Source organism: Spinacia oleracea, chromosome 3 (genome assembly GCF_020520425.1).
Source record: "Spinacia oleracea cultivar Varoflay chromosome 3, BTI_SOV_V1, whole genome shotgun sequence".
Taxonomy (NCBI): Eukaryota; Viridiplantae; Streptophyta; class Magnoliopsida; order Caryophyllales; family Amaranthaceae; genus Spinacia; species Spinacia oleracea.
In genome coordinates, this window is record NC_079489.1 from 54,510,841 (window position 1) to 54,582,929 (window position 72,089).

Consider the following 72,089-nt stretch of genomic DNA (forward strand, 5'->3'; position numbering starts at 1 on the left):
ACTAAGCTGAACTTCAACATATATCGGGACCATTTGTGGAATTAGAGGAACCCTTCTTCGACGTCCTCAGGCCTACCCACTCTTCAAACCTAAATATTCTGTTTGTAAGGAAAGTTAGGATGAAAGGAAACTATTTATAAGAAAGTTAGGATGAAAGGAAAAGTGTAATATAACAATCAAAAAAAAAGTAATGGATTTACTTTGGAAAAAGATTAGAGAAAGTAGCTAGTTGCTGTTAGTATTACAGTTAGATTATAACAATTATATATTTGTCCTCTCAGTGTTGGACGTATGTTACTTCTATCACTCAGAGTTTCAGAAAGGTTTTTGATAAATCCTCGATAAAACAATATAAATGGGGGTTTTCCATCTATGCATCTGTTAAAAACTGATTCTGCATAATAAACATTTCCTGTTAACACATAAACCTGACGAGAATAGTCTCTTGAGTTCATAACCATGGAATAAACAGATCAAAATCAGATTTATATATGATCATGTTTTTTCTTTGATGTAACAGGTGGATTTGGGTCTTATCTTTTGGGATTGATCAAGAAGACTTATGAGTTAGCAGGAGTTAACATGGAAGGGAATTCTCCAGCAAGTTATAAGGATTTGAAAGTTGGATGGATGACTGCTTATCTTTTTCTAGTCTGTTTTGTTGGTCTGTTTGTGTTGATCCCTTTAAGGAAGGTAAAAAGGGTGCATTTGTTTTTGGCTTAACAGGAGTTAGCAGGAGTTAACATGAGTAAAGGAGATTCTTGGAAACTCTAAATCTTTCGGCAGTATGGTGGTTGGCGTGTTTTGATTTCATAGAATAACAAGGAAACGTTACAGACTTGACTTGAGATGCAAGTAGGCACTGAATTGAGATGCGAGTAGGCACTGAATACTGAAATATTGATAGAATCAGGCAGTGGATCAAGCACTGAATCAAGAAGTGGATGATTTGACTTTACGACATATAAACCAACAATCAGAAAAATGACTATAAAGATTCACAAATCATCCCAAATCACATGAATTCAATTTCCTATACATGAAGAAAATAGGTCCATGATTAAACGGGAGGAGAAGAATACGGACACCACATACTGCAGTCAGAATTCCAAAACAACCTACTTGATCACCCATTATTCAACCACCGAGAAAGCAACTGCATGACCATTGAAAACAAAACAAAGAACTCCTCCAGCTAAAATAATCAGTAAGTCACCAAATACTGAATATTGATAGAATCAGGCACTGATTTGTGAATGCTAATTAAAAAATTCGAAACAGCAACAAACAGAAGTAGATAAGCAAACTGAAGTTCAGAACTTAGCAGACCAAGTTTATCAGAACAACAGCTAAAAGATCAACTAATTGTGCCACAAGGCCGGACATTCGGAACAGTAGCAACAGGTATAAACTTAGAATGGCATGCACGAAGCAGATACATCAGGCAGATCATTAGATAATGAATTCAAGTTGAATATGTGGTAGAAGACATACCAGTTCAATCCTAATTTGCTCAGATGATTTAGATCCTTGGCAATGGATAGGAGTTGCTTTTCCGGGCTTCTTTCTGTTAATAGAACATTGATCAGATTTCTTTTTGAAGGCCTCAGTTGCTCTCAACGCTGCAAGTCGTTTCCTAATGCTTGGGTGACACCATTTAGCACGGTAGCCTTTCGTCCTAAACATCTTACACACTACACCCGAAAGCCGCCTAGAACACTTTTGTCGCCATCCTTTCTTTACCATTATAGCCATCGAAGGATCCCAAGAGAACTTTGTCTTTTATTAAGCATGAAAGAACCAATTGTTATACTAAGGACCCTAAAATTCAAATGAAAGAAACAAAGTAGCCTCATGTACATTCCCGTAAACTATCAGAGAATGCAACTGATAGTAATTATGATGATGATGATGAACACAACAACAATAACAGTGGTAGTAGTCTTGTGAGGCAGGTATGACAGTACAGAGGCAAACAACTTAGAAAAATAACAGATCAGAAAGCAGCAGCACATCCAGCATAGTCAACATTGGCCTTAACACACAAGTCAACGTTTCAGGTAGAAACCAGTAGAACATTACTGAACACAGCAACAAACAGAACTAGATCAACAAACTGAGGTTCAGAACTTAGCAGAATGTGAATTTGAACACCAAATAGTAAATCTAAACACACATCATAAACTTAAGAAGATAGACTGATTCAGATTCCCGCACTCCCAAGAACATGCTCGAAAAAGTTAACAACTGACCAACCAGCAATCCTAGCTCCAATGAACTTGTTACTTGCCACTCTATGGACTGTCTAATGCAAGTCTAATCTAACACACTAAACTTACAAATCCAGCAAGAATCTAAGCTCCAACATATTGGCAAGGCAAATTCGAATCCTAACAAAGTGCAACGATTTTCAGAGCACTGCTCAGCCAACTAAACACTTATTACAATTTCGCTTCTGAAAATCTACTATTGGAACTAGCAACTGTAGACTAAAACCCAACTCAAATATCAAAAAAACAAACTATTGAACTAATTCTTCTAGCCCCCTTAACTAGCAACCTTTTAATTGACCAGAAATACTGTCATGTGCAGGATGCTGTCACACCGCTGTCACACCCCAACCTCCTACCAAACCCCAGCCTCCTACCAAACCCCAGCCGGTAAAAAAGTTGCCCCCACAGACCTCTTCACGCAGGCTAAATCTTGGAACCTGCTCAGATTAATGGTAGTGATATCATCAGGTTTCCATTTGGCAGTGTATCAACCCATCCATTAACACTAATTCAAACACACAACTCAGAAAATCAATTTTAAAAAAAAACAGAGGAACACTCTAACTGAACTTAAATAAATAAATAAATAAAAATGACACAATTTTAATAATTAAGGATAAAAATAAATACCTGGAAACCCACAATTAGCAAAGCAAGACTGGTCGGAATCCCGTATGATGCCACCCGACGATGACAAAGAAAAATAGGAAAATTAGTTGTTAGAATTGAGATAGATTAAACTCGTTTACAGGTTTCTATCCAAAATCATTTGAGTTTAATCCATTCAGAATATCCCTTTTCCTAATTAAATTCAATCAAGAATCAATTCGTTTATCAATTGAAACCTACCCTTTAAAATTTTAAAACCGATTAAACAGAGTAGATGAGGAAGAAGGAGAAGAGTTACGTACCTAATAAGCGCCGGTTCCGGAAGTATCCACGGCGGCGTGAGAGAACGGGATGAGAAAGGAGAAGGCGGGGAGGAGCAATACGGTGAGTTTGTGTTTTTGGTGAATTGCAGACGGTGGTGAGAAACTCAAAGTGATTCCTAGGGCTTTGTGCTAGTTAGTTATTTCATCTCCTTTTTTTTGGAGTTTATCTTTTTAATAACTTAATGTTTTAGGCGGCAATTTTTTTGGAAATTCCGCCAAAATTAAAACTACCTAAAAAGTTATATTTTTAAAATTTGTTTAAAAGATGGTAAAATAATATATTTTCAATGGCAATAAATAAAAATATGGTAATTATTATAAGTTATATAAGTAAATTTTTTTTTATTTTTTTTTGAAGGGAAAGTAAATTAGTTTTCAATCACTAAAATCAGTTTTAATAATATAAAAGAATCTAGTCAAAATCAATAATTTCATGAACGGCTACCCAAGTTCAAAGTATAATTAAAAACAAGTTCAAATAAGTTTGCATAAATTCAAGTGAGTAATCGTTTGAAAAGATATGTAAGACTAAGTTTCACTAATAATATTTGAATTTCCATGTTTGAGATATTTGAATTTCATTTGTAAATATTGGTCACTATGAAAAACTAAGGACTCTAGATCAATCAAATGAATCATAATATTTTACATATAATTACTACGGTTTTATAAAGATAGTGTTTTGTTCATCTTACTAGGTAAGTCATATGGAGTAATTGCACAACATATATAATTTTATTTGTTTATTGCTAAAATTATAGTTATTACTCGGTTAACGTACACGTGTATAAATTTGATGTAAGGATGGTCTGTTTTAGTTATAGTTATAGATGTTTACTTAATTCATGAAAAGTAAGTTGAGATCGATAAGTTCTAATAATTTCAGATAAGTCTAATTAAGATAATTAATAAGGTGTGTTATATTCACCTTTTAACGTATCTGATTTTAAATGGACCTAATTAACATGCATAACCTATTAATCATAATTTATTAAGTTGTGATTTGTACTTGGTCGAACATTAGTCAAGCTCGAGAAGAATTTACAATTTAGCTACTCGATCAAAGTAGAAACTGGTACTATATATCGCACGGTAATTACAATAAGTAATTATATGTACTCCTTACACTCGTAGGTTCAATTCTCTACTGTTAGAAAATTAATACACTAAATCCAGATTTTATACTTTGTTATCGTTTTTCCCCTACAACTATATATGTTCGTTATCCATATATTTTCTGTAATGCTGCATAGTATGGAATATAAACTATGGAATATATATAAAATATGTATAAATTATGTTTCCACATGACTATAGACTTTATTTAACCTTTATTCATACAATTAAGAATTATTTAACCTTTATTTTATCTATTTTTATGATCACGAAAGAATATTACAATCACCAAGATCATTTACACACGTTGACCTTTGAATTCTTGCAGATAAGGCTAGTCAAACTTAATGAAATGAACACCTACTACTTTTAGGTAATTATCATAAAAATATATTTAATCACCAATTTTCAATAGTAAAAAACAAGTTTGATGTCAATCTAACAAAATTGTAAGACCACTTGTTTCCCGTGACAATAAATCATATTGTCTATATATGAACGTTATTTTTGCATGTTGCTAAAACTGTTCGAATAGCTTTATAATTTTATCAACGAATTGACAACCAATATATAAAATTAAGATTTAAGGTCATTATAGAAGCAAACAATAAAAATTACTTGCCATAGGTTGTTGAAAACGGATTCAACGAACTTTTTGACTGTAACGAAATCTCCATATAATTTAGCAAAAAATTTTAAAATAAATTGTTTCTAATGGAAAAATTAAAAATCTTGTGTCATGTTAGCACCGGATAATAATACAGCTTGTTTTCAATGACAATATATCAAATCAAACATTTGTTTTCACATCGTATTGCTAAAACTATTTATTTTTTATCTTTTTAAAAAAATAAATCTGATTCCATGTTTTAGCAACAATAGTTAAGTGGTTGGTTTCTAATGACAACAAATCAAGTACTCGTTGCCATGTTTTGTTACTAAATGGAAACAAATCAAATTTATGATGTCATCTCGCAACAAATAATAAAAATATTGTGTTTCCATTTGCAACAAAACAAATACATGTTTTCATAGTTGGTTGCTAAAATTGATTAGACGACGTTCCACGTCTGCGGAAATATATACACATAAAGTAGCAACAAATTTTAACATAACTTGTTTCTAATGGAAACAAAATAAAAATCTGATGCCATGTTAGCAACAAATAGTAAAACAACTTATTTTCAATGGCAACAAATCAAACATTTGTTTCCACATTGTGTTGCTAAAACTATTTTTTTTAATCTATTTAAAAAAATATAATTCCATATTTTAGCAACAAATACCAAAATGACTTGTTTCTAATGGCAACAAATCAAGTACTCGTTGCCATGTTTTGTTACTAAATGGAAACAAATCAAAACTATGATGCTATCTAGCAACAATATTAAAAATAATTTGTTTCCATTCGCAACAAATCAAATATATGATGCCATCTAGCAATAAATAGTAAGAAAATTGGTTTCCAATGGCAACAAGTAGAAATGTCGTTGCTAACATTTGAACTTGGCAACTAAAAAAAACGGGTTTCTATTTAGCAACATTACAAAACTCAGTTGCCAAACTTTGTTTCTAAAAGGCTCTCATTTTTGTAGTGGTTGTGGTTGCTGTTGTTGCCGTGTGTTGTTGCTGTGTTGTGGTGCCCTCGCCCATACACACTCGCACACTCGCCTCTCTCCTTCCTCTCGTGCCTGATGCGCCGAGCCCTCACCACCCATGTTGCTTGCTTGTTCGTTGTCCGCACACGCAACACACCCTTCGTGTGTGTTGTGTGTTTGTTTGTGTTCCGTTAATTCTTTTTTCGCCCAATCACATTCAATTCGTGATTGTACCGTGCTATAGGCCGGATTGGTATAATTCTCTTCTTCCTTACCTATTCTATTTCAATTTCGTATTTTAAATTATATTAATATTATTGGTTTTGTTAAATTAAAATGCTGGGATCGGTTATGAACACCGAATTTTGAGGATTTGTATGTTTGAATTATTGAAGAATGTTTTGGATTGAAATATTATAATTTTCAGATTTGAAATATATATTAAAGCTTCACTTTTTATTAGTTTTAATGGTTTAATTACAAACTATGATTAGAGTTTTAATCTAAGCCTTATGGGTGATTGATTAGCATAATTAGATGGTGAATTTAATTATGATAATCAATTATATTTTTCAGAATATTATAAAGACTTAAAACGTCGATTTTTAATAGTTTTATGCATGAAAATAAATTAATTTCATGCTAGGGTTTTAAACGATTGATTGAGACTATTATTTTATTTATGAACGTTTAAGTTCTAATTAATTCAAGTGTTTTAAAACTAAACAAAGTTGCTGGAAATTTAGTAAGCATGGATAATAATTAAGTTTCTCCATTGTGTTTATAGGAGTTGATTTCTAGTAAGTTGTGATTCGCACAGTGGTCCCCGTACTTAGGTACTCCAGGTACGTACAAGTCTAGGGCGACCACATTATTTGTCAAGGGACATTACATGATTGTTATTGATGTGAATTATATTATGTGAACTTGGTGAATTTATATTCGGTTTGGTGAACGATCATGTGGATATTTATTATTGGAATTATTGATTCGTTGGTTGAACAAGAATGTTGGGACTATTGTGAGTATAGATTTCATTGTCAATCATGTTGTTCAATATTTATGCATGTATGTTTTGTTTCACATGCAAGGGATGGATTATTTATTTGTATGCTATTGTACGGGATGTCTAGCATACTTTTGAGCCAATTATTCGTGCCTCGTTGCACTATTTATTTTACCACATGTGAAGGGTTTGCTCACGTAAGCCACCGCACATGTAGGGTTCGGTTGGGAATATTTTGTATGAAATGAATTAGGATTTGTCGTGCAAGGGCACAACCCTCATGTTAATAGGCATGATGTGGAATCTCACCTTTTTGTGAGAAGGAACTTGGTAGTAATTTCACTACGTCTGGATTTATTGATCACAAGTCCTAAAGGATTAAAATGAGACTGTTTTGGTTGTTGTTTATTAAATGTATGTTTGTTTGAGTCTCGAGTTCGCCTTAATAAAATATTAATAAACATAAAGGGCAACCATAACAAGCTTCAAAACTCTTGGAACGTATATACCTTGAGTATGAACAATGGGGGGAGACTTGCCGGAATGCTTGATCTCCTACTAATGATACAAGACGTTGTTTCATTTAAATTATGCGCTGGAATTCCGTCGGTATGGCCCGACACTTGGTATGGTCCGATATTATTATTTATTATTTGGTGTTTGGTAGGCTCCCAACACCCTTCCTTTATGGAATATTCTTTTGGCCCGTTCGAAGCTTATTCTAATTAAATTGTGAGTCAAGAGTCGAGTCAAGAGTCGAGTCTTGTATTCATGATTCGTTTGTTATTTATTAAATGGCTTTTGCATGTTGATTAGTACTTTAGCGAGTGATGCATGTCTATAGTTTTATTTCACTCTAGCCTTGTAAGTACTCAGCTTTTGCTGATTACGTGCTTTGTGTCTTTTGGTCATGGCCTTCACCTTAATGACCCTATGGTGATCCACCATTTGCACTTGCATTGTTGGGGAGTAGATTAATTTAGCAGGTTGGTAGATCAAAGTACGATCGAAATCATGTAGCTTGGGATGGTTGAGAGAGTTGCATTCTTTTGTGCTTTTAAACTATTTCAAATTATACTTTAATTATGTTTTGGAGTTTATGGATTTTTAATACTTTGGTTTTGGGCCGTTATATTTCCAACTTGTAGGAGGCCTCAATAAATATTATTTATAATGGTTTGAAAGTTAGTTAACATTAAATTCCGCTGCGTAATTCTGGTAATAGCTTTAACCGTTATCACGGTGGCGGTAATACTTTAGTAATTCCTTTATTTTAAGTTGGAAAATGGTTTTATAAAAGCAAGGAATTATTAGGGTGTTACAAAAATCATCAATCCATCATCATCTTCATCAAATCAGCGCTCAAATTTCGTTGCTCTTAATAATCAATAAAGCATCGCATTCGTTGATTATCAAATCAAATCGTAGCCATCGATCTTCATTAATCCGTACATTGACTTCGCGCTCAAATGTTCGTCCGAACATAAAGGAAGTTCAGCCGGACCTCAGACTTGCAGGAACTTTAAATTTTGGGTTCGGTCGAACATAAATACGGGTTCGAACGAACCCAATTCCTCCTCTGTTTTCTGGGTTCGATTTTGATTGATTTTGATTGTGTTTTTGCTGTGATATTGGGCGAGGAAGGAGAGTGTGGTGATTGTAGTGGGTTTGAGGTGAGAAGACAACTGCAGTGCTGGCGAGGAAGGGCAGCCAGCAAGGAGGAGGTGATGTGAGGTGTGGTGTAGGATAGATAAATAAGGTGGTGTAGGATAGGAGTGTTGGCTTGTTGTGTTGGCTTGTTGTAGTTTGTTGTTCTTTGAGCCGTTGACTTTTCTTGACCGGCCTTTAAGCTTGTATTCCGATTCCCAAACAACATGCACCTACACAAAATAGAAATGGAAAATAGGAGAGAAACAAGAAATAGAAAAATAAAATAAATAATAATAATAATAAAGTTAAAATTAATAACTAAATAGAGAAAAACAGAAAATAAATAACGAAAACTAAAATAATTATTCTATAAAATTATCGAAACAAAGAAAATGACAATAAGTCCTAAAAATTAATTAAAATCGATAAAAATATTAGTTAAACTATAAAATAATAAAATAAGAAATAAATGCTAAAAGGGATAATAATAGACTAAAATATAAGAAAACAACCTAGAAAAGTACCTAAAAACTACCCCTAGGAGTGACATAAATGTCACTCATCAACTACCACAAAATTTACCTTTCCAATTTGAGACTTATTACGTGGGTCACTACCGAGAGATATTTTGGTCCTTACTTACAAATAATAACTTAAATTTAGAACCATGTTTTTCCGACGGCAACTACTAACCCATTACTCGGTAATGACCACTGAAAATACTTTAACTAAATCTCATACCCAACTACCACAAAATTTACCTTTTCACTTTGAGACTTATCATACTACCGAGAATTATCTTGGTCATTACTTAAAGATAATAACTTAAATATAGAACCATGTTTTTTGAAAGGTAACTACCGAGACATAAGTCGGTAATGACCAATTGGTATACAAATATGGTGTTATCCATCCATGTGAATAGTTGGTAATTACTCACACATGTTCACCAATTTATAATACTAATATAGAAAACTCATACTTTTTATTTTGAGAAAAAAAAATTATTTTATTATTTTAACAAATAATATCTCCATTTCAAAATTACTAATCGTTTTAGTCCGTTTCATAATGTTTATGATTTGTTTTATTTATGAACATGGAAATTAACCATCTTCTCCTTCTTCCCCACAACACGTATATGTTTTTCTCATGTTATCTCACTTTATTCATTTTTTTCTACCACCACCCCGCATGTAGTACACGTTTATCTAAATTTATCAATATTTTTTTTATTCACCTATCTAGTGACACTCTAGTTCTCGTTTGTCTTAATATTTTTTCAAATAACAGCCGTCAAGATCATTTTTAAACGGAGGTAACAATGTAATATGCATCAAATGGTTATTATTATATTATAATTTTATTTTGGTAGTGAATTTTAAATATAATTCCAACGTTACAGACTTACGTTTCGATTGTTTTGGGTAGTATTTGTATTTTGCATAGGCCAGTACTACACTCTAGATACAACCGAGGATAAACATTTAGTAATTGATACTATATGCCATTGTTCCAACAGTGATGGTCTTGATAAATACATGTAACCACTGCCAGCGGGCCTAGTTTTATTTGGTTACTGTTATTATGTATAGTTACATTAGTGAACATTGTGACTTAAAAAAATACCACTCAGATTCCTAGCTGAAAATGTCATGCTTTGAAACTTTTCAATGCTTCTGACTTAGTTATTGGGAAACGAAACAATGCAAGGCTACAAGACCTAGGTACCTACCATTCATTCAATCAATGACATATGATTCAGGTACCTGCCAAGCATGGAAACAGTGGGATATGACCATTCAATTCAATAAAAGTCCTTGTTGAAGACTTTAAATAGATTTCCAGTGCTTTTTTTCAAAAGAAGTCAGGTATTGTTGGGAGACTAAAGTATGAAAATACATTGGTGATTACCATGCATGTATTCAAATCGTGGTAAATTACCCAGGTAACTACCATGAAAGCAGAACCCAATGCATGATAAGTTGATAACACCTTTATAAATAGATGTCTGTTTTCTATTTCCAAAATCCATCACTTCCCTTTCTTTCTCATTTCAAGCAACCATCCATATTTTCTTTCCTTTCCCCTCTTATTCTAGACAGAAATGGCTTCCAATGTTCCGTATTTTCATCCTTACACAATTGTCATGAAAAACTTGCCGATAGAGTTCATCAGAGGGAAGCCAACAAGCAGAAGTCTTTCTTGGCTGAAACATGAACTCATCGGCCTTGGGTTCAGGGTAACCAAGGTGAGGGGACAATGGGACGGGTCTGGTTTCTTGGGATATGCCTTCGTTGATTTTGGGGGGCGCCAAGAACATTTTGAGTCTGCTGCACGGCTGGCTAGACAGTATGAGTGTAATCCCCAGCACATTTATAAATTTTATTAATATATTTTAACCTATATTTATTTATATTTTAATAGAACTTACGAAATTTTGTAATAAATATATAATTAATGTATATTTATTTTATTTAATTACATTTTAAATATTCTAACAGTTTATGATATCAAAAATAATTTTAGAATTTTTATGTTGAAAAGAATTCGAATTACCAAAACACGTTCGATTGAATTTGGAAAACAATCCTAACCGTTTTGGATTCAAACAAAGTTAATTCTAATCCTAGCCCAAATTGGTGAAGCCCAAGAAAGATAAACCCATAAGTCTCTCCTCTCCTTCAATTTCACGTGGAAAAGCAAAACCCTCAAACCCACACCAAAGAAGAAAAATCACGTATTGTTGTTGTAACACCCCGACAATTCTCCTTTTTCTAAAATAACCCTTTTTATAAATATAACTATAGAGAATTATCAAAGTATTATCGCTCGTGTGAAAACGTAACGGCTTATTCAGAATTTTGCAGCGGAAAATATAAAACTAACTTTTAGGTTTATAAATAATCGATTACAAATTTAATCCCAAAAACCAATCAAAGAAAATAAGGAAATGTAAATAGTACGACAAGTTTAAAGTCCAAATTAACAAACCCAAGTCACTTGGCAAAACAAAATAAATACAAGCTCTCTAATCCCGATCCCAATGATGCATCATCTTCAAACCTGTAGATGGACAACGCTTATTGATCCTTAGAGACTGCTCACCAAAATGGGTCATCACAGGATCAATAAGGCATAGCCATGATCAACACACACAAACAAAGCACGTAATCAGCAAAGTTGAGTACTACATACTAAAACAATAATAATCCTAACATGATTCTATTAAACGAACAACCCTAACATGATACTAATAAAACATAAGTGAGGATAAACAAGACATATTGACTTGAAGACTATATTTGACTGAACTAGACCCTTGTATCATTAACATTATCTTAATTGAAATAATCAATGGACTGAGTTGTCTACTAGAAGCCTTCACTAAAGAAGACGAGTTACGGGCGCGACTCCGTAACCCCAATGACCTGCGATATCGAGGAACTTTTGACTAAAATAGAACCGGTGACCAATCCGACCCAGAAAAAGCCATAGGCGACCCATGACCCCAACTCCTGATTGTCCGTCACTTCAGACGTGCACAATCTAAAGCTATTGCTACTCAGTTTCACTTTACATGATTTACAAATTAAAACTCTGTTATGACTCAACAATCACATAAGTCATACAATCAACAATAATTGACAACTGTTTTTATCTTGAAATTAAGTAAGTGATCACAAAGGTATCAATCAAGACTCATTCCAATTAAATTCAACCTTTCCTTTAATAATGATCAACCCCTTTATATGGGTATAAGGTTTCAACTTACTAAACAAGGTCCACGACCCTCATAAAGTAGTGAAAAGCTAAAAGGGAACAACGGTCAAACGATCTGAATCAATATATATATAAAATAATCTAGTGTTCCCAACCAACATGTTTGCATCAATCATCCATACTAACATGTTATAATTCTCATAACGAAATATATGTTCAACATGTTCATCCAACAATATTAAACATGTAAATTTCAACATACCCAAGTTCATCGACAATTCAACATGGTTTCAACCATAACACACATCTCCAAGCACACAGGTATGTACGTACCTTGTGTAAACAAACTGATAGGCCACTTTAACACTTTCAAAAGTCGCCTAAAGAGAATTCTCCTCCTAAAACAACCAACAAATATTCCCAATCAATTTCTAATCGTTCTCAACCATAATAAAGCATTCTAAATAAATCCTAAACATATTTAGAACCTTCCCCAATATCAATACTTGAGTATTTGATTTCCTAGCATAATAATTATTGAATTACTGATTGAAATTCGTTGAAAACTCTTTGCAAACATCATACTTTAATTTTCAGCAATATAAACTCGTTTAAAAACTTTGCAAAGATCAAATTATCATGCTTAGAGTATAAAAATAATAGTTTTACTCATTCCTAATCATTCTTACTATAATTTAAAACCATTAAAACTTAAAATTCCCGCTTTGATTAATTCAAAATCTCGTTTCAATCAATTTGTGAAATCTGAAAATCAATAATTTAATTATGCAACATTACAATTTGAAATTCATAAATAAGTCATAAAAGTCATAAATTTAATTCAGTCCAACATAGATTAAATTAATAACATATAATTAAAATTAGATTAGCTTTAGGTTTTCAAGAATTAACCAACAATAAAGGGATGACGAAGGTGGCAGGCGATGTGAGGTGCGGCTGGCAGCGGAAGAACTGCTCGGCGGCAGCGAAGGAGTGGTTTCACGACTCGGCGGCGGCTGTGGAAAAACCGAAAAAGGAGGAAGGCAAGAAACGAAATAACGTGAGAAAAAAGAAAAACGAATGAGAAAAAGAAAAGGAAAAACGACTGAGAGAAGAAGGGAGGAGACTACCGTGTACTTCACAGCGGCTGTGTTGGCGGCAAGGAAGACTCGCGGTGGTTGTTGTGCGAAGACCAAAGTAACGGTTAAGGAGGAGGAACGAACAGGGAGAGAAGGGAAAGAAGACCGAAAGATATAAGAGAGGAGGGGGGATTACCGGACGAAGGAGGAGACACCGACGGCGAAGGTGGTGCAGGCGGCAGTCAGGCGATATGGTTGACGGCGGCGCTGAAGCAAGGAGAGGGGCAACAACACAGTTCACATGAAACTGAAGCAAGGAGAGGGTTTTGGTTTTGGTTTTTTTTGTTTTTTTTTGTTTCTTCACGTGAATGGGAAGTAGAGAAGGGATGAGGGGAGTTTTGGGTTTTATTGTTTGGGCTTTGCCAATTGGGCTAGAATTAGGATTTAGTTTTAGGATTTCAATCCAAAATCGATTAGGATCGTTTTCTAAGTTCAATCGATTTTCGTAATCCGATTTCTTTTCAACATGAAATTCTAAAATTACTTTTGATTTCGTAAATCGTTAAAAATATTCAAAATGTAATAAAATAAATATACTTTAATTATATATTTATTTCTAAAATTTGTAAATTCTATTTAAATATAATTAACTATACGTTAAAATATATTAATAAAATGTATTAAATTACGGGGGATTACAGTTGTTTCACGTGAAACCTCTCAAACCTCCTCCTTGCTTCAGCTTCACGTGAACCTCTGGGCCGTCACCTTTAGCCGCCTGACCACCGCCGGCGTTCCTCCCTCCTCCGTCGTTCTGGTACTCCTTCTCTCTTCTCCTCCTTCTCTTATTCTTTCTTTTTCCCTTTCGTTTTTCTCTCCTCCTTAATAGTTGGTTATGTTTTCTTGCACAGCCACCACAGTCACCGCACCACCGCCCAGTTCCCCTATCGCGCTGCCCTGCCGCCGACGAGCCTCACCCTTCTCTCTCCCTCTCGTTCGTCCCTTCTCTTTTCGCCTTTTGCTTGCTGATGGGCTTCCTCCTTTCGTAAGCAACCAACGCAGCTGCCACCCACCTACGCCACCATCTGCGGTGTCTAGCCTCCGTAGACGCACCTCCCTGCCTGCTGCCGCCGCCCTTGTCCGTCGGCCAGCACTTATCTCTTTCTTATTTGGTTAAATTTCTTAAACCCTAAGTTAATTAAATGTTTTAATTATAGTTTTTTAATTTATGTTTTGATTGAATTAAATTTATGATTTTTATGAGTTATTTACGAATTTCAGATTTTAATGTTTGCATAATTAAATTATTAAATTTCAGATTTCATAAATTAATTGAAACGAGAATTTGAATTAATAAAAGCGGGAATTCTAAGTTTTTAATGGTTTTAAATCACTGTAGAATGATTAGGAATGATTAAAACTATTATTTTTATACTCTAAGCATGATAATTTGATGTTGGGGAAGTTTTAAACGAGTTTATATTGCTGGAAATTTAAAGTATGATGCTTTGAAGAGTTTTCAACGAATTTCAATGATTAATTCAATAATTGTTATGCTAGGAGATTAAATATCTGAGTTTTGATATTGGGGAAGGTTCTAAATATGTTTAGGATGTATTTAGAATACTTTATTGTTGCTGTAAATTATTAGAAGTTGATTGGGAATCTTTGTTGTTTATTTTAGGCGGATAATTCTCTTTAGGCGACTTTTGAATTATTAAAGTGGTATCGCAGTTTGTTTACACAAGGTACGTACATACCTGTGTGCTTGTGTGCATACCTGTGTGCTCTCGTTGACTAGGTACGTACATACCTGTGTGCTCTCGTTGACAACCATCGCCATTCATAGTTTAGACATGTCTAGCCTCCGTAGACGCACCTCCCTGCCTGCTGCCGCCGCCCTTGTCCGTCGGCCAGCACTTATCTCTTTCTTATTTGGTTAAATTTCTTAAACCCTAAGTTAATTAAATGTTTTAATTATAGTTTTTTAATTTATGTTTTGATTGAATTAAATTTATGATTTTTATGAGTTATTTACGAATTTCAGATTTTAATGTTTGCATAATTAAATTATTAAATTTCAGATTTCATAAATTAATTGAAACGAGAATTTGAATTAATAAAAGCGGGAATTCTAAGTTTTTAATGGTTTTAAATCACTGTAGAATGATTAGGAATGATTTAAACTATTATTTTTATACTCTAAGCATGATAATTTGATGTTGGGGAAGTTTTAAACGAGTTTATATTGCTGGAAATTTAAAGTATGATGCTTTGAAGAGTTTTCAACAAATTTCAATGATTAATTCAATAATTGTTATGCTAGGAGATTAAATATCTGAGTTTTGATATTGGGGAAGGTTCTAAATATGTTTAGGATGTATTTAGAATACTTTATTGTTGCTGTAAATTATTAGAAGTTGATTGGGAATCTTTGTTGTTTATTTTAGGCGGATAATTCTCTTTAGGCGACTTTTGAATTATTAAAGTGGTATCGCAGTTTGTTTACACAAGGTACGTACATACCTGTGTGCTTGTGGATGTGTGCTATTATGGAAACCATGTTGAACATGTCTATGAACTTGGTTATGTTGAAATTTACATGTTTAATGTTGTTGGACGAACATGTTTAACATGTCTATGAACTTGGTTATGTTGAAATTTACATGTTTAATGCTGTTGGACGAACATGTTGAACATAGATTTTATTATGAGAACTATAACATGTTAGCATGGATGTTTGATGCAAGCATGTCGGTTGGGAACATTATATTATTTTATATATATTGGTTTAGATCGATTGATCGTTGTTCCCTTTTAGAATTTCACTACTTTATGAGGGCCGAGGACCTTGTTTAGTAAGTTGAAACTTTATACCTATATAAAGGGGTTGACCATTGTTAAAGGAAAGGTTGAATTAATTGGAATGAGTTCTTGATTGATAATTTTGTGATTGCTTACTTTATTCCAAGATAAAAACAATTGTGAATATTTGTTGATTACATGATTTATGTGATTGATGAGTCATAACAAAGTATTAATTGGTAAATCATGTAAAGTGAAACTGAATAACAATAGCTTTAGACTATGCACGTTTGAAGTGACGGACAAACAGGAGTTGGGGTTCATGGTGGTAGCCCATGGCCTTTTCTGGGACCGGATTGATCACTGTGTTCTATTTTATTCAAAAGTTCCTCGATATCGCAGGTCACTGAGGTTACGGAGTCGCGCCCGTACCTCGTCTTCCTTAGTGAAGACTTCTGGTTGGACAACTCGGTCCATTGACTATTTCAATTAAAATAATATTAATGTTATAAAAGTCTAGTCCAGCCTAGTCTAGTTTAGTTAAGTGTGGTATTCAAGTTAATATGTTTCGGTTGTCCTTACCTATGCTTTATTAATATCATGTTACGATTGTTCGTTTAATAGAATCATGTTAGGACTATTATTGATTTAGTATGTAGTACTCGGCTTTGCTGATTACGTGCTTTGTTGTGTGTGTTGATCATGGCTATGCCTTATTGATCATGTGATGACCCATTTTGGTGAGCAGTCTCTAAGGATCAATAAGCATTGTCCATCTGCAGGTTTGAAGATGATGCATGATTGGGATCGGGATTAGAGAGCTTGTATTTAGTTTTGATTTTCTAAGTTGACTTGGGTTTGTTTAATTGGACTTTAAATTTGTTGAACTAGCTACATTGACTTTATTTTCGTTGATTGGTTTTGGGATTAACTCTGTAGTTGATTATTTATAAACCTAAAGTTATTTTTATGTTTTCCGCTGCAAAATTCTGAATAAGTCGATACGTTTTCACACGGGCGATAATGCCTTGATAATTCTCTACGTTTTATATTAAAAGGTTATTTTAGAAAAGAGAGAATTGTCGGGGTGTTACAATGAGTTGGCAGGGCATGGTAGAACACATTACCCTTCTAATATGGTAGCTCCGATTGGGATTTATGCATGGATGGCTACGAGGATAGATGCTCGTCTATTTAGAGGTGCTCATTAGACTGCTGATATAGCAACAACAGCTGGAATCAACGCGGAAACGATGGTGCATGAGAGCATTAGGACATATGAAATAGTTTCAGCCGGTTTTAACAATATGTACAATCTTGTTTGAACGTCTCGTCCATGCAGTGATGGTGGTGAAGCTGATGGTGCTTCCATGGATGATGATGCAGCCTCTGTTTCATGTTCTAGTTTTATTTCCTATTTTCTACACCCTTGTTGGTAGTTTTATTTCCTGTTTTCTGCATCCCTGTTTTAATTATCTAGAGGCAGCCAAGTTGAGCTATATATGTTGCCTCTATATTTTGTGTTTTTTGTTGTTTTTTATGTTACCCTAATAATATATATTTTTGTTTGTGTTTTATCTCTTAATTCGTAATCTTTTGAATATATATGATGTACTTGTTTGTTCTCTTAGAAGTTTGATAAGTGTCCTAACTTCTACACCTAGCTATTTGGTAATTTCACTCAGCTACTAGACTATTATACTTCATCTTATATGTTCGGTAATGACGATAAATATATTTGGTAATGGCCTATTTGAACTACCGTACTGGTTTTTTAATCATCATTCTGCGTTGGTAGTGGCCACAAATATTCATAGACAATACTATAATCAGGGGTTGTCACTCAAGTTTGGTAATAGCCACGTCCAGGAATTAATTCTAAATTCAACTACTGTTTATCGTATTCTTCCTTCAAACCCAAAACACAATTTTCAGCATCTTTTTCCTCGGACCCCCAATAGCTTACATGCACCCAAACTGTCAATGTGTAACTTCGAATTCAACCAAACAACATTACAAAGTACACTGTCAACAAAATTTCTAGATCTAAAACATAAATTTGCAACACTGATCTGAAAAATTGAGAAACCATTTTTTTTAACAATTCTTAACCAAACTTCGACAACCATTTCTCCTTATCATCAAATTAATCTGCGTTCGGAAACGTTGCAGCTCTCGTTGACAACCATCGCCATTCAATTTTTTTTTTCCTGGAGTATGAGCAGAGGTTGAAGATGATGGAAATCATGGAATGGTGTACTGAGAGAGTTGAGAAGGGGAGTGGATGTCGGGGGCAGGAGATGGTGACAACGCGCTTCAATATGGTTACGCTGGTGAGTTTTCCGGCGCCGGCATAGGAGAAGGAGAGGAGAGAGAATTGAACCTTAACCCATAAATTAACAAAACTCAAAAGTTAATTATTTTTGGAAATTATTTATTGATTTTCACAAAAATAAATATATTGATTTTCATATTTCCCAAATGATTTTTGGATAAAAAAATAAAGATAAAAGAAAATAAAAAAAAGATAAAAGAAAATCAATTTATGTGGTCCATATTAATTCCACTACCATGGTCCTTTTATGATGACTATCTTAGAATTCCCAAATTCTTATATGAGACTGTCCTCACCATCAACTGATGGTGAGATCAATTCACACTTGCGAATTTAGGTATGTTACTTCTATAGTTTAGACATGTTACTTTTTTTTATAATTTTGGAGGAGGTACTTTTTTTAGTTGTATGTTACTTCTATAGTTTATACATGTTACTTTTTTTATACGGAGTAGTTTTAGGGGAGATACCTTCTTAGTTTAGGTATGTTACTTCTATAGTTTAGACATGTTACTTTTTTATATATATAATTTTAGAGGAAGTACTTTTTTTAGTTTAGGTATGTTACTTATAGAGTTTATACATGTTACGGAGTACTTTTTTTATACAGAGTAGTTTTAGGGGAGATACCTTCTTAGTTTAGGTATGTTACTTCTATAGTTTAGACATGTTACTTTTTTTTAATAATTTTAGAGGAGGTATTTTTTTAGTTTAGGTATGTTACTTCTATAGTTTAGACATGTTACTTTTTTTTATACGGAGTAGTTTTAGGGGAGGTACCTTTTTAGTTTAGGTATGTTACTTCTATAGTTTAGACATGTTACTTTTTTTTATATGGATTAGTTTTAGGGGAGGTACGTTTTTAGTTTATGTATTACTTCTATAGTTTAGACATGTTTTTTTTTTTTTTTTTAATTTTATAATTTTAGATGAGGTACTTTTTTAGTTTAGGTATGTTACTTCTATAGTTTAGATATGTTACTTTTTTTTATACGAAATAGTTTTAGGGGAGGTACATTTTTAGTTTAGGTATGTTACTTCTATAATTTAGACATGTTACTTTTTTTATATATATAATTTTAAAGGAGGTACTTTTTTAGTTTAGGTATGTTACTTCTATAGTTTAGATCCATTACTTTTTTTTTTTTATAGTTTTAGGGAAGGTACGCTATTGGTTTCGCGCTCGTCACACCATCAAGTTGATGGTGTGACTGGTCTCACAGGAGACGCGCTGCTTAGAATTTTCATGAGAGATGAGCATACCCCCCATACTCCCTTTCAGATATGCCACATCATACCCTTTTCAAAAGGAAACTATAAATTCATATCTTCAATCACACACCAATCAAGCATGAAAAAAAGAGAAAAGCATAAAAGGAGATTTCATTAAAATAATAATTTAATAACTAAATTTATCAAATTTTCATATCTTAAAATTATAATCTAATTTAATTAAAGTCAAAGTTTCTGAAATAAGCGTAAAAAATCAGCAGCAGGAAAGAAATAATATAGTTTATGAAATAAACCTAAAAAAAAAATACAACACCGTACATATGTAGCAGACTATAAAAAATAAAAAGAATGAAATGTACAAATAATACACAATTGGGAAGTAATAATATACTTTTAGTCTCCATTATACATACGATCTCCCACAAATTACAAAAAAAAGTAAAATCCTAATGAATAGATTTTTTTTTTTGACGGGGATATAACTTTGAAATGAATAAATTTATTTAGTAGAATTTTAAAGTATACAAGTAAAGTTATCCTTTGCATTAGCACAAACACATGCTATAGTATGGGAATTAGAGAACAATTCCTAACACTCCGCTAAACTCGTGTGCAGCTCTCTTAGCTTCCAACTAGTATAGGACCCGTGCGATGCACGGTTTATATATTTTAACTTTAAGTGCAAAGTTAAATTAATTTAGAAAAAAGAAACATATATAGAAAAATACGTAGATTATTTTATTCTTTTTCACGCATTACCCATGATTTCATATTAGGTATAAAAATCAGTTATCATCCTATACTATGAGAGATGTCAATTCTAAACCTGAACCGTTGAACTCGTTGGGTTGGTTCGATCGCTTAGAACCCAGACCGTTAATAACTCGCGAGCTGGAACCCAAAACCAGATCCGATTATATTCAACCCGAACCGACCGAAAAATATTAACCCAATTAGATTTGAAACCCGATAACAAACCATTCCAGCAACAACCAAAACCGAATGGATCTGAAACCCGTTAATAACCCAATCCGCTTCAATCCGAACCGTTGAACCCGAGGAAAACCCATTGACAACCCGAACTGTTTTAACCCGTAACCCGCTTAATTGGAACCATTTACAACTCGTAACTCGTTTGATTGGAATCGTTTACAACCCATAACCCGTTTAATCCCATTACCGATTTTAAATTCTTAACCCTTATAAAGTTAGTTATTGGCTTTGTCCCAATTTAACAATTTAACATCCCTATATTCGATAAATAATCAACTTTTAGCCTGCACATCCGCACCCGTCTATTATTCTCATCCATACCCCCTCCATCAATGATAGGAATGATTTTCATCCCTTCCAATCCCCGTTTTGAGAGGTGCAAAAGAAAATGCATCCCCTCTTCATCACCCTCCCCCGTGTATCCACACCCGCCTGAAACCCACCCCTAGCCTCAACTTTTTTTTTTTTAAGACAATTTTGAATTTTAAAACTCTATTCTAGAGTATTTGACAATTCTTTTGTTTGATTAGAATAATTAAGTAAATAAGCAAAAATTATAATAGGAAAGTTATTAGTAATTTTTTTATATATTCATAACTAACGTGGTAGAACCTTTAATAAGTGTTAGTTATGCATATTATATTTGGTAAAAAACAATGAACCATTTGATATTACGATTCTCGGCCCATATTTTCGAAATATACTATTTGCGTGAGATTATACGGCTGTAAAATATTTGATGTTATAAATTATTGTTAAGTTTAATTATTTATATTAAAGGAGAGGTGAATCAATGAGTGATATTTGTCATCACTACATTGATTTCCACTCTTTTAGTATAATTTTTTATATTATAAGATAATCAAATAAAAAACAACACTTGTCAGCACCATGTAATAGATTTGGAGTTTGAGGGGAAAATAACGTATTGTGTATTAAACTATTTATACATAATTATAAGAATCTTTAAAAATGAAAATCTTAGTAAGTTACATTTTTATGATATATTTTTAGGATGTTTATTATCAACACAATAATATTTATATTGCCAATCAATAATATTTTCTTTGTGCATATTTTTCCTTAAATAAAACAAACAAATTTTGACTAATATTTTTAATTATTTTTTATATTAAAAGAGAGGCGAATCATGGAGTGACATTTGTTATCATCACATTGATTTCCTCTCTTTTAGTATATTGGCAAATTTGCTAAAAAGGACCTTTTACAATTCAAATTTTACGAGAAAGCACCTTATATAATTTTTTTTTGTGAAATCACACCTTAATGTAAATTATTTTGCGAGAAAGGACCTAAGGGAAATTTTCGGCATTGACTGAGATTTTCCGGCCATTCACTTGCACGTGAGCAACACGTGTGTCTTAAGTTGGCTAAAGACAATGATTTTCCCGAGTCTTGAATTTCAAACTTTATTTTATTTCGATTTTTTTTTTCAACTTTTAGGTTTTAAAGCTTAGAATTTTGGAGGAAAATTGGGTGTGGTTAGCAAAATAAAGCCACACGTGCTTCTCACGTGCAAATCAATGGCCGAAAAAGCCCAGTCAATGCCGAAAACTTACTTTTGGTTGTCTTTCGCAAAACAAAATTACGTTAAGGTGTGATTTCACAAAAAAAATATTATATAAGGTCCATTCTCGCAAAAAAAAAATACATTAAGGTGTGCTTTCACAAAAAAAGTTATATAAGGTCCTTTCTCGCAAAATTTGGGTTATACAAGGTCATTTTTAGCAAATTTGCCTAGTATATTATATGGATACTCTGTATTATGTAGTCCGTAATAGATTTTTATTGAGAGATAGTTAGAAAAAAAATATTTTAATTATTTTAAAAGAGAGGCCAATCAATGAGTGACATTTGTCATCACCACATTGATTTCCTCTCTTTTAGTAGTATATTACTAGTATTCTATGCACGCAATGCGTGCAGATATTTTTAAAAATATAAGTTGATATATATGCAAGTATATTTTAACGTTTTATAAAATTTTTTAACAATTTTATAATTGTATTATCGATATTTATGTGGACACTTAAGTGCTAAGTTATTAAACTAAAGTTTGATCATAATGAATTAAAATAATACTTCAATGACTTTCTTCTCTAATTTGTTAATTAAAACACAGTCCTACATACTACACATTCTTAAAAGTATGTACATTTTCTAAAACATGTAAGAAAATTTATTTAAAAATAAAGAAAAAATATACAAATTTATATGTAATAAAATCTATTTAGGAATTAATGTAATAAAAAATTAACTAAAATAAACGTAAAAGATTGTGTTTTTTACTTGTTCGTTTGTTTTGCGTTTTTTTTTGGCACAAAGTGCTTGTATAACCATATAAAATTAGGGTATGATTAAGGGTAAGACTAAGTTTAATTTGGTAATAAAAAAAATTGTAAGATTGAAGGGATTAATTCCAATTTTTTAACTGCCTTAATAATTGTTTTCATGTTTGGTATAGGAATTAAATTTAATTATTGTTGACTTTAGGTTGCCACGTGCATTGAAATTTCATTTTTTTTACAGTATGACATTAATTATCAGTTTTTAGAATTATTATAATTAAATTAAATTAAAACTTATTAAGGGTATTATTGTCTATTTCATAGGAGGACCAAAATGCCATTTTTCATAAATTTTCTTATAAAATAGAGATATATATCATATATGCACGCGATGCATACAAAATTATTAAAAACTTAAAATTGTATTTTTACTTAATATTGATGTATGGGCGTAAGCAAAAATCTTGTACATACTACGTGCAACTATACTCTTATAGTCTTTTCTACATAATCATATCTTACCATTCTTATGGAAAATAAATGTCATAATAGTTTTCTAATTTTATAGAAAGTCAAAGATCTCCAAATATTATACCATTAAATTTTACATGTATGGGAATTAGCCCAGAATGCTGGCATAAAAAACTTTCCTGATTTGTTATTGCTTTTCAGTTTTTAAAATCAATAAATAATCAGATTTTTAAATCAATAAATAATTAGCTTTTTCATTGAATTTAATTGTGGAATTTTAGAGGGTAATTTAGTCTTATCTTAGGGGGACACCAAAAGTGGTGTTACCGAAATACCCCTCCCCTCTTCACTTATATTTAGTAGTATATTATATAGAATATAGATAGATAGATAGATAGATAGATGGTGTTATACAAAAATTGCTGAAAGTATTTTGAAGCTTACAACAAAAAAAGAATAAAAAAACAAAAAAATTAGAACTATTTTCATGTGAATTTATCTGCCTTGGCAGCGGTCCAAACAGTCCAATCCCTGGTAGCTCTAACTCGCCACTTCCGCTGTGCACACTTGCACTTCTCTCCCTCTCCCTCTCCCTCTCCCCCCCGCTGAAGATGGCGGAACCCATGGAAGCGGAGCAGACAGTGATGTCAGAAAATCTTGAAGAACTCAATCCCAATGACGATGAAGAACAGAAGAACACTCTAGATGCTACAGCACCTTCCGACGGTTCGGACTCCGAAGACTCCGATTCCGACAACGAAGCTCAACAAGCGGAGGAGCTCAAAACCCTAGAATCTGACCTCTCTCGCAATCCCTCCAACTACGATGCTCATATTCAGGTACAATCCAATTTCAGGATTTGTATTTTCATTTCTCAATAGTTTTTCAAATTTTGCTAACAGAGTCAGTTTTTTTTTTGAAACTTTCTGTGGAGTACTAATTTTGTTTGGCTGTTGTTTGCAGTATATACAATTGCTTAGGAAAACGGGGGAGATTGATAAACTCAGGCTTGCTAGGGAATCGATGAGCGCAATTTTTCCTTTATCGCCCAAAATGTGGCAGGAGTGGGCTAAAGATGAAACCACTCTGTGTTCTGGGTATACAACCTTTTCCCCACCGTTCTTATTATCTTGCATTTCTCAGATTTTGTTATTGTGTATGTTTTGATTTATTTATTCTATTTGGTTTTTAGGTTTAGAGAAATTATTTGGAACTGGCTTTCTTATTCTGGTTCAATTTTAAATCGGTCAATACCGTTGATTTTTTTAGCCTTTTCGGTTTTGAATATTGGTTCATGAGCAGAACTTTGTGAGTACTAGAAAGTACTCTTGTTCACTTCTTTAACATTGTCCACGATTGAAGGGAACCCTGAATTCCGAACATAAATCACAGATATGCCAGGTTTCAAGTTCATAGAGAGCTCTGTTTCACCTTGGCGTGGTACTGGCACTATAGACTTTGAGTGAAATTGAAGAAGGTCAGATTTTGCAATGTTGTTTATTCTTAAGACGTCGGTACTTGGTAGATAGAATTACTGGACAGAATGCCAAGTTAATCTCTAAACTCCAAGGTTACCAGATTCCTTTCAGAGAAGGACTTCTATGAAATGGATTGCCCATTTCCAAAGTATTATATATTTGAGCTGCCAAATCAAGTTAGCAACGCTTGATCGTAGAAAAAGAAACAGTGACAAATTTCCCAGCGGCATAGTTGCTGAATAGAATTCCTCCATCTCCTATTTGTATGTAGTTCATGCATTGCCAATATCATCGTCAGTGAACTATCAATATCTTTCTTACTAAATTTGTCTGGAAGCTGTTGTGAAATGTTAACCACATACTTTCTAGTGCTTTTTTTGCTGGCCTAAACGAGAATGCTTAAAAGGACTTTGAATTTTGGCCTCTTTCCATTGTGTTTAGCATTAAAAAGAAATTTGATACTGTATCTCTATCCTTTACTACCTTGGGTTTTAAAGTCTGGAACTGTTTTTTAATATTTTTTAATTCCTTTTTCAATGATCATGACTAGCCTGTAGTGATGTATTTATTATCCATGGTTGCTAGGCCAGAGGCAGTTCCAGCTATTGAAAAGCTCTATGAACGTGGTGTATCTGATTATCTGGTAAGCTGCTCTGCTTCTATCTACTCCGTAACTTGCTTCACTGAAATTAATTGGAAGCTGTTGTATGATATTTCTCAGTCTGGAAGGAGTAGTCACATATACTACTTGAGGATCTCTGGAAAAAGTTGCTACCTTGTGTAAAATGGTAATTACGGTTTATGTCCTGACTATCCGAAGTTAAAACTGAGTCACCGGGAGAGTGTGAGAATGGTCCAACTTCTTTTAAGGATCCCTTTGTATTATCATGCCATGTCCTTAATAAATCAGGGTTAGTATCATGAGGCGTTTATTTCTGGATCGAAAGAGTTGAATTTAAGCATACTTGCCATGGTGCCATGCCATCACATGATAGGCTAACATGTAATGTAGGTTAAAATCAGTCCACAATTTCCAACACTGACAATTACTTGCCCGCATTGGTTGTTACATTCCACTGTTACCAGGAAATGGGGAGCAACTTGCTGTAGTTGCAGACTTGCAGTACATTTGTTGAATCAAAGAAATTGATTGTGCTTGTTTATTTTATGTTGTTTGCAGTTTGTCCCTCTTTGGTGTGACTACTTAAATTTTGTGCAAGAACATGATCCCTCAGTCCGTGACTGTTCAGCTTCTGGTGTTTCAAAGGCAAGGAACTTATTTGAGCGTGCTCTTACTGCTGGTGGTTTGCATTTTAGTGAAGGCAGTAACATATGGGAAGCCTACAAAGAATTTGAGCAAGCTATCTGCCTCTTAGTTGATGATTCTAATACCGAGGTGTGTTTTGTGATCTCTATATTGATGATTTCTGCTGCTGTAGTGTTTTTATACATGCATGTGCTCCCCAGTTATACGCATCCACATCTACCTCCTCCCACCCAGAAGTTTATACATGCTCAACATGGGAACGACTCAACGTACATGTGGATATGGATGTCGTGTCCTGATCCACGTTGATCTCTGTTTGGTTGATTTTCACATGCTTGTGTACATAGAATGGATTTCACATGGGGCAAACCTTTTATAGATGGTAAAACTTCAGGATAGAACTAATAACTAAGAAGGTGATTAATAAAAACACATGATGCAAATAGGAGGTACCACCTTCTCCAGATTTCGAGCTATTTAAAACGGCATGGAGCCTATGCCCCCCTCTTCATGTTTCCATGGCATTGTTATTACATTACATAATAAAAGCAACCATTTCCCATGGAAAATATAGCTATTTTAACTAAGGAGAGCGTACCTGTTCATGTTTCATAATCATTCCTTAGGCTATGATGGTAGTTACTAGTTTCTGGAATTTCTGTATTTCGTGTTGATAAGCAACTGGGAGACATCATTGTTAATTGTGGTCTTACCCCCTTACTTTTGCTGAATTTTTGTTCATTAACTAGTATTGTTGGCTTGTTTTACTTGTCCTTTCTGTTAAAGAGGCTGGTCAGTAATATTATAGCTTAAAGTTCAATTGCACTTTGTTCAGATATTATTTATTATCTCATTATAATGATTCTGATTTTGTCAACTTATCTTTATTTTATTTTCTTGCATCCTGTTTTCCAGGGGAAAGAAAAGCAGATCCAGCGTGTTCGAAATATATTCCACAGGCAGCTATCTGTTCCATTGGCTGATATGAAGTCAAGTCTTCTTGTTTATAAGGCGTGGGAGGTGGAGCATGGGAATGATCTTGATGCTAACTCCAGTGACCTGGAAGGTATTTCTTCTCATGCCGCTTCTGCTTATAAGAAAGCATTGGAGATGTGTGATGCTCGCGTAACTCTGGAAGAACAAGTTTCTAAATCTGATGTACCAGACACAGAAAGACTTCCACTCTTCAAGGTATGAAGTGTGAGCATGTTATGTGTGCGAGATACACGCATGCATCACAAACATCTTATGTTTTGTACTTATGAACATGAACTCTCGATGAAGGAAGTTGTGATTGGTTATGTAAATTGAGATGGGTGTTTGCATGTTTGCGTGGCGTTTTACCTAGTATTTAAGATGCTTGAAATATTATTTCAAGTGGCTATTTTCTAGTTGTTTCTTTAAAGAAGTCCTTTATGAAGTGCTGAATTTTATTGCGCCTTTCTCTGATCCTTAGAGTCTTTCCCAAATGTGTGTGTGTTAAGGCATCAATATATATATATACATATATATATATATATATATATATATATATATATATATGGAACTCCGCCTGGGTGTGTTGCGTATGCGGCATTCACTGCCGGTCTCAAGCTCGGATAAAGGAGGAGGGTTGCGGTAGGTTGGTGGAGGCCAACAGTAAAACTAAGTCACATATCATGACATGAATCGACAATGGAATATCGTGGGGGCATCCTCTTCTCAGCGATGCGCTACACCTCTTAAGCCCGGGTGTAGTGAAAAATATGTGAGGGTTGCTAGGTCGTCGCCCAGAAGCGGCGCGCCACCCCTACACCTGGGGGTGGTGTCAAATATGCAAGGGTGCGTTACACTTCCTAGGCCCGGATGTAGTGGAAAATATGTAAGGGTTGCTAGGTCATCGCCCGGAAGCGGCGTGCCACTCGACGGTGATGTTAACTATCCAAGGTTTCATGGTAAGGGTAGGGGTAAAGGTAAGGGTAGTAGGATGCGTTTTGGGACTTGGAACATTGACTCTTTGACAGGGGATCAGTTGAATTATTAGAGGTTATGAGGAGAATTAACATATTATGTTTGCAGGAGACCAAATGGGTTGGAAACAACGCAAGAGAAATAGCTCCATGGGGTTATAAGCTTTGGTATTCGGGAAAAACTAGGGGTAGGAATGAGGTAGGTATCCTTATTGACCGAGAATATATTGATGATGTAGTGGACGTGTCTCTAAAGAGTGATCGAATTATGAGTATTAAGCTTGTGATAGGGATGAAGTTGTAACTATTATGAGTGCCTATGCACCACAAGCAGGACTAGATGCTTCAACTTGAAAACAAATTTGGGTGGATTTGGAAGAAGTGGTGCAACGTGTCCCTAGAAGTGAGAAACTGATCATTGGTGGGGATCTCAACGGACATATAGGCTCGAGTCGCGATGGATTTGAAAGCATTCATGGTGGTTTTGGGTATGGGGATCGGAATGAAGCGGGAAATGCTATTTGGATTTTGCATTGGCATATGACTTGGGTATAATGAACACTTGATTTGAGAAAAGACACTCTCACCTAGTAACCTATGGGAGTGGAGGTAATACGAGGCAAATCGACTTCTTTTTAGTATGGCTTGCTTTGAGACAGTGCTACACCAATTGTAAGGTGATTCCGGGTGAGAGTACATCAACCCAACATAGACTTGTGGTACTTGATTTTCGAGGTAGAAGTTATATAAGGTGGAGAAGACCACTAGTGGAGCCTAGGATCAATTGGTGGAAACTTCAAGGGGAGCAACAATTATAATTCGTGGAAAAGTTGGCAACTGAATGTATTTGGGCCGGTGATATGGATTTGGATATAGACTCCTTATGGACAAGAATGGAGCACACCATAAAGGGATTGGCGAAAGAGGTCCTAGGGCAATATAAAGGAATCATGCCACCAAGTAAGGACACATCTTGGTGGAACGAAGTTGTGCAACAAGCTATAAAGAGCATAAGAGAATGCTATAAAGAGTTGGGAAAATGTAGAAGTGATGAGAACTACGAGAAGTGTGCAAGGAGGCTAAAAGGGAAACAAAGAAGGCCGTAAGAGAGGCTAGAGCAAAGGTGAATCTGGGTGTTTACGCAAGATTGGATACAAAAGAAGGGGAAAAGGACATCTATTGACTTGCTCGAATGAAAGATAGAAAGACGCGAGACATCGGGAGGATTAAATGTGTGAAAGATGTTGATAAAAAAGTTTTGGTGGGAGATAAGGAAGTCAAGGATAGATGGAGGTTCTACTTTGATAACTTGTTCAACGGGGATCAAGGGCGCAATATTGGAGATACAAATATCCCTCGGGATATGGTTAACCTAGACTTTATGCAAATAATTCAAAAGAGAGAAGTCGAAGTGAAATTGAAAAAGATGGGACGCAAGAGGGCAGCGGGGCCCGATGGTATATCTACCGAAGTCTGGAGATGCTTGGGAGAGAGAGGGGTTGTATGGTTAACAACTCTTTTCAACAAGATTTGGGGAAGTAATATGATGCCATTAGAGTGGAGGAAAAATACTATACTATCGAGGAATCAAATTAATGAGTCATACTATGAAACTTTGGTAGCGGATTATTGAGCAAAGATTAAGGAGAATTGTGAAGATATCGGAGAACCAGTTTGGATTTATGCCTGGGAGATCGACTATGGAGGCCATTCATCTTATAAGGCAACTAATGGAGAATTATCGAGATAAGAAGAAGGATTTACATATGGTTTCATTGATTTGGAGAAGGCGAATACTAAGGTACCAAGGGAAATTCTTTGGTGGGGATTAAGTAGGAAAGGAAATCCGAGGCAGTATATTGATATAATGATATCATCAAGGACATGTATGAGGGAGTTAGCACGAGTGTGAGAACTAGTGTTGGTAAGATCATAGAATTCCCCATTACGATTGAAGTGCATCAAGGTTTCGCACTTAGCCCGTTTCTTTTTGCTATAGTCATGGACGAATTGACAAGGTCAATTCAAGATGGTATACCGTGGTGCATGATGTTTGCAGATGATATTGTGTTGATTGATGAAACAAAAGGAGTGAAAAGTAAGTTGGAGTTATGGAGACAAACTTTGAAATCTTGGGGTTTTAGGCTGAGTAAAAAAAGACGGAATATATGGAGTGTAAGTTTAGTGGAGTCCAAGACAGAGAGACAGGGGCGATTACCTTAGATGGGAAATTTTCCAAAAATGTTCCGTTATTTAGGATCTATTATCCAAAAGGAAGGTGATTGAGCACGATATGATCCTTCTTGGGATTGAGGAAAATATGGCGTTGGATAGGACAGAGATGGAAAATCGTTTAAGATGGTTTGGACATGTAAGCAGAAGATCAAGTGATGCCCCCGTTAGGAGGCTAGAAGGGTGGCAAAGTGCTAGAATTGCCAGGGGTAGGGGAAGACCTAAGAAAATTTGGAGGATGGTGATTGAGCACGATATGAGCTTTCTTGGAATTGAGGAAAATATGGCGTTGGATAGGACAGAGTGGAGGCAGATAATATACCTTGATGACTTTATTTGACTTATACAACTTTTTTTTTCTTTCTGAAATGTACTTATTTTACTTATTTATTTATTTTAAACTTTACTTATTTTTATTATCCCTTATAATATTTTTTCTGTAATATATATATATACGTTTTTCTCTTATCTTACTTTCATTAATTCCACTTTCTCCCTCTTCCTTGTTTATTTTTTAACTTCCCGCTCCTTTCTGGTTTGATTGGTGACAATGACGATCTCCTACGACGATTCATGTTAGCCGATCCCAAAATATTTTGGAACTAAGGCTTTGTTGTTGTTGTTGGTGACATTTGGTCTGTGTATTCCAAAAATTCAAATTCAAAGGTACTGCCTCTTAAGTTTAGTAACCTGTAATGCACATTTGCAAAACAACCTCCAGGTTTTGGCGACTTGATTGTTCAAATCTTTTTTCCGTACTTCTTTTCCATGACCAGCAAGGTTAATGTAAGTTGTAAGTTACATAATTCTTTTTTCTTTTTAAACAACCACCCTATTATGATACAGGCTTTAAAACTGTTGTTGTGGGTTGTAGTCACTCATTCACCATTTTGAAGATATTTTCCATTCTCAGGGAACTATATGATTTTTCATGTCTTAGCTTACCCCTTGTGTAATTCCACTACCAAATTTAACCTCTTGACTCATTAACTGCTATCTGTCTTATGGGTGAAGATGAGCCGAGCCTGCTCATGAACTTCTTGAGCTCGCTCGTGTAGGCTTGACTGAGGCTGGGGCTCGCTCAAAATCAGAACAAGCCATGCATGAACTAACCTTGGCTTGTCTCAGAGTTCCTGAGCAGGCTTTACGTTTGCCAAATTATTACTTTCTCTGTTTTTTTACTTGACCCATTGAAAATAGGTACATAAATTAAGGAGAGTCACTTTATTCACAAAAAAAACAAAAAAAAACAAAAGACCCTTACCATTCTCCTTTACCAAACAGACAAGCTCTAAGCTCTCGTCACCTAACCTGGTTTCTTGCCATAGAAACAATAAAGCCGCCACCTACCTACGCCTGAGAGCCACCAGAAGCCGTTGGAGAAGCACCGAAGGTGGATGCCCTTCTTTCCTTCTCCTCTCCCTCTTTCTCGCATCCTCTCTCTCTTTCCTCCCTGTGTTCTAGGCTGCTGCTCCCGCAATGCTGCCTAGGGCTCAATCTTTCTTTCTCGACCCCTCCCTCGTTCTCCCTTCCCGGCCGTTCTCCCTCGCTTGCTCGTTTTACCTCGGTCGGTCTCTCACTAGTCGTTCTCCCTTGGTGCCTTTCTCCCTTCGCCAACTTTTTAGATCTTAGGTCTGGTTTAAGGGAAGAGAAGAGGGGAGAGAGAAGAGAGAGGTGGTGTGGTGCCGTGCGGTGCGTTGAAGAAGAGAAGGTGGCGGTGCCGCTGAAGAGGAGAGACAGTGGGTGGTGGATGCCATGCAACAGGAGAAGGAGGTGGCTATTTTGGAACAAGGGAGGGAACAAGAGAAAGGGGAGGAAGTTAAAGTAGATGGTTGTTAAGTAAGCATAAAAATATAAAATAGGTATTTTACTTAACAAAATTTGCCAAAAAAGAAACCGGTCAAGTAAAAAAGAATTTCCTAAAAACGGAATACATGTCAAGTAGAAAAGAACGCAGGACGTATTTAATTTTCTATAAAATAATATTTAACACACTGTAATTTTCTATAAAATAATATTTAACACACTGTAATTTTCTATACCCCTTTACTTTTGGGCCTTGGGTACCAAAATCATATAAACATTCTGTATTATTATAGAAGATAAGAGATAATATATTGCAAACGTTTGAAACAATACTGTTCCACATTGCCATATAAACAAGGGGTACAAGCAATGGGGAGATTTAAAAAAGAAGATTACTATTGGCAAATTAATTTTAATTGGTAACTACACCTTTAATGGATTTCACTATTCCTTGGTGAGGTAAATATCATCAATACTATAACATGCTATGTTGTTTTTTTCTTGGCACTGAAATAACGTCAACCATTAATGATCCCTGTATATGCTCTTCTTAAGGAAAGAACCTCTCAACTCCTCGCCCTAGTTTCTTTGCCAAGTTTGAAATACTTGTTCTAATCGTTCCCAGAGGAGGCACAACTCATTCTCAAAAGCACAAACATGGCCATATGGTTGTATATGCTCCTCTATTACGGATTTACGGGGATAGACCCTCTAACGTCAACAGGCAACTGATGCAGTGTCTGCATATGGTCCTGTAGTGTGAATATACGATTCTAATACGATTACCGAAACTGGGCTGGAATTGAAAAACAAGTTTAACTACAACCCAGATCCTCATTTGTTGCCTCACGAACATATACTGTCCATTTTTGTGATTAAGAATTTGAGACCTTCAAACTGGACTGGATGGACTTCTTGTATTGTCTGAGTTTCACTCTCTGGCTCACATCAGGCCATGCAGACTTAGTTTTGGGCTGGGCTTCCTGGAGCTTCGGCTGATAGAGTAGCTTATTTACATTCGAGCCTCAACGGCCTAGCTTGAATTTTGAGCTCGAAAAGCACCAAGCGAGCTTAAAGTTTAAGGCTTCTCAAGCTCATCAGTATTTGAGCTCGTGCTGAGTCGTATATATTACGTATATTTGAGCTCAGCCAAATGAACTTAAGCTTGGTCGCCTCGGTCTCAGTTCGGTCTTGTAAGCACTTCTTAATCTGTGCATTTATTCATGCCGATGGATTCTTCCTATTTTATGTTATATTAAATTATCCTGCCTTTGCGTTTTTTTGACTTATGGGTTTATGATGTGCTGGGCACATGGTTCTTGGTGTCTGATATCTTGTTTAGTAGATTGAGGGGCCTCCTTGGCTGTCTTGTTTCATTTTTACTATGTTTATCTCCCTTGAACTCAAATTATCCCTTTATTGGTTTTAACATGTATTTTGTTTCATGTTTCTGCAGAGATACTTGAAATTTGAAGAATCTGCAGGTGACCCTGCGCGTGTTCAGATTCTATATGAACGTGCTATCACAGAGTTTCCTATATCTAGTGATTTGTGGACTGACTATGCTCGCTATTTAGAAAAGAAGCTCAAGGTACTTTCTCAATTGTGATAGGCTTATTGCCTTGCTTATAATGGTTGATTATGTAACCAACTTTGTATTCCAGGTTGGGAATGTTGTGAAGAATGTTATGTGTAGAGCCACAAGGAATTGTCCCTGGGTTGGGGAACTCTGGGTGAGGCAGTTGCTTTGCTTGGAACGGGCTCGTGCATCCGAGGATGAAGTTTCCATGGTATGATATGGTGTATTTCTTATTTTAACTGTTTTGGTTGAGAAATCTGCTAGTTAGCTTATTGTCAGTTGCCTGAAAACAATTTTTTCAGTTCTGATGGATCAAAGAGATGATCTCATAGCTGGCACACTTCCTTTTTTTTGGGTGTAGTTTAGACTGAAGTTTAGACTGAAGTTATAAGCAATATTTTAGTTGGTCTACACTCATTTACTATACACTTTTGCTCTACAGTTATGAGGGAAAGGGCAAGATGAACCTGCTACACCCTCCTTTTCTGAGATTCAGACTACAGTGAAAACTCTCAACTCCCCCAAACAAATTAATCCACACTTAATTGCCAAAATAATTAACCCACCCATCCCTTTTTTCTCCCGAGGGTCACTCATAAGGAGGTGAAATTTATGTGAAAGAATGTAACCTTCCTGGCTTCCATAGCTTGGAAAATCAAAATATGGGTAGTCAGGTGATGAAGGGGAGGTGAGGAGTAAAATGAATTATAGTTGTGATTCTGATCCATTACCTTTTTTAAATGTTTTGTTTGTCTACCATACCATACCATACCATACCAATGTCATATGTTATCTATTTCAAAATTCAATAGAACACTTGATTGGATTGGCCAGCCAACCAGTATGCTCAAAAAGTGCCTGATACATAACTGGGACGAGTGATCCTTGGACTTCTCGAAGAAAAGTAATTTATCCTGGCCACAGGATTTCCCCACTTTCTTGGATGCTGTACCTTATCCATGTCAACTTATTGAACAATAATGGAGGTGTAGTTTTTACTGAAATGCGTGGAATTTGGAATATCAAATGTAGAGAAATTAAGCATTTACTCTAAATTCCCAACCACTAGAAACAGTAAATATATCCTTCAAATACTGGACCTTTTTCTAGCTTTGACTGCAGTTTTGGGGCAAAGGAAGCTTCTGTTGAATGATGAATCCTTTAGTGCGATTTTTTTAAAGAGACTGATATCACCATAAGTATAGGCGTTGAAGGTAGCTCACATATTAGGGTAGTGACTCGAGTCTTCAATGACTGTTGACTAAAATGGTAATCAGCAAGATGGAGAGGTAGAAACGAATTGCTTAGAAGCCTTAAAGTTCACCCATTGAAGTGAAAATGAAACGGTGGCAATATATTTTTATATTTTTAATGCCTTTGAACTTTGGCAATGGGGTAATGATAATGAATGCCTTTGAACTTTAAAGGTTCTTGCACTATATTCTCATTTATGCTGAACACTGATTAAAATCCACATTATGTTGTGGGAGAGTTGGAATATTAGTGACATGTGAATATCTGTAGTATGGTTTTATTCTAATTTTTCTATGGGATTTCTACTGTAAGTTTGAATTTACACTATTTTTTTTTTCTAATCATGGTAAAACCTAAGGACATGTGAAGAGGGTGTGCAACTAAAAGGGTTCCCTACTTCTTGGAAATGAGAGTAAATATTTACAACACGGTTTTTTCATGATCCCCGAGTTTTCAAGAAATTCATGAAACACCCTTCAAGTTTCGAAAATTCACCAAATACTCCTATTTTTACACAGACACCAAAATAACCTTAATACTAACGGAAGTCTAACACTAGTCATTAACCCTAACTAACTAATTATCCTTAACTAGCCTAATTAACCCTATTAATTTTACAATAATAAAATTACATTTTTTTTCCTCTATCTTTCTTCCCTTCCCTTCTCTTCTCTTCTCTTCTCTTCTCTTCTCTTCTCTTCTCTTCTTCCATGGTAGACATGGGAGCCCCCTTCACCACCATAGACGACCCCCTTCTACTCCTCCACAACTCTCATACCAACCATTAATTTAGATTTTAGCCGTCATCTGACAATCCAATTAGGTAAATCTAAGATCTTCGCCAAAGTGCGAAATTCGGGGATATGTTGGATATAATTTGTTGGGGTGGAGAATGCTTGACATTCCCACGCAAGGCTGGCTGCTTAGACACGACTAATAAGATGGATCATGAGGTTTAGCTTAAAAATCAAGGTTATTTGGATGTATTTGTGAAAATTTGAGGGTATTTGGTGAATTTTCAAAACTTGAAGGGTATTTCATGAACTTCGTGAAAAGTGGAGGGCATTTCATGAAAAAACCGTTAAAAGAAATAAAGAAGGGAAGAGGTAGTGGAATGAATTATCAGATTTCTACTTTAACTTTGGATTCACAATATTTGCTTTTTCTAATCGTCGCAAAATCTAAAGTCATGTCAATACCTGTAAAGTGAATTTGATCTATTGCTTTTCTGCTAAGTTCGTACTTTGAATTGATTGCAAATTTTTGGTACCCCAAAGCTATGATTTGAAGTGTTTGTCCATTGTTAGGTGTTTGAGAAGGCCCTCCAATGTTCATTTTCAAGTTATGAAGAGGTATAGTCTATGTTCTTTCATTTTACGAGTAATAATTTATTCATGAGCTGTTAAACTATTATACTGCTTCTTGGAGGTTAACTGAAATCTCCTGGAGCCTTATGCATATGGAACTCACAAATTAGATGAAGTGTTAGCACTTGGCAGTTAGCTATGCCAAAGGCCAACAATAGTTATCTCACAGTCTCACGCATAACTTGACATCTTTAGTAAGTATTCATCTCATTGCTGATCCAGATATCATAATTAAATAATCTAAATAATTTGTTTTGTTAATGATGAAAAGCAATGATAAAAGACGTCTATTTAATAGAGTTGTTATCCAGCTATTTCTGGAGGCAATCAAGTGTACATCTTTTGATGAGAAATTCTCAATATTACCCCCAAGGTTTTTCAACATTCCTCAATGTGCCCTTGCTTTACTCTTTATCTAAAATAACTTTGAAACGTTGTACTTTGTAGTTTCTTTGATATATGTTAGGTTATTGATGATGTCGAGGATGTCTCTTGATTACATGCCAATATGCAATTACTTGAGCAATCCGTCTTTTTTTTTTGGGTGCAATCCATCTCTTAAGTGATTTGTAGAGTATTTTTTTCCTTGCATTGGTTCGTAAGGGCATTATACCAATGTACACCCTTTTTGTTTAGTAATGCTAGATTTCAATTTCATGATAATGTTAATAACTTAATGATATTGCAAATTATATGTATCTCATATTTTGTATGACTTTATTTGTCTATTTAATGGGCCTTAATTAATTTTGCTTGGCAATAATCAAGCTTTGTTTAGTTTATTTTGATATTCTAGTTGTAATAAGTATTTTTAATCTTTAAAGATATTTAAGTCAACTAAGTATTTTGATTATATATGCAAATCGGTATTAACTAAATTGCAATAATATCATACTATTTTCTTTTTTGTGTACATTATTCTTTTGAACTATTTATACATCTATTTTAAGTTAGATAAAATGGTCTCTACACAAGTTAATGTATCCCTCCAACAACAACAACAACAACAACAACAAAGCCTTAGTCCCAAAATGATTTGTAACATGAATTGTCATAGGAGATCGTCATTGTGACCAATAAAAACATAAAGAAGCGGGAAGTTAAAAGAATAAACATGGAAGAGGGAGAAAGTGTAATTAATGAAAGTAAGATAAGAGGAATATATATATATATATATATATATTTAAAAAAAAATATTATAAGGGATAATAAAAGTAAGTATGGTTTAAATAAGTACATTTCAAAATAGCATTTAAAAAAAAAAACGCAAGAAGTAAAAGTAAGAGAGTCAAAATGGCAGATTAATGTATCCCTCCCTAAAAAAAACGAAAATAGAAAAAAGATCAATGTAAAAAAAAAAACGCATGAAGTAAAAGTAAGAGAGTCAAAATGGAAGATTAATGTATCCCTCCCTCAAAAAAGAAAAAAGAAAGATCAATGTATCCTACTCTGACTCTTATTCGATAACGATATATGTTTGAATTCTGATACTCTCTCCTTATTTTTTGTGTTGGTTACACTTTCTATTTCTATCCTTCTTTTTGACGGTTACCCTTCTGTTTTATTCCTATTTTGGCAAAGTTTTACTCCTCAATATCCCACACCCCGCTTGCGACACACTCCTATTTCATTTATTACACAAACCCACTTGTTTAACTCTTTGTCTTTCTTTTTCTTACACGAACCACACTAACTTGCTCTCTTCTACTCTCCTAACTGTAACAAAAAAAAAAATTGGAGTTTGGGAAGTGAGTATAATTTAATGTTTTATTGGGGAGGTGAGAGAAAGTAGGAGACCTCTCTATTAAAAATGAAGAGAGAGAAGTGGGGAAGTAAGAAGATTGATAACACTATTTTATCATGTGTACAGAATCCAAGATGGGACAACCATTTTTATTGAAAATGGGAAATTCTTTATAACATGAAGGCAATATTTTTGTAATGGTTAATCGAATGAGATGAAAATTGTATTCTTTTTGAAATGTTTTGGCAAAGTTGTGGTTAGTGTATAGGAAAAATTTGTCAACAGCCTTTTCTAACAAAAACTGTGATTTACCACCACCTTATAAAACAAAATCATTTGAATTTATATCATTTGTCATTTTCCGGTGTTTGAGTTCAATAGTGAAATAGTTGAAATTCCAATAATGAAGTATTTTATCAGAACCAATCTTCCAAAAATGCCAAAAGTATCAAATTTAAATTACTTTTTCTACAAAGGGTGTAATTGCGTAATTCACGATGTAAAAGGATGTAAGTGACAATTATTTTTAGTTTATACTCAATCCGTCCCGAAATAATGCCCCACTTTCCTTATAAAGCTGTCCCAATTTACTTGCCCTGTTTCTATAATTTATCTCACTTAACCAAGTCCAAGGGCCTACCTATATTCCTACTTTCTAAAAGAACATTAAAAAATTCAAACCCCCCCCTCAAAAAGGTTTGACACATTTCCCCCTACTATATTAAAACAATACCCACTATCACATTGCCTAAAACCCTTTGTCGGTCAAAGCGGGGCGAGTATTTCGCGACTGAGGGAGTAGTTTGTAATCTAATTGTCTATTTTCTTATAAAAGAATTATCTATTTAAATAAATAAAAATAATCCAACCACTATTCTTTTCCATTTCCGAAACATTCTTGCCTATTTTATTACTCTGTCCGTTGCACAAAGTTTTTCTCACTTGATGTAGGTCCCCATACCAAGGCAAATGAATAGAGTAATTTACGAGTACATGTAAATTGTAATTACTGATAAAAAAATGTAGTCCCACAACGTGGACCAAGTTGGCGTAATAATCTTATTTTTTTGACTAATGAAGTAAAACAAAAGTGGGAAGAACTTGAGGAATGTCTCGGGAAGTGGAAAGAACCTTATACAGTGGGTGTATTCTAAAATTATTTTATCTTTTCTATGGTTATTGTAGATAGACATATTTAGGAGAGTAGGAGAGGAAAGAGAATGTTGTAGGTGAAAATTTGTAAGGAATAGTAAGGAGGAGAGTGTTGTATGTGGGGTTTGTGTAAGAAAAGTGGAAAAGAGAGTGTTGCATGAGGGGTAAGGGTGAAAAAAGCTTTGCCCAAATAGGAATAAAGTAGATGTGTAATAAACAAAAAGGAACTGGTGTTAACGGATAGCGTAACCATAAAAAAAGGAATGGAGGTGGTAGTAGAAGTCGAATTGTTTCAATAAATATAGAACCGAGGAAGCCTGTGGTGTCAGATTTAGATACGCGTAACATTTGTTTACAAGAAGTTTCATAAAATTACCATTCAAGATATTTCTGCTTTGAGTATCTATCCTTATCATTTGGGAGTATAAAGATACTACTTGTCTTTGTTTTGTGAAGTACATGAGAAACCGTATAGACCTTAGGGGTACAATAGAGGATTGGCCTGCATTTTAGTAGGTTTATGGGCCTATGCGGACAAATGCTTAATTTCTGCTACGTGTGTCTTTCTTTATCATTTGGGACTTGGGAGTATGAAGATAGTAAACGTCTTCGTTGTTTGGTATCTATATTTTTCCATTAAAATCAATTGCATTTTGTTCTCACACAAGAATTTATTGCAGTACTTGGATTTGTTTCTTACTCGAATTGATGGTTTACGGAGGAGGATTTCAGTGGCTGGTGAATTGCAGGTCTTGGATTATGCTGTAATCAGGGATGCCTTTCAGGTACGTTGAGCTTTCAGTTTTTTGTGTCACATGCTTCCTCTTGTCATCTAAATCATTTGTGTCTCACATTATCATGTGATCTAATTTTCCTTGCATAAATGACTTTATGATTAGCTGGTTTCTCTTAGAAAGTTGAATCTTATCTTAGAGCTGTTAGAAGTCAAATTTGTTAATGTGCAGTGAATTCTCAGATATCCTTGCAGTTCTATTGCAAAGCTCTGGCATGTAATATTATCGCCAGAGAGGTTCTTCCTAGATTGGATGTTTTCCCATCATTCTAAATTGATGTTGATTGAAAAATATTCCATGGGGAATGTCTTGGGTGATTGATCTTAAGAAAACTTCTTTTTGGCATTACTTTTGTGTATTATGGGGCCATCATAATTGCTGGGGTACAAAAGACTGAAAGTAGTTGATGCCAGTCATGGGATTTCTCAATGTCATCACCTCAGTGTCTCTCACTTGAATTAAAGGAGGATATATGGAATAGAGAAATTTATTTTCTTATGCTTTTACTGGTCATCTCTTCATCTGCTAAAGCTGTAATCATATCTTGGAATTTCATTTCATGGTACAAAGTCATAGGAAGCAGTTGGATACCTGGTTAACTTACTGAGTGTTTGCCTTTTTCATTTAAAACAGACGGTGGATTTGATGGGAAATGGACAAGGCTACACCCTGTCACATGCTTCCCTACTACACCGTATGACCAATCTCAGTCTGATTACTCTCATTTTTTTTCTTTGGAAGCCTGCAGTTATTTCTATGATTAAGGCATCCTCTTGATCTTCTGTCATTAATAGAATGATTACCTGTGGTTTTGCTATAAAGATGGGGGTTTTTAGAAGGCTGTGAGTTTTGCCTCAAAAGTGGCTAGACATTTGAGATTTGCCTTCTGCTTCCTAGTGTGGTTGAGCTGAAATGCTTGAGAATTATGGCTTGTTCCCAAATATGTGCCATTGGTTGTAAGTAATATAGCCTTTTGTAACCAAGTTGTTTCTTTGTTGTCGCCTTGGAACTAAGTTGCTTTGTTGTCTTTCTTCTTTCTTTTTGACACTTTGTTAATGTTGTTTTTGACTAATAACGGGTCGGAGCTCTTGGAGGGTTGATTGTCTTACTTCCACACGGTTCTCTCCTCACTAAGATTGTTTTCTTGTTTAAATGTTATAGATTATAATGCCTTTCTTGCTGGTCTGGATAATTTGTAGTTGCATATGATACTTTTGTGCTTTTATTGGTGCCTACGTAAGTATGCATCTCTTCCATCTATTTTTGAGCGTTGGAATTTATATGTATAGTGCTTCTGATTGACTTTACTTGTAACTATCTCCAGCGTGCATCAGATTACTTGTCTTTACATCTTAAAGGCACAGACGCTTTGTTGCGTTTGCATGCTTATTGGGCTCATCTGGAGCTGACTTTGGCAAATGATATAGTTGCTGCTCGTGGAGTGTGGGAGAGCTTACTGAAGATTAGGTTTGTAAATCCCATGTTTTGTTGCGTAATTCTCACTTATTGAGAAATTTTTAGTTTCCTTCACAATATTTGACACCTCTTGTGTGCAGTGGCACCATGCTTGAGGCCTGGCAAGGTTATATAGGGATGGAGGTTGACAAGGGAAATCTCAATGAAGCAAGATCATTATTTCGGAGGTGCTACACCAAGAGATTTCCTGGTTCAGGTTCACAGGTATTTAGACATGTGCTTTTGTAGTGCATATTTAATTTTTAAACGTATCACTGACCCGCCAGCCCCCCTAGCTCCGCCCTGGAAGCTGGTCTTTTTTCTTTCTTTCAATACATTTGTGTTATCCAAGTCAATTCTCTTGATTGGCGATTTGACGTAGTTTTACATGTTGTATGGTTAGTGGTCCTTTAATGTCATAAGCATCGCACATCGATGTGGCCCCTTATGAGTTATGACCCTGCTCCCTCCTTCTGAATAGGTATTGCCATTAGTTGTTTTATACGAAGCTAATTGCTTTTGGCGTCAAAAGCCATAAATTGACTTCACTAACTTTTGGATGTAAACTAATTAACCATCAATTACCCTCAACAAATCTTAAAATATTTTTCCTAACGTCTCATTGTGAGGGGGTCGAAAAGGTGCAGATGCGCAACCCGCGATTTTGTCTAACAAACAACATAAAAGGGAATCCCCAACAAGTATTGTTATTGAACTGAGAATACAAGTAGATTCCCAAACAAGTATTGTTGTTGGACTGAGAATACAATTGCAAGAAACTCTTTTTCATAAACTGGCAAATTTCTCATCAAAACTGCTTCTGTTTTATACTTTAATAGTTTGATGCACTTTTCTCTTCCGCAAAAGGTTTTTGCTACTTTTTTAGAAATCTTGCACTTTTTATATAGGGGCTAACTTCAATGCTTCAAAAGCTTGCTCCACTTAGATACTCATTTCTTCAATGAACTTGTTAAGGGCTTGCTAATCAAAGCATAACCTCCTTAAATGTTTTTTGGTAGTATCCAGCCAATCATAGTTAACTTCTTTATTCTTTCACATTGGCTAGAGTAGGCAAATTAGGTATTGCTGGCACCTTTTGAGAATAAGTCTCAACTCCCTTCTTAGTACTAAAATGGCATAACTACTCCACTTTTTTACTAGCAAACATACACTTGCTGGATTTATCTGTTCAGCTTCCATTAACTTGAAAACCTCATCCAATTGCCTCCAATGATTGTATCTAGAGCCATTGTAAACCAATATGTCATCAAAAAAACACTAAAACACACTTCCTCAACATGGTATTTGCTTCATCCACCTCAAGAAGCTGTAGTGTTGCTTAAGCCAAAAGGCATTACCCAAAACTCATAGTGACCAATATGAGTTCTAATGCCTTTAAATGCAATTTTAAACTCATCCTCATAGTGCATTCTCAACTGATGACGATCATCAATCATTTCATCAATTAAGGAATTGGGAACTTGCTCTTCACTGTTCTCCTATTCAACTCCGTATAAACAATACACAATCTCCAAATGCCATTTTTCTTTTCCACTAAGCACTACAGGAGAGGCAAAAGGTCTTAAACTATTCTGAATCCTTCCTCTATCTAACATCTCTTGCACTAATAGTTAAAAAGATCTATTCCTCCCTTAGGTGGTGAGTTAGTAGGATCCCAAAAACTCAATATATTTTACTTTAAGATGCAACAGTTCAGGAAATTCAAATGTCCGTCTTAATTGAATTAAGAGAAATAACCATCGCTTGTATTAAACAGACTTGAGCTGCAGCTTCAAATAATTTACTGTTTGGCTCTCCTTCCACCGCCTTCATCTTGCTTATTAGAACCCCCGTTGTGCTTCTTCTGGCCAATCAATTGTGAGTTCCATAATTAATTGACAGGACCGAATCACCGAAGGCACTTAACACCATTTGATTTCCAAAGCATATCACAATTGCCCAAAGAGCTCAGCAACAGATGCTGAAAATTCCCTTCCTTGCAAGCAATGTTGTTCCCATCAGCCATTGTATGGTGCAAAGAATATCCCAAAATTTTTGAATTTTGACAAATTCAAGAATTTAATAATACTTCCTGAATCTACCAATATTCAGTGCACTTCTAATTCTCTTTGTATGAATTTTTTGATTACTAGGGTATTGACTGTTATACATCAATACATGGTTAACATTCACCTCCAACTCAAGTCACGTCACCTCACCTCACCTCAAACTTCCCTTCTTCATCCCTTCCAAAAGGCTGATCACAATACGGTTCCGTTCTATTCGACTTATTTTGTCTTTTATATTTATATTATGTGAACTAATCTGAATTTAATGTAAACTTATTTTATCGGAAAAGAACTTATTTTGTCTGAAATAACTTAATTGTGTAGAAATCTTTGAAAAAACCTTATTTCTTCGGAATTATCTTATCTGAACTTATTTTGTCTGAAATAAGTCAAAATAAGTCGAACAGAATAGACCCTAATAACACAAACCCTGGGCTTGGCTGTCTTTCAGCTCTCACGTTACATCAGCTGGAATGTGTTAAAATAGTCTTGGGTTGTATTTTGTTAACTCTGTTTGTGTTTGTCTGTTTTGGGGTGTAGGAAAGGTAGTTTATTTGTGTTTTAGTTGCAGGAAACAAATTGTAAGGGTTTAGTGAAAAGCTGTCTGTGAAGGATTTTTGTGATTTGACATTCAACTGTCAATCTTGAAGTCTTGCATATTCAATTGCATCAGCTATTGTTTCAGGTTTAAATGCTCTTACACATGGCTTAAAGTTGTCCAGAATATAGGTATCTGGTAATACATGACTGTTTTATAGCATGATTGACCTCAAACTCTTAAAATCATCTTTATAACTCTCAAGTTATCCAAATCGCAGCGTATTAAATTGCTCAACCACACTAATGCTTTTCCCATCTTTAGATCTGATGAGCTAAATCAATGATGAAGCCATCCTAGTCTACATGTTTCCTTTTTGATAGATATTAGATAACTAGAAATCCAGCTCTCGTCTTTGTCCATCATATAATGTTACTCTTTTTTCATCTGGAATTTGGCACAAAAAAAATTATCTACATCACTTCGTAATCCACAACCTACCTTGAGGTCTGGTGGAATCGACCACAGTAGCAAAGCTTGTTGGAGTAGAATCAGAATTTTTTATCCTTGTTTCCATCATTTCCTTCATAATGTGCGTCAACTCTTGCATGCTTTTAGCTTGTTCTTCCATTTTCCTTTCCAAAGCTTTGAGTTGTTTTTCCATTGGTATTGCTTTTCCTGTTGCAAGTGCCATATTATGTTTCGCGAGAGATAGTAAAGAGCAATCCTGAATAAACACAAAAGCAACAACGTAATTCTCATTCCCATAGAAAAACATACCTTCTTCCAACAATTCAACCTACATGAAATTTGTGAGATAAATGGTTTCAGAAAGTCTCAAAACGTGGATTGCCTTCAAGAGGAAAACCTAAATAACAGGATCTCTCAAGCTACCATAGTCGCATTAGTCCCCGAGCTCCTCCCGGTCAAGATGAATATCTGCGAGGAAAATATTTGAACCTAATACCTCCAACACAATTAATGCAACACTTCACAACCTTAGCTGACCGCCAATTTTTCAGCGAAGAAACTGTAAAATTAAAATTAGCTATATATAGTAGCTAACCTATCTGAGTTAGTGTTATGCTCTCTATTTCTATTCTACCACACCTCTGGGGAATATATACATCCTATGGAATCTGGATCTGTATTATGTTTCTGTGTACAATATTTTTACGTAGTCTTACATTTTGTTACTATGTTTTCTGCCTCTTCACTGTAGATTTTGTTATCTGGTTCTTCGTGAAATTTCCTCCATGATCCTTCTGTTTTGGATTGAAGAATATATGCTCTCTGACCTAAGAGTTCTGTTATTTATCCAGGACATATGCCAATCCTGGTTGCGGTTTGAGAGGGAATTCGGCACTCTGGAAGATTATGATTATGCTGTTCAAAAGGCAAGATTTTCTCTCTGTTTTTTTTTCCCCGTTTTTGGGTGTTACTGAAAATGTGTACGTTGCTTTTTATATGATCATCTTTGGGAATTTATTTCTTGGATTTTTGATATTTGGGGTTTAGGGTATGCTGTCGTTCTTTTGTGAAGAATCTGATGCTTGTTTTCTAAGGCCAGCTGCCTTGAAACAGTTGAAACATTTTTAACTACTCATTGCATATCGAGAAGATAGAAAGTAGCCCTAGTTATGCATACATTAATTGTGGACAGAGCACCTAGGTCTGCATGCTTTACTATGTAATATTGTTGCATAGATGCCTTAATAAGTTCATAGGAATAAACAGCATGCACCTTTCCTTAAAGTAAAAAAACACCTTGAAACCCTGGCCCTTGCGCCCGCATGTCACTAGCCCTGATCCAGGGTAGCATCTGTGGCTGAAAAGAGGAGGTTTATAAATGTGGAAAATAAAGATAAGATCTATGACGAGCTGAAACCAAAACGAACCTCTTAAATATCATCGCCTCCAAATTATCACTATTATGAAGAAGTGTCATCTAGCATGCATCGCCGCCTCCTCTTAATAAGCATTCAACTCAAATGATCCTCATTACATAAAAATGTGATGTGATAGACAAGATTCGAACCCAAAAACCTATCACTGGAAAAGCAAAGGATTTACCATCTAATCTATACAATTGTATTGTTAAGTTTGTCACACCAACTTATAATATTATTCTATCTTAAGGACAACAACATTCAACATATGCACCAGCACTACTAATTGTTTTTAATCCCTAATAACCTCTCATCATTTATACTTTTTTACGACACATCAAACAGTTTTCCCTAGTCCTATATTTAACAGTTGTGTTTAGTTAAAAACTAGTCTAGTATGCACGCGATTCGTGCGAAGATGGATAAGAAAACAAAATTTTGGTAGGTAGAGAAAACTATTTACAAAGCTTACTAAGAAAAAGTACGTAGACATCAAAATTATTGATGATGAAATTTTGTTATGTTCGTTTGGTTGAATTTTGTTTTTTAAAAAGAAAATTAATATTTGTGATTAGGTTTTGTTTGTGATTTTTTTTTTTGATGTTTTTTCGGTTATCATTAAGTATCTGATTAATTGATTTCCCTTCAATTTATACAGTTTATTCTATTTTACAATTAATGTTAATATAGTTTGTACTTAATAGGGGTGTTTTAGACTATTTTATAGAGGACACCAAAAAGTCATTTACGATAATGACCTCAGGAGTTCCCTTATAGAATAGAGATTGTTCTCATATTACATGCAATAAACCGGGCCATCAGTTACAACTTAAAACTGGAGAAACAAAAAACTCAATTAAACAAACAAGACAGATTTAATGCAACCTAAAAGGTTGTTGAGCCAAAGGTCAGATGGCTGCAGCAAAACATCAGGCAGAATAACATATATGGTGATGAAAGACCTAGAGTTGAAAACTGCTTATTGTGAACAGACAGCAAAACGGAAAGCAATGATGTGACAACAGACAATGGTGGAATGGGGTGGCAAAAGTGAAAAGCAAAGGCACCCCCTTGGCTTCAAATACAAGGGGAAGCTAACTCTGAAGAATCTCATTGAAATGGAATGGCCAAATGGTTTTAGAAGAGGGAGAGAATAGAAGTTTCTTAGAAATGGACTATCTGAGAAGCCTTATTTTGAGCATTGTCATGGACATTTCCTAAGAAGTTTCTAAGGTTCCCTGGGTACGGAATTTTTTTCAAGGCTTTCAAATCCAGAGTGAGAAGCAGAGTGTCTATCTCTCTCTGGATAACAAACCTCATTTGAATGCCATCCTGTTTTGTGTGCCCACTGACCAGGGCCTGCTTCACTAAAATTCCATAGGGAGTTCCTAGTTCCTACACCTGGGTGTAATTTTGTATCCTTTCACATTCTCCTCTCCATGTGCTCTATACACAGGGAAGGAGGATGTCAAAGGGTGTAACTCTACACCTATATATAGGATGGATACCCTGTAATCTTATTCTTTTTCTGTTTCGTTAGATTGAAAATTGTTTTACCTGTCAGTACTAACTACCTGATTTCTGCTCTTGTTCTCGAGATGGATTATGGTGTCTTGTAGCTCTGTGTGAGCTACTTAAGAAACCAACTATGTGACTTAACTGGAGTTACTATGGATTTTTTATTTATTTATTTTGTTTCAAAATATTGGATGCAATGTTCTACTTGCTTCCTCACCTATGCCTTGCCAGGTTTCACCACGTTTGGAGGAGTTGCAGATATTTAACTTGCAGCAAGAAAGCAAAACTGTTGTGACAGCTGGAGATGCTAGTGATCTTTCCGCCAAGAAAAGTGTTCGTGAAAAACGAAAACCAACGTCAAATTTGTTGGAGGATCAATCTCCTTCAAAACGACTGAAAGACACGAAGGAAGCCTCTAAGAAAGGGACCAAAAAAGGTCATGAAAAAGTGCTGAGTGTTACTAGAACAGCCACAGAGGAAGAGACTGAAGCAAATGTTAACAAAATGGATAACACTAGCAGTAATGAACAGCCAAAGAAGCAAAGTATCCATGAAAAGACAATGTACACAGATCAATGCACAGCATTCATGTCTAACCTCGATCCAAAAGTGAGTTGAGATATATTGATACACCTTTATCCTTCTGTTTTAATTAATACTTTCATTTTCTTCCCTCGTTCTTTATATTCCTGAATGTCAGTCAGCCTCAGTCTCCTCCGTGTTTAACACGAGGTTATATATCTTTGAGTTCTGGGGTGTCTCAAGTGTTAGCAACTTATGCAGGTAAATTATGAAGATATTCGCAAATTCTTTAGTGATGTTGGTGGAGTTCAATCTATCCGAATTTTAAAGCACAGGGATACTGGGAAATCAAGGGTAATTCTCCCTCTTCTGTTGCATGTTTCGTGCGACTTTATCTCGTACATTATTACTAGTGTATACTGAGATACTCAAGGTAGAAACTGAAGCTAATGTTGCTCAGTTTCCCTTTGTGATGCTATGCTTTATAATGGAAAAGCATCTAATATTAGTCGTTAATGTGTTAAAGGGTCTTGCGTATGTGGATTTCTGTGATGATGCACACCTTGAGGCTGCTGTGGCAAAGAACAGACAGTGGTTGCTGAAGAAAAAATTGAGCATCGCGAGATCAGATCCTTCTAAAAGCAAAAATCAATCAGGTATGAAATTTCTATTCTAACTTATATACTGCTATTATTCCCTGATCCCAACCATCCCTTTCTTTCCCCTCCTTCAGCCCAAAAGAAAAGATAATTATCCAGGTGTATCCTTAGTTTAAAAAAGCGCGCCCAAGGTGCGTCTAGGCGCAAGGCTCGCCTAGGCTCAGCCTTCGGCATCTTGTGCTCTCCAGGCTCACTGATGTCAACATGGCGCGCGCCTTCGTGCTCCTTTATGCGCTTTAGGTAAGGCGCAAGCCGCAACGGCTTGTGCGCCTTCAATCTTCAGGCGCAGTAGGATGACGTGGATTTTTTATTTACATTTTTTTTTTCTTTTTTAATGATATAAACACTCCCCATGTGACCTATCAACGGTCATATCTCTACAACTTAGCTTTTTGGGTAGGGGAAGTAGCATAATATGAATTAATTTTCATATTTCCAGCTTGTAGTTACCATAGAAGGTTCTAATTCTGGCACTCCGTCACGGGATCACGCATTGCTTATGAACCGGCAAGAAAATATGTCACTCCAATAGAAATATGTTGTTTTGAGTATAAATTGTGTTAATTTTGTTCTATACCGAATTTTAAGGTTTATTAGAAAATTATGTGCCCCTTGTATCCAAAAGGCGGGTGCCTGAGCTTTGCGCCTAGGCTCCATGACTGTTGTGCGCCTTGCACCTTTTTAAACTAAGGGTGTATCTAACATTTATCCATCAAAAGGAAAGACTTTCAACTCAAAAATCCATCCGAAGCTTTCAAGTGGTGTTAATTGTCAATGTGCGCTCAGTTCCTGGCACAATTTTTTAGTCAGCATTGATAGGATTTACACAAGAATTTAAAAATCCAAAATCACGATTCAATATGTGATATGTTTGGAGGCCTGATCCACAATCAATTTTGCATCGGATATCTGAACCAAAAAAATTCAGATATCGGATACCCACCCAAATACTGACCTTTTAGACATTGGATATCCAACCTATCTTGGGATATCAACTATTCGGTTTGAGATATGAGCTCTATCTTTTCTTAATTCTTACTTCCTCCAATTTTTTTTTATTATTGCACCATTTCCCTTTTTCGGAAGTTGCATATTAATTGCACCATTTCCTTTTTTAGTAAGTTTACTTACATAAAATGACATTTTTATCCTTATATGGGTGGTGGGGACCAAACCCCACTTGTTCTTTACCTAAAAACTTGTACTTAATCACATGGGTATTTTTGTCACTCTCTCACCTTTTACCACATTTCTTAATTCTTGTGCCCAATGTAGATGGTGCAATAATAAAAAAATGGAGGAAGTATATTAAATGCTGCTACTAATGTGTGGTAAATACTACTCCCTCCAATCGTTTTTGTTCGCCCCATTTGGAAATCACAGTTAAAATCTACTAAGTTCTTTCCAATACATAAGAAAAAACATAGTCATGCGAGGTCTTGTTTGATTCGTCTCAATAAGTAGTTCACTAATTTCAAACTTTTATGATGTTTGCTAACACTAAATAATTTTAGATATTAAGATAAATATTTGTATTGGAAAACGTGCCAAAAGCAAATGGGAAGGCCTTTTAGGATCAGAGGAAGTATTTATATAGAATTAATGTCTTAGACAACTGTATAATTTACAAAAACCAAGTTTGATAGTTTAATTCATAGAAACAAAACTCGTCCGTTTCGTTATGGAACGCTCGAGTTGTAACGGGTTTCAAAGCCACCGTTCCGGGAAACCCTGATATACAACAACAGAATGGAATCCACACAAAACTTTGCGCATTTCCGTTACATAATGGTGGAACGCCGTTATGAACAGATCTATGGTGTTATTGTCAGATGAGCCGTTTTAATTGTCGGAGAAGAACAACAAGCCAAAAATAGAAAGAAGTAGAATTCAGAGCAGAGATGAAGACCTGAAATTTTAAAAGAAAGATGAAGAAGATGATAGTACAGTGAGTAGCTCTTTTGTTTTTGTTTTTGAAGAGAGGTAGTACTGTAGTAGTCACGAGTCAGTAGACAGACAGCAGTAGCTTAGAACCGACTAGTCCTTAAAGTAGCCTTTGACATTTTGGCTCTTTCTCTTCCTTGGAAAGGAATTTCCAGCTGACCCCTTTCCATTAGTTAAGAAAACTCATTAGTTTTTTGGCAATAATTTATAAATTTTTAAACAAAGGAAAATTCCAGCTACTGGTTTTATAATCTTGTTCATATTTTGTTTGATACTTCGTATTTAAATTTACAACTTCAATTTTTTGTTGTTATCAACTTTATTAACAGTTGATAACTATATTACTTAAAACTCCCTCCGTCTCAATTTAATCTTCGCAACAAGGTTTTCACGGAGTTTTATGTGATAAGTTTTTGCATGCTTATCTATTATATTTTGATAGAATAGTACATAAGATGGGAGATAGTGGATGTATTTTTTTTTATTGAATGTGAGAGGATGTGGGGCCATAACTTTTGGTAGTGGGAAGACCGGAAGAGAGATGTATAAAATATTAGTGGGTCTATTCCGTAAAAGGAAGTATGATAATTAAATTGGGAAGGCATAAATGGAAAGTGTGACGATTAAATTGGGACGGAGGGAGTAATGAATTAAAACAATAAATAATATTATATTTTAAATATAAAGTGTCCAATATAGAGCATTTACTCCCTCTGTATTTATTTAAGGGATACACTTGTCTTTTCCGGCCGTATTTATTTAAGAGATACACTTGACAATTTTAGTAACTTATCAACCCCACCATCTAATTAAATAATCTATCTAATATATCCTATGTCCCACCACCCTATTAAACTAATAATTTCACACCCATCACTCCTCTAAAATGACATGGTCCCCACTTGCTTTACTTATTAAAATATCTACCCCAACCCCACTTGTTTTATTACTTTATTTCATTCAATTCTTCTTCTTAATACTCGTGCCCGACCAAGTGTATCTCTTAAATAAATACGGAGGGAGTATAATAGTTTTGGCATTAGCATGACATAAATATAAAAAATTATGAGCTTAGAAACTCAAAAAATGATTTTGGGCTAATATCTTTTTTAAAATTCACGTTGTGAAGTCAGTGATCATTTCTATTTGACCATTACGAGCGGTTTCCGCGACATCGTGGCCGTTACTGCGAGCGTTTTTTTTGTTTCCATGGATAAAAAATATATTTCCTCCACTCACCATGGGGTAGGAAAAATATTTTTTGTAGTAGGAAAAAGTAAGAAAGAGAAAGACAAAATACAAACTTGTCCATGTGATTAAAATGTTAAATAATGAACAAGAGTTACTCCGTAACATGTTAGGGTATATTGAGCATTTGTGGTGTTGAAAGCAAATATTTTATTTCGTGAATCAGAAATGGTGCAATATTTGTGAAACTTCCTTAAAAGGTAAATGATGCAATAATATTGGAACGGAGGAAGTAGTTTTTTTCCCCCAATTTTTGCTTTCATTTTCTCAATTTTATGACTCAGTAAGTTAAGTTGTTCATTTGACGGCCTTTAAAAGTTAATGCAATATATGTGGATATCCGGTTTGTTAAATATTTGTGTATTTGGAACTTTGCATCGGGTTCAAATATGGGATTGGCCTGTTTTGGATGTTGGTTATCCAATCTAAAGTATAAAAATGGATCAGGCATTCAACTCGTGCACAACCCTAATTTCATTTAGATCGACTCTTTAAATGTTGTGATGACTGATGAGTAATTTTGGGTAGAATGTCATATTCTTCTCTCACTTTTTTTGGTGGGTGTTTGATTCTCCTAACTGTGCTCTCGTATGCCTACTGGCCTTTTTATTCATATACTTTTTGCTCAAGTGGAATATAATGGTGCATGGATGTGTTGCATATACTTTGATGTATACTGTTACAAAAAAATAAAAATATGTGATAAGAATTTATATGTTCTATATCCTTTTTTATACTTTATTTCATATAGGTTTCATGAACTTACTTTATAATAAATAGTGCAGGGTCTTTAACTCTCTATTCCTAGCTTAAGGATTGGATAGAAACAACACATGTATATAAAGGGTCTTGATGTTATATAGTTAATCATATAAGAGGTGGGGAGGGAATATTTGTTCTCTTTCTTATGATGTATGTTGGTTATTCGCTTCTCACTTGTTTTGATGCCTTGCCTTGTTTGACTTGGTTTCCCAGGTCCAAAGATATTGCCTGGAGATCAGGCAAGAACCAAGAGAAGCAATTCTTCTGATCCATCTGGTGATCAGCCGACCTCTAGTGAGGTGCGTAACAATGATGGAGTCCAACTCAAGGGAAAGAACACATTTGCAGTTCCACGCAATGTCAGGCCTCTTGGTTTTACTGACATCAAACCAAAACCTGTTCAAGGTGATGACGAGAAACCAAAATCTAATGATGAATTCAGAAACATGTTTCTTAAAAAGTAGCTCATACAATTGTTTATCAGACTTATATGTACAGGTCTCTAGTTTTTTGTTACTAATCACTACCCGCAAAGAAAGTTAATCGTGTTAGAAGCTTCTACTTTGACGGGAGTGACTTTGGTGTATGATTATGTAGCTAAATTCTAGAAATGTGATTAAAGTTGTGTTCCTTTTCTGTGTCTACTTGCTCCTTGGACAATGCCTTACACTCGCACAGGCGAGGAGCCAAGTAGGTGATTTCAACCGAAAGTATCAATTGTTCCAATTTCAAAAAATGCAAGTGTATTTCTTTTCAAATACCTACTGTGTATCTCAGATTAATGTTGAATGTGCTATGATTTTTTTTATTTTTTTTATTTTTTTGAGGTCAAAGATTAGTGTATAGATTAATCAATCGAAAGTTTGTTTAAAGTTTGTCCATAAGGACATATTTGACGTTAGCCCATACTTATTCAACACCAAAAGGCTTGAATGTGTTGTGATATTACTAATGCTTTAAGTGACAAAGTACCATTATGTTGTACTCCCTCCATTTCCTTTTGTTGTTCCCCTAAAGAATTTTGGGGGTTTTTTTAAAAAAACTGGAATCTTGGGTTATATTGGGATATGAGTAATGATTGGGTGTAAGAATAATAATTGGGTGTAAGAGATTATATATTTAAAATAAAGTAAGGAGAGAGAAAATATTAAATAAATAAGATAATTGGGAGAAATCAAAAAATCAAAAAACAAACAGATTTAAAATCAAAAAATCACCCAGATTTGAAATCAAAAATCAACAAACAAAAAAAATCACCCAGATTTCGATTAAACTCCAATTTAAAATCAACAATAAAATTCGACAATAACAAAAAAAAAATCAACAAACAAACACTACTCATTAAACTCCGGTTTGAAATCAAACAAACAAACAATAATTCGAACAAAAACCACCCAGATTACACCATTTAACTCCCTTGATTTCGACAAGCAAATTCGACCAAAAAAACCTAGGATATTCGACAAAATGAACCCAAAAAATCGAGAAAAACAACTAGATCTTCATTTCTTAAGCAAGTTCATACGGAAAAACAACTAGAACTTCATTTCTTAAACAACTAGATCTTCATTTCTTAAGCAAGATCCGTCCAAATGAACCCAGAAATTCGAGAAAATTCAACCCAAAATTAAACCCAAAAATTCGAGAAAATTAACCCAAAATTAAACCCAGAAAATCGAGAAAATCAACCCAAAATCAAACCCAGAAAATCGAGAAAATTAAACCCAAAAATTCGACCAAAATCAACCGAAAATTTCAACAAAATTCAACTTAAATTTCGACCAAAATTAACCAAAAAATTCGACATAAAGCTACCCGAAAAACTCGACCAAAATTCGACCAAAATTAACCAAAAAATTCAACATAAATCTACCCGAAAAATTCAACATAAATCTACCCAGAAAACTCGACAAAAGTTCGACAAAAATCAACCCTAAAAATTTGAAACATGAACACAAAAATAAATTAATACCCGATTGATCTCAGTATTACGATTTTGAGGATTTCGAGGTCAAATTCGACCATGAAAACTCTAGATCTAGAGTTTTCATGGTCGAATTTCACCATCTAAAGCCATAATACGTATTCCGGAGGGTGGTGGCGGTGGCGGAGGTGTGGTGGTGGCGGCGATCTAGAATGGAACGTGAGAGGAAGATGGAAAATGAAGAACATTTTAGTGTTCTTGAGAGAAATAGAGAGAGAAAAGTGAGAGAGGAAGGAGGAGAGAGAGAAAAAAGAGAGGAGGAAGATAGAAAATGAAGAACATGTTGATGTTCTTGAGAAAAACAGAGAAAGAAACAGAGAGAGGAAGGAGGAGAGAGAAAAAAAGTGAAGGAGATCCGGAAGAAGAGAAAAGAGAGATGGAGATAGGGACGGGTGAAATTGGGAATAGGGGATGAATAAAATAATGAAAGTGGTGAAATTTAGGTTGGAAAAGAGTAGAATCTTAGGGTTTTTTGGTAAATAGTGGGGAATCTTAGGGTAATTTGGTAAAAAAACTATGGCTAAAAATAGTAAAGATTCAGTATGGGTATAACAAATAGAAATGCCAAAAAAGGAAATGGGAACAACAAAAAGGAATGGAGGGAGTAGATGTTATTCTATTGAAAAATTAGATTTAAAATGATACTCCATCTAGAAATAAGCTCCAGTTAGACTTAATAATTAATGGCTGCATAGGTATGCATCTATCTCTAGATGCATATGAGCTGACACACTACATTATACATACCCATTTTTCTCTCTCCTCTAACCTTTCCCCATTTTCTCTCTCATCAAACCCATTTTATTTTTCTCTCACCATTTTCTCTTTCATCAAAACCTCCACATTCTCTCTCATCAAACTACTATTTTCTCTCATCAAATTACATATTTATCTCTCTTTAAACCTTCAATTTGACTCCAATGGATTCCACAGTGACGGTTACTCATGCGATTCCGGCGAATTTCTAGTCGGATTCGTCGCATTTCTGGTAAGATCTGTCGAATTTTTGGTCGGATATGTCAAAATTTGGTCAGATCTGTCGATTTTCTGGTCGAATATGTCGAATTTCTCATCGATTCCGGTGAATTTTTTATCAGATCTGTCGAATATCTCTCTCCTCTCTTTATGTCAATCTATGTTTATTTGTATGAAATTCGTGAGTTTCCTTTGTAAATTGATCTTTAATATGCATTTATTCAAGGTTCATTTTCAGCGAATTCGTGTTTAATAATTTGTTAGTTTCGTCACCAAATTTGATTGTGACTTTAATTTACATATTCGTGTTTAATTAATTTCGTGGTTGGAGATGTTCAAATTAATATATGTAGATGTTCAAATTAATATATGTAGGTGTTCATTTTTTTTTTGAACAACAATTTTATGCTGCGATTTTAGATCTATCACTGTTCATGTTTAATTTATAAAGTTCGATGTTCAGAATTGTAGAATGAACTACATTTGGTAACTTAGTATTGTGTTGGTGTTGTTGTTGTTGTTGTTGTTGTTGGTATTGTTGTTGGGATTGTTGTTCGTGGTGGTTGTGGTAGTTATTGGTGAAATATTAATTTTGATTTTGTTATGTTCAGTTTATAATTTATCATGTTCAACTTATAAAAGATGATGTTCACAAATAATAACACTTTTGTATGATGTTCAGTTTTTCAACTCTCGTGTTAAACTTCTAAATAATCATGTTCAACTAAATTTAACTTATAAAACTGATATGTTCAACACTTTGGTGTGATGTTGTTCAATAAAATTTAACTTATAAAAATAATATATGTTCAATACTTTTGTGTGATGTTCAGTTTCTCAAGTCTCATGTTCAACTTATAAAGAATTATGTACAACTAAATTTAACCTATAAAACTATGACATCTTCAACACTTTGTGTGATGTCCAGTTTCTCTAGTCTTATGTTCAACTTATACAGAATCATGTTCAACTAAAAGGCAAGCATCAACATTAATAAAAAAGCATCAACATCAAACAACGAGCCAAAAGCATTCTTTAAAACAGATGTTCATTATTCTTTACTAAAAGATCATGTTCATATTTTATAAGCAGGTGTTCATTATTCTTTACTAAAATATCAAAATTGGCACCTTCTAAATATTGTCATGTTCAGTTTATAACTCATCATGTTCAACTTATAAAAGATGGTGTTAAATTTATAAAAGATGATGTTCACAAATAAGAACACTTTTGAGTGATGTTCAATTTTTCAAATCTTATGTTCAACTTATACAAATTCATGTTCAACTAAATTCAACTTATATAAAACTAAAATATGTTCAATTACTTTTGTGTGATGTTCAATTTCTCAATCTCATGTTCAACTTATAAAGAATTATGAACAGAATCATGTTCAACTAAAAGGCAAGTAGCAACAGTAATAAGCAGATGTTCATTATTCTTTACTAAAATATCAAAATTGGCACTTTCTAAATATTGTCATGTTCAGTTTATAACTCATCATGTTCAACTTATAAAAGGCGATGTTCAATTTATAAAAGATGATGTTCACAAATAAGAAAAAATTTGTGTGATGTTCAGTTTCTCAAGTCTCGTGTTCAACTTATAACGAATCATGTTCAACTAAATTCAACTTATAAAACTATCATATTTTCATGAATAAGAACACTTTGTGTGATGTTCAGTTTCTCAAGTCTTATGTTCAATAACATTATGATTTTCATGCAGGAAGGAAAGGGTTAATATGAATGCGCCAACAAAAGAAAAAACCCGAAATTGAAGATGTGGTATTAAGAGAGGCTGCAAGAATTGAAGGAAAAAACAAGAAAAGAATATGCAAATAAGGAATCAGATAGAAAGAGAAAAAAGACCGGTGTAGCGAAAAAAGTGGAACCCGAAAGGAAAGAAGTAGAAAATTTAGAAGCATATAGAATATAGAAATAGAACTAAAATAGAAAAAGCATATAGAAAAATAGATGATAAAGTTCATTTTTTGAACATGAATGTTCATTAAGTTACTTTAAATGTCCATTTGTTTGTTCCTTATGTGTGCTTGCAGCTTACTCAAATAATGAGATTTTTTTGGGGAAAACAAGCGTTATACAAAATTTAGAAGAAAAAAAATTTAATTAAATTTTTTAATTAATTTTTTTTTTTTAAAAAAGGAAATGCACTAAAAAATGAAGGCTGGAACTGCTAAAACAAAGCAGTTGGAGCTCATATGCATGCAAAATTGCATGCATAGCTATGCAGCCAAAAATTTGGGCAGTTAGACTTGGGTGCACATATTAAGGGATAATGAGGGTGGGGAATATTTTTTGGTAGATAATTGGAAAATAAGAATAAAATAGTTGACTACTTCTACAACATCACAAGTTCTTATTTACAAGTGGTGTACAATAAATATTCTAGACCGGAGTAAAAATTAATTTAAAATGTTTAAAAATTACTTTATATTTGTAAAAGTTATCTATTTTTTAGTGATAAATTTTTTCATTTTAATAAAAATTACTCTTTAAAAATCACTAATAATGTATAAAATTAATCATTTAACCCTTTAAAATATTTACCTATCAACTTTTTTTAAGTATAATATAAAAGTTAACCAAAATATATTAAAAGTTATAAAAAATTAGGTAAAAGTTACAAAGAACTGGGTAAAATTTATGTTAATGTACAATAAATTTATTATACACTTTATACGTGCAAGAACTTTTGCTACTCCATCTGTCCCAGATTTTTGGCTGCATACCTATGCATGCAGAGCTGAGTGCATATGAGCTTTTATAGACATCGTGAAACATATAAAATTGAACACGATGATAAAAACAATTGAACATGAAAAAAATATCCTTCTTCCTACTTGTTTTTTGAGAAATAATAATGTAGACTAATTAAGTAATATTAATTAATATATCAGAAACTCTAGTACGTCCACACAAGTTTAATCATTACGCTACATTTTGGTAGAGAATTATCATTCGAAAAATAATCAAATAAAAAATATGAACATTGATGAATCTTTTTCTACTTCTATGTTCCTCTTTCCTCTATGTTTCTTTCTCTCTCATCTGCAACTTTTCTCCATCTTAATAGTTCTTATTTGCCCCTCCTCGTCGATAAATTTTCTACCATCAATTGCAAATGGATTGAGCTTACCAACTTCTCCTCCACTTCTTCTTCGACTCTGTCTTTTTTCCTCCTTGTTAAATTCTGAAAATTGAACATAGAACCTTTTTTAATTAAAAATGAACTTGACAGGATATCAAACATTGTATGAACATTAAATTTCTAAAACTGAACATTGAGTTTTAAAAATTGAACATAACCAAGAATAATATGTGATTTTTTAGAAAAAAAAAAGAGCCTATTATTGATTTAAACACATTTACTCCAAAATCGAGTATTAAATATTTTTACAGTAATTTAAATTTACAAACCCCGAAATCGAACATGTATATCCTTATTTATGAACATGAGACTTAAGAAACTGAACATCACACAAAATTATTGAAAATATATTAGTTTTATAAGTTGAATTTAGTTGAACATGATTTTATATAAGTTGAAAATAAGACTTTAGAAACTGAACATCACACAAAAGTATTGAACATATATTAATTTTATAAGTTAAATAGTTGAACATGATTTTGTATAAGTTGAACATAAGACTTGAGAAACCGAACATCACAGAAAAGTATTGAACTTATATTAGTTTAATAAGTTAAATTTAGTTGAACGTGATTTTGTATAAGTTGAACATAAGACTTGAGAAATTGAATATCACACAAAAGTATTGAACTTATCATAGTTTTATAAGTTGAACGTGATTCTTTATAGGTTGAACAAGAGAGTTGAAAAACTGAACATCACTCAAAATCAAGACTAACAAAGTAGTAAATTAATCATTTCTAAAAGAAGAAAATATATGTTCAACGATATTATCAGCGTAAAGTAGATGAAGCTAATATTAATTATTATGCTTAATGAAATTAATCCATATTAAACAACTAAAAATTAAACAATGTAACTTGAGTTAACATTTCACAATTACACAAATTACATAATTAGATAGATGTTTTTGGTGCAAAGCATAAATTGATAGATAATCACATCATATTTTGTTCTAGTAATCTCTCTCAATCACAAACAAACATCGTTCTTATTACTGTTGTTGCTTGCATTTTAGTTGAACATGATTCTGTACATAATGCTTTATAAATTGAACATGAGACTTGAGAAACTGAACATCACACAAAAGTATTGAACGTATATTAATTTTATAAGTTAAATTTAGTTGAACATAATATTGTATAAATTGAACATGGGACTTGAAAAACTAAATATCACACTAAAGTGTTGAACATATCATAGTTTTATAGGTTGAATTTAGTTGAACATGCTAAATTATAAACTAAACGGAAAATCACCTTTTTAGTGGCATATTCATCCTACGAGGAAAACACCCAAAAACAAAGTATCCTTACAATCGTCCACTGCCTTACACAAAATTCTATACAAATCACACTAATTTCTTTAATAAGTTGGATTTAGTTGAACATAATTCTATATAAGTTGAACATAAGACTTGAGAAACTAAACATCACACAAAAATATTCTTATTTATGAACATATCGTAGTTTAATAAGTTGAATTTAGTTGAACATGATTCTTTATAAGTTGAACATTAGACTTGAGAAACTGAACATCACACAAAAGTGTTCTTGTTTCTGAACATCATCTTTTATAAATTGAACATCATATTTTAAAGTCAAACATGATTAACTATAAACTGAACATGACAATATTTAGACTAGCCACTTTTAATTTTTCAGTAAAGTAAACATGATTCTGTACATAGTTCTTTATAAATTGAACATGAGACGTAAGAAACTGAACATCACACAAAAATATTGAACATATATTAGTTTTCCAAAAAATAAAATATACGGAGCATTAGTTTTCCGCATTCCAATCAACTAACCAAAAGCTCGCAACAAGGAAACAATTCCAAAAGATTAAGAAGCAAATATGTTAAATGCTCTCTATTATACAAGGAGGTGGTTTATGGTTTTACATCCAAGTTCAATGCAAAATCAATGGTGGCAGCACAAACAGATCTATATCCTCTCTGCTAAAGTACTGCAGAACCACTGCCTTACACAAAATTCTCAGTATGTGCATGTTATCAAAGCAAACGACATCAACAATTTCATAACTCCTGAAAATTCAATTCCAATACAAATCACACTAATTTTAACTAAGGCAACTTCTAATTTCCACCAAAACAATCTCAATTTCAAAATCAAGAATTTCAAGAAAAATAAGAATTATACCTTTTGAGATCGTTGAAGAACAACAACACCATGGTCGGCGACAAGCTTTGAGCACCACCACTTCTCTGTCTTCAAATCAAAGTTTAACAAACGGTACTCCTCTCAGGAAGAACACGATCTCCGATTCTGATGCGAATAAGGTGATTTCTGGCGATTTGACGGAAGATTAGATCGGCAATCTATGATTCAGGCGAGAAGTTCGTCGCCGACGAAACGAGAATGTGGAGGTTTTGATGAGAGAGAAAATGGTGAGAGAAAATGAGGTTTGATGAATGAGGAGAGGTTAGAAGAGAGAGAAAAATGGGTTATATAATGTGGTGTGGTTTTAGCTCATACTCCCTCCGTATTTATTTAAGGGATACACTTGCCTTTTCCGGCCGTATTTATTTAAGAGATACACTTGCCATTTTTAGTAACTTATCAACCCCACCATCTAATTAAATAATATATCTAATTTACCCTATGACCCACCATACGATTAAACAAATAATTTCATAAACCCATCCCACCTCCCACCCCACCAAAATGACATGGTCCCCATTTGTTTACTTATTAAAATATCTACCCAACCCCACTTGCTTTATTATTTTATTTTATTCAATTCTCCTTCTTAATACCCGTGCCCTGCCAAGTGTATCTCTTAAATAAATACGGAGGGAGTATGCATTTAGAGATAGGTGCATACCTATGTAGCCATTAATTATTACTCCATCTGTATTTTAAAAAGAGATACACTTTCCTTAAACGACCGTATTTGAGATACACTTTCCTTTTTTTAACACGTTTTGATCCCCACTTCCAATTATATTAATATTTCTCTTTCTGTGGTCCCCACACTTACCCACATTATATTTTTACTATAGGAAATAATTCACCACTACTCTACTTTCATCTTATTTTAATAAATTCAACTCATTTTTCTAAAATTACGTGCCAGTCAAAGTGTATCTATTTTTAAAATACGGAGGAGTATAGGATAGTGAGTGGATAAGAGTCGAGCATCCACATTACACGCGAGGGGGTAAAATCTAATATATACATCGAGAACCTCCCTTATAATGAGAACCTCTAATAGTTGTTAGATTAAAACAAAACGGACGGAAAGTAAACATAAGATCAAGAAAAGTAAACACAATATCGACAGAAAGTAAACACAAGATCGGAAAAAGTAAATACAACATTGAGTAACAGTAAACACAATATAATCAAAAGTAAACGCAACATCGACAGAATGTAAACACAAGATCAAAAAAAGTAAACACAACATCGAGTAGAAGTAAACACAATATAATCAAAAGTAAACACAATATCGACATAAAGTAAACACAAGATTAGAAAAAGTAAACACAAGATTATAAAAAGTAAACACAACATCGGATAAAAGTAAACAAAAAATAATGAAAAGTAAACACAGCATCGACAAAAAGTAAACACAACATCAGAAAAAGTAAACACAACATCACAAACGAATAAGAACTAAAAACCCTAATTTCATTTGTTCGAAAATATAAATTGAAAAGGGGTTTACCTGGGCAACGGAAGAAACGAAAAATAAATCCCAGAATATGAATTTAGAAGAAGAAGATATGAGAAAGAAGGAGGAGGAGAATGAAAGAGAGAGAGAGAGTGAGAGAATTCGCAGGGGAGGAGGGAGGAAGAGAGAGAAAAAAAAAATCTGAAAATTGAGGAGTTGGGGGAGGTCATTCAACGCGGGTAAATTACCATTTTACCCTTACTAACTTCGAAATTTTGGGTAGCTTTACAACCATTAGATTCAATTGATCAACGACTGAGATTAGTTCTCAGTTCTCATCTTAAGGGGTGGTTCTCACCAGATCCTGATTCTATATATATATATATATATATATATATATATATATATATATATATATACACACACACACACAAAGGGGAGCTTTTTCCAGAGATTTTGGAGTGCCACGTAGGATTCCACATCATCCTATTTAATTAACTAATAGATAAATAACATTAGAGGAAGATGGGATGACACATGTCATCTAATAATCTATGGTCTTCCTTTTTAAATACTAGGTATTGATTGATTCTATGAGATAGTCTCTTTGTCAAGTGAAACTCATTGAGAAGCTACAATTTTCTCGTGATACGATTCTGAGTAATTCATGACGAATATCGTATAACTACGGACATTATTATTAGATTTTATCGTCCCGATCATCAAGGTAAATACCCTTAAGTATTAATACTTACAAAAGCCATCAACATCTTGAGCTTAAGTGGATTCCTAATATATAGAGGATTTCAATGGCATCCCACTACCGAAAGAGTATGAGTAATTACTCTTAACTACGAAGTATATTCTTAAGCAACTCCTTTGAATGATCGATCCAACTTCAAGTTGTTCGTTTGTTAGATAGTCAGTAATTGAACTTCTTTAAGTGATTTTTGTTTATTGACTGGAATTATTTTGTGATTTTGTTTTTCTACTACTAGTGTCTGCCCGTGCAAATGCACGGGAAATTAACAGTATTAAAATTTTAACCAAATATTTTGAGAAATACCAACAAATAAGAATTTGATGTACATAATATTTCAAAACTATAATTAAGAGATTATGTAATTATTTCTTATTTAAATAATGTTATATGTATATTACTACCTCCACTTAAGTTGATATTTACACTTTTCGTTTTCATTCGTTTCATGATATTCTTTAAATTGTATTTTATTCTATTTTTGGACATGAAATTTTATTATCTTATCTCTGGTACCTCACATATTTATCACTTTTCACTCATTTTCTCTTATTTTATTCCTTTTTTCTTCATCTACACACCTTTTTCCACACCCTCACTTACTTTATCATATTTTATTCAATTATTCCACTTTTTACACACTCTTCCTTTTTTGTTTTAATATTTGTGCAAATAGTAACGGTAGATAACTAAATAACATTATTAAACGGAGGTAGTATGATTTACAGAGGTAGTATGATAAGGAGTAATAATGAAGATTCTAACCTTTTTAAGAAGAAAACTCAAAACTTGGATAGCGATGTGATGGCAATGGTATGCCATCAACTTAGTTTGAGACCTGTGACGATACAATAAAGCAATATCAAACACCGCATTTATGCCCAAATTATCGCAACTTTAGAATACAACTATTATTTTGATCTAAAAAGAAATGTAAGAATTACTCTGTACGTAGTATAAGATTAAATGAAGTGTTTCCCTCAATAAAAAAAGAATAAATGAAGTGAATTTTTTTGACAATTGAGGATGGATATTTAAAATGCATTAAAGCTTGTAAACATGCTAGAGAATTGGATTTTCTTTAGAGCATGCATTTAGATCATGATGGAAAATAACCTAAGAAATAGAATGGTGTGGGTTGTTTTTTTCTTTTTGCTATGGTGGCCAGGTGGGTGTGTTGGGTGGGGGCGGTTGTTTGTCGTAGTGTGCAGAATTAGCACGGGAACTTATAGTAATAGAAAACCAAATAAATGTTTTTAAAATTTCTTAGGTATAAAGTTTTTATGAGACAACGTAGAACAATTTAATTTGAACTTCTTTTAGATAGAACAAATGCAGTGCTTGGTTTAATTGTTAGATTATAATGTACCTTTGTACAGTATATATTATTTTTGAAATTACTACGCAGTACGTACTACGTATAAAATAAAGAGAAGTACTTCGTTCATTACTACTCAAAAGAAATTATAGTTCGACCGAGGTCAAATGTATCTTTAAGGACACCAAAAAAAAATCATGCATAAAAATAGCTAAAACGCAAAATATTATAAGCACACATGCCTAAAAAGTGAAAATATTAGGTTTATTAGAAATAAAGTAGTTAGAAGTATTAGTAAACGAAGGTGTAGTAGACACACCAATTTTACTTAGTAAGATTATACAAATTTATAATTTAGATAAGCAGGTTGAAAAGAATCACTAACAACTTGTCTAGATTTGAATGACAAAAAATTGACCTGATTAAAATTTTGGGGACAAAATTACCACACATATGTCGTACATTTAAGAAGTTGATCCAATGAGACAACGAAAGAAAACATAAATGTCATAAGTTGAGCATTTGTATTCCTAGTACATAATGTTGGAAATATGACTAATAGCAAATGAATCATAACAAACTTATCTGAATTACTAATAGATAAAATGTAAAAGGCTTATCTGAAAATGTCATGGCGTGACAAAATATCACTGCCCTAAAGTTGAATTTGCCCCGTTACATACACACGACCTCTTAGCAATCAACCTCCAGGGTTACACGACGTCTACCTCGTTGGTGTAGCAAAGAGGTAGATTGAGAACCGAATTGACATTGCCCAAGAACTCGAAGAACAAAGTGTTTGAAGAAATTTTTATGGAGAAGCTAGAGAATATTTTTGTGTGTCTTTTCCCTTGGTAAGAGAATGTCTTATATATTCTTTTATCAATGAGCCAAGAAAGGAAGGTAATTAATTTGTGACAATGAAGTTGGAAGGTGAATCAATTAGCCCATAATTAGAGAGAGAAAATCAAGGGAAATGCAATTGAATAGTCAAACATATTATTATGACCTTTCACGAAATCAATCACGAATCCAATAACTTATTCTGTCCAAAAATATAAGAGGCTATTTTAGCAATGGGAAACATTTGTTCTTTTGAAGCAAAAACCATTTGGAGTGAACAAAACTCCAACAATCCCCCACATGATTCCAAAGAACAAAAAATTGAATAGAGAGTTGTTGGGCAATGGAGACTCAGTTGTGTAAGTGTCAATGTCTTTTGGACTTGAATTAACACCCAGTACATACAAACATGTCTCACATTCGTATTAGGTAGATTTCTCTTTGAACCTATCACGATGTTAGTGAGACATATATGCGCACTAAACTTCGCTCAGATCAAGACGTATTCTCGCAATTTGTAATTTTAGTTGCCCCACAATTACCTGGATTTTCATGAATGTGTAGACACCTACTTTTGTCCCCATTCCCGCAAGGGAAAGGTTCGATGATGAAAGCATAAAAACTCCACTTGACAACGCATCTCCTATAAAATAAACGAATCTCGATTCCCCATTTCATTTTACCCGAAACCTGCTATTTATGGAAACCTGCTAAAAATAGTAATTGCCGTAAAAGGTAGCTTCTAAAAGTGGCAAATCATAAAAGATAGAAACCTGTCAGAATTAGGTGTTGCATTCCAACATAAATCCTAAATGAGATAGAAAACCGCGAGAATCTTATTCCTAATAGGGTTCGGAAATAAGAGTTACGTATTAATTTAAATCCTAACGAGCCTAGAGTTCGTAACGGGCCCAGACGCATTCCGTCACAAATTGATACGCGCTAAAAGACTCAAATTAATCTCAAACTCTACGGATTTTAGAATCCGAATCTGACTAAACAAAGAACTGCCCAGACCCTATTTTCAACGCCTGGCTCTGGGCGCCGAAATCTTCGGCGCCCAGGCCTGGGCGCTGAAAATAAATGGGTACGTTTATTTTCCTAATTCTTTGTGGATTAGAACTCTGCAATTCTATCTTTCCACGAACTCTTCCCTATAAATAGACCCCTAGTTTCGACGTGAAACAACACACAACAACACATAATATACTCTGAGTATTGACTCTAAACCCCTCAGCCTAGGCCTCTCGCTGCGAAACTGTTCACGCGTTCTGTCGCAATCGATCCATAAATCGAACAGAACGTATCCTGTCCCATAATCGAGATTCGTTAAATAAAAAGGAGAAATAGCAAAGTCAAAGTGGTTAGTTTTCTGAGAACCGTGACACACCTCTTAAGGGTGCGTCGTAATGTGTCCCTTTTCGATGATTTAACCGCTTTCCTCACCCTTTTTATGAACTGTTAAACTAACCTAATATGATTTTTCTATCACGCCTAATAAATATAATATTTTTGGGAAATCGGATTATCGTGCTAGGTCCCTTAATGCTATTTAAATCAGATAATCACGATCGAATTAGTATTATATGTTGCATATTGCTAAAATCAATTCAGATTAGTTTAATAGTTAACGCATGTCCCTTCAATTATTTATGCTGAGCTAGTAAGGATATCCTGCCTCTGGAGTTATCGGCGAGCGAATTACTCCTCTCGGTAGTTACAGTCCCCCGAACCCTCAATCTCTACCTTGCGGGTGTATATTGAGAGATCCCCACACCAGGGATCACAAGGGAACCTACGGCCATCGTGGTCAAACATAATTGCACTCCCTTTATGTCACGATAACCGGGTTTTGTCAGTTTTTCTCATTGTCGTTAAAAACTGAATGGCGACTCCTATATTACTAGTCAATTGGGTGTATACTCACAGGAAATTCAATTACACTTGATTGAATAAAAAGAATCGTCACACCCACGAGGGACAGGTCACGCATTAGCCTCGCGCTTTTTTCGACTCCCTCACAGAATGCTCTAGAGGTCTAAGCCTTAGGAATCTCATAGAGGATTGGGCGCAACCCCCACATTCACATAGGTAAGCTAATCAAGTTTGTACTGTCACAAACCACCTTCACAAGGCTATGAACTTATTAAGAGGTTTAGCTCAACCTTACACATATGACAGTAAGAAATATACTACATCACTTTATTAATAGGAATGGTTGTAGTACAATACTTGAGTTCTTTTGTGACTTCGTTTGACCCATTGAACTTAAATATTTCTAAGATGGGTATCAATCACAATTTACTCCACATAGGCTTTAAAACCCATTTCTTAATGCTGACTCCAGCACCAAATTTCTACAAAGGCCTTTGCTGAGGGAATCTCAACATTCCTCTCACATTCACGTGATCAATATCACATTTTTTCCGATCAATATCCATGCCACAAGCATAAATATACAAGCTCCTCAATTATATCTTGTAAGTCACAACGTATGAAACTAATGGAGTTGACTTCACCCACAATGAATGTCAACCAATAGAATTTTCAATTAGTTTGCATTTTTCATTCCCCGTATCATGCACAAACTATTTCACATTTCCAGTTAATTAAATCATTGTACCTGACAACCCACATACATATTTTCTTGTGAATAACAATGTGAAGAAACGGGAAAAAAAACATCTTACCCCCCACAACGAACCATCAACCAATAATTTTCTTATTGCAGCATCCGACAATATGGACTCTTAACGCCATAGTAGACTCGTCACTTTCTATTACTGAACAAGATATCAAACATACTCATTTGATAACCATCTCATGGTACATTTTAGTGATTATTGGAGAACACTTTTACAATCTCCACCTGCAATACATGACTGCGTGACTGCCTACACATTATGCTTATTGTAGAAGCAACATCAAGTCCAGAGTTAATTATAAAATATGATGAAGCCTTCAAACATACTAGCTCGCACATTCAGTTTATGAGAAACTAGCTATTTCTTCATAAATTTCAATAATAATATGCTAAATTCTTAAAAAATGGTACTTGTCAAGCACTTTCGCTAGATAATCAAGTTTAGGTAGGACATACCTTTAACAACTCATTTATCTCATTTAGGCTTCCATCTTGTATTGTGAAAAATAAAAACATTAGTTTCATTCAAAGCATTCACGTGTTTACAATGCAACAAAGTAGGATTTACACAAGGCATATGATCCCGATCAAAGCCAATCGTATATGAACACACACATGTATCAAATTCACTCATGACAAAGTCATGAATTTAATATGAATTAGAAATAACTAAAATAGTTAAACATTGAGGATTTAGTGAACCTATTAATCATTAACCTTGTCCTTAACCTCAACAAAGCCACTATCTCTAAAAAGGAAAATTAAAGGTTTGTGATTAGATATTGGCTTCTTCATGGTTTGACGAATCTCACTTCTCTCAAGGATAATAGAACATAACTCACAGATTTATCCACTTTAATTGGTTACACTCAAGACATGAGCATCAAATTATACTCATAAATTTATGAAAAAACTTGTGAGTCTCATTCACTATTAGAAAATACCTCATGACCTTATTAGTCATTCGACATAAAGAGAAAAAACTTGCTTCTGCTTATAAACAATGCAAAATAAATGAATCCACCTCAACTAGGTCTTTCAAAAGTATTGATATACTTATACCTCGTGCATGCAAACATGTTAACATAATGATGTACGTTTACCAACTCCACATTTCATGTTCAAAAGATAAACTAGGTCCTTAATACCGACTCTTATAGAGTAGCCTTTTAGTAACAAACTTGTAGATTTAACACACTGGACTTAGATACACCCACCTCAAAACTTTGATTAGTGGAGGACATAAAGTTCTCAAAACTCAATAGTGAAGAAATATAAATATTTTATATTCACTCATGTCTTGAAGGAATGGATATAATAAAATAAGAAGCAGACAACTCATTAATAGTGGATCAGCCTTCTAATTAGTGCTACCACACATTAAGTACTCCGCATTACTACGAAGTAGTAAAACTAGCTCATTTGCTTCAAGCACCCATATTGACAAACACAAAGTATTGACAAAATAATACCACACGAGGGAGATTATATATATTGAAATTAGTTACATTTTGACACGACATAGTCCAGATAACCAAACTCCACTTATGGCTTATATATATTGGACTAATTGAATCGGGAGTCAATCTACGTAAACTTGACTTATTGTTTGATTTTAGTGAACCAACACTCTATTGTTTAGAGCCTTAACTATGCTCCTCTTATTCCTATAAGATTATTTCACGGTAAATAACAAAGTGAACAACATCACCAGATTGCTACTGCATATGTACCATCAAACAAAGGTTAATCAAATCAACTTGCTTATGGACGTACCCAAAAATGTATCAATAGAAAAGGTGTTCCACACTTCCACTTTTACCGTAAAGATTACGATAATTGATTCATCCAAAACCATGACCCAAAAACCAGAAGGGTTGAAAACCCGTATCGATCCATTCAAGAATAAACAAGGAGAGAAAATCATGAAATAATCTTAAACAGAAGAAAACTCATTAAAGACATTAATATGGTTGTTACGAAATGAGCCCACTAATTTCGTCCAAAAGTACAGCTTATCCCATTAATTTGAGCAATAACTCCATTAAAAATTGCTAAGTTTTTCCATCTTAAAAAAAAATACAAATTGAAATTTAAGAATTGTACTGGGAACCCTGTAGAAGTAGAATCAACGGTTATCAATTTGAGAATTCTTCATTTCTTCGTCCTCCATGTTCAGGCTTAATTAATTCATCCTATAAAAGAAAAATGATTCCCAAATACTTTGTACGACACAATCGGAACCAAAATATCAAATTCATGGAACATGCACTAGCCGCACAAATAGATCAAAAGGAACGATAATCGCAGAGTATTTAATTTGCTCCTTGCTGGAATCGAATCCTCATACAAACGGAGTTGCCCGTTAGACTTGATAACAACAAACAAATTATAGGATCCTCAGTAATCACTAATCTATTAGACATAATAAAGAAAAATAAAACAAAAAATTCAACTTTAGATTGTTGGAAATAGGATTTTTTGCCAAAAAGGACCTTTTATAAACGATTTTTTGCGAGAAAGGACCTTTTATGACGAAATTGGTGAAATGGGACCTAAAACATAATTTTTTTTGTTGATTGGGACCTTTTACCGATTTTTTGGAGTTGACCCAAGATTCCGGCAAGGACTTTGGCACGTGGCAACCGGAGAGTGCTACGTGTCCATTTAATGATTAAAAAATAAAAAATAAATTTGCCCAAAATAAAAAAAATATTTTGCCTAAAAAAAAAAGTTATCGAATTTTTTTTTTGCCCCAAATCGAATTTCTCTTTTTATGCCCCAATTTTGCGAAGAACCCTAATTTTTTCGAAGCAAAATTAGAACAATTGAGGAGGAATTTGAGGGGAAAAAATAGCAAACCTCATTCGTGTGGCTATGAATAACAATTCGTGGCAGACAATTTCAGTGACGAACTTTAAGGCAATTGGGATTTTGGAGGTAGAATTGGAGCAAAAAAAAAAATCGATTTGGGGCAACAAAAAAAAATCGATTTGGGGCAAAAAAAAAAAAATCGATTTGGGGCCAAAAAATCAATTTCGATTTGGGGCAAAAAAAAATATCGATTTGGGGTAAAAAAAAATTCGATAATTTTTTTTTTTTGGGGGATTTTTTTTTTTTTTTGGGGCAATTTTTTTTTTTTTTTTTTAATCATTAAATGGACAGGTGGCCTTCTCCGGTTGCCACGTGTCAAAGTCGTTGCCGGAATCTTGGGTCAACTCCAAGAAACCGGTAAAGGGTCCCAATCAACAAAAAAATTTATGTTTTAGGTCCCATTTCACCAATTTCGTCATAAAAGGTCCTTTCTCGCAAAAAAACGTTTATAAAAGGTCCTTTTTGACAAAAAACCCTTGGAAATATGACTAATAGCAAATGAATCATAACAAACTTTTCTGAATTACTAATAGATAAAATGTAAAAGGCTTATCTGAAAATGTCATGGCGTGACAAAATATCACTGCCCTAAAGTTGAATTTGCCCCGTTACATACACACGGCCTCTTAGCAATCAACCTACAGGGTTACACGGCGTCTACCTCGTTGGTGTAGCAAAGAGGTAGATTGAGAACCGAATTGACATTGCCCAAGAACTCGAAGAACAAAGTGTTTGAAGCAATTTTTATGGAGAAGCTAGAGAATATTTTTGTGTGTCTTTTCCCTTGGTAAGAGAATGTCTTATATATTCTTTTATCAATGAGCCAAGAAAGGAAGGTAATTAATTTGTGACAATGAAGTTGGAAGGTGAATCAATTAGCCCATAATTAGAGAGAGCAAATCAAGGGAAATGCAATTGAATGGTCAAACATATTATTATGACCTTTCACGAAATCAATCACGAATCCAATGACTTATTCTGTCCAAAAATATAAGAGGCTATTTTTGCAACGGGAAACATTTGTTCTTTTGAAGCAAAAACCATTTGGAGTGAACAAAACTCCAACACATAAATGCTTTTAGTTTTAGCCAATAGTCACTGCCCCCCATTACCCTTGCGGCATTACCAATTC

At 34.3% G+C, this 72,089-nt stretch overlaps 2 protein-coding genes and 1 long non-coding RNA gene across 5 annotated transcripts in view; 1 reads left to right on the forward strand and 2 right to left on the reverse strand.

The window, feature by feature from the left end:
* LOC110779931 (uncharacterized) overlaps positions 1-3,331 on the reverse strand; it is a 5,996-nt gene extending 2,665 nt beyond the window's left edge. Inside the window, exons 1-3 of one of the 3 annotated variants that reach the window (XR_008930513.1) lie at positions 3,185-3,331; positions 2,904-2,931; positions 1,495-2,081 (exon numbers count right to left, since the gene is read on the reverse strand). Coding sequence is in view for 1 of the 3 variants with exons in the window: in XM_056840318.1 (XP_056696296.1) it covers positions 1,495-1,755 (261 nt within the window). In the remaining 2 variants the exon portion in view is untranslated. Of the gene's footprint in view, positions 1-1,494; positions 2,711-2,903; positions 2,932-3,184 lie in introns of all 3 variants that reach the window. The other 2 variants (XR_008930512.1, XM_056840318.1) reach the window with 2 other exon arrangements.
* A 20,672-nt stretch (positions 3,332-24,003) lies between these two features.
* Positions 24,004-53,566, forward strand: LOC110802391 (uncharacterized). Its single transcript, XM_022007839.2, has 16 exons — positions 24,004-24,362; positions 24,487-24,620; positions 25,587-25,644; positions 26,182-26,397; positions 27,184-27,459; positions 33,712-33,846; positions 33,920-34,045; positions 36,396-36,440; positions 40,032-40,136; positions 41,470-41,612; positions 41,702-41,825; positions 45,530-45,604; positions 47,846-48,223; positions 48,398-48,490; positions 48,663-48,792; positions 52,963-53,566. The coding sequence occupies exons 1-16, from the start codon at positions 24,135-24,137 to the stop codon at positions 53,211-53,213; spliced, it is 2,517 nt and encodes an 838-aa protein (XP_021863531.1). The 5' UTR covers positions 24,004-24,134; the 3' UTR covers positions 53,214-53,566.
* Positions 53,567-58,602: 5,036 nt separating this feature from the next.
* On the reverse strand, positions 58,603-62,941 carry LOC130470339 (uncharacterized). The gene is made up of 2 exons (XR_008930514.1): positions 61,045-62,941; positions 58,603-58,921 (listed from the first exon to the last, which is right to left on the reverse strand). It is a non-coding gene; the product is annotated as an uncharacterized lncRNA (long non-coding RNA).
* Between the last annotated feature and the right edge of the window lie 9,148 nt (positions 62,942-72,089).

Coding starts and splice junctions, on each gene's coding strand:
- LOC110802391 (XM_022007839.2), top strand. CDS start 24,135: ATGGCGGAACCCATGGAAGCGGAGCAGACAGTGATGTCAGAAAATCTT. Junction 34,046..36,395: donor CCGAGGATGAAGTTTCCATG/GTATGATATGGT, acceptor GTCCATTGTTAG/GTGTTTGAGAAGGCCCTCCA. Junction 40,137..41,469: donor TAATCAGGGATGCCTTTCAG/GTACGTTGAGCT, acceptor AACTATCTCCAG/CGTGCATCAGATTACTTGTC.